The 71,717-nt window shown below is 40.6% G+C and overlaps 3 protein-coding genes and 1 non-coding gene across 12 annotated transcripts in view; 2 read left to right on the forward strand and 2 right to left on the reverse strand.

The window, feature by feature from the left end:
* Positions 1 to 5,072: 5,072 nt before the first annotated feature.
* Positions 5,073 to 15,443, forward strand: MAK16 (MAK16 homolog). Of its 2 annotated transcripts, XM_037831344.1 has the most exons (10): positions 5,073 to 5,154; positions 8,960 to 9,009; positions 9,087 to 9,196; positions 9,294 to 9,358; positions 9,548 to 9,699; positions 10,447 to 10,501; positions 12,629 to 12,703; positions 13,377 to 13,490; positions 14,068 to 14,133; positions 14,298 to 15,443. In XM_037831344.1, the coding sequence occupies exons 1-10, from the start codon at positions 5,140 to 5,142 to the stop codon at positions 14,490 to 14,492; spliced, it is 897 nt and encodes a 298-aa protein (XP_037687272.1). In that variant the 5' UTR covers positions 5,073 to 5,139; the 3' UTR covers positions 14,493 to 15,443. The 2 variants fall into 2 exon arrangements, with proteins under 2 accessions (XP_037687272.1, XP_037687271.1); XM_037831343.1 differs by lacking the exon at positions 5,073 to 5,154 and having other exon boundaries at positions 8,756 to 9,009.
* Positions 10,412 to 24,421, reverse strand: TTI2 (TELO2 interacting protein 2). 4 transcript variants are annotated; one of them, XM_037831341.1, is made up of 8 exons: positions 23,389 to 24,421; positions 20,817 to 21,003; positions 20,211 to 20,303; positions 18,286 to 18,473; positions 18,065 to 18,208; positions 16,064 to 16,226; positions 15,052 to 15,133; positions 10,412 to 13,748 (listed from the first exon to the last, which is right to left on the reverse strand). In XM_037831341.1, the coding sequence occupies exons 1-8, from the start codon at positions 24,033 to 24,035 to the stop codon at positions 13,726 to 13,728; spliced, it is 1,527 nt and encodes a 508-aa protein (XP_037687269.1). In that variant the 5' UTR covers positions 24,036 to 24,421; the 3' UTR covers positions 10,412 to 13,725. The 4 variants fall into 4 exon arrangements, with proteins under 4 accessions (XP_037687269.1, XP_037687270.1, XP_037687268.1 ...); XM_037831342.1 differs by having other exon boundaries at positions 10,412 to 13,458; positions 15,028 to 15,133; XM_037831340.1 differs by having other exon boundaries at positions 15,028 to 15,133.
* Positions 24,422 to 24,781: 360 nt separating this feature from the next.
* LOC119530720 lies at positions 24,782 to 24,885 on the forward strand. The gene has a single exon (XR_005216107.1). It is a non-coding gene; the product is annotated as a small nucleolar RNA U13 (small nucleolar RNA).
* A 33,903-nt stretch (positions 24,886 to 58,788) lies between these two features.
* The window catches only part of RNF122 (ring finger protein 122), a 17,996-nt gene continuing 5,067 nt past the window's right edge, over positions 58,789 to 71,717 (reverse strand). For 3 of the 5 annotated variants that reach the window (XM_037831347.1, XM_037831349.1, XM_037831345.1), the window contains exons 2-6: positions 71,330 to 71,486; positions 66,365 to 66,410; positions 66,006 to 66,047; positions 60,097 to 60,179; positions 58,789 to 59,888 (exon numbers count right to left, since the gene is read on the reverse strand). In XM_037831347.1, the coding sequence (XP_037687275.1) occupies positions 59,774 to 59,888; positions 60,097 to 60,179; positions 66,006 to 66,047; positions 66,365 to 66,410; positions 71,330 to 71,486 (443 nt within the window). In that variant the 3' untranslated portion in view covers positions 58,789 to 59,773. The remainder of the gene's footprint in view (positions 59,889 to 60,096; positions 60,180 to 66,005; positions 66,048 to 66,364; positions 66,411 to 71,329; positions 71,487 to 71,717) is intronic. The other 2 variants (XM_037831348.1, XM_037831346.1) reach the window with 1 other exon arrangement.

Raw genomic sequence — 71,717 nt, forward strand, 5'->3', positions numbered from 1 at the left:
ACTGTGGGGCTGGAAGACCTGTAGTTAAGACCTCTAAAAGAATGGAGTCGGGAACCAAGTAGATCCGTTAAACAAAAGTGCTAGTAGGAATCATAAGGATGTCATCCCACAGAAGCCTGGCATGCCCAAAATAGCCACAATTGCCTCAGACAGTGGAGCCAAGAGCTCTGGAGAACCAGGAAGTGGAGTGCCATTCCTAGAGGGCAGAGTGGGCCCTAATCAAAGAATATTATCTCAGAGGGGATTGTGGGAAGATGTTGGAGTAGGGAGTTCCAAACTCAGTCCTGACACCAGAACAACTAATTAAACTAGGCAAGAACTGTCTGAAACAAATATTTTGAAACTCTGGAGACCAGAAGAATGCTGTACAGCCTCCAGGGAGGAGCGAGAGGAAGAGGTTGATAAATTATAGTAAAGTATGACAAATTGCTTTCTCTGTGTGATGGCTACTCACACCCATCTCCCATTATCACAGCAGGTGGCCATGGGGGCCAGCCCCTGGGTAGCTTACTGGTTACAGAAAAGGATGTAAAAATCCTCTTCTCCGAGACTAGAGGTGGGGTGATCACTGATCATGGATTTTGATTAGTAACTTTGAATTGCTGGGGTCTGGCTCTGAAGGCAGCCATTGTTTCAACCCACCCTGGACCAACCAGCTTTTGGTTTTGTTGGGCATCTCTATTATTTTTTTGTTTTCTATTTCAAAATAGTTGTTTCAGACAGTTCTTGCCTGTTTACTAGTTGTTCTGGTGGAAGGTCTGAGTCCTGGAGCTCCCTACTCTGCCATCTTCCCACAGTCCTCTAACATCATTCTTTGTTAATGCTTCTTTAAATGTTTGGTAGAATTGGCCAGTGAAACCATCTGGGCGTGGAAAGTTCTTTTCTGGAATTACAAATTCAATTTCCTTAATACTTATGGGACTGTTCAAGTTGTGTATTTTATATCCAGTGAGTTGTGGTAGGTTGTGTTTGTTGAGAATTGATTCCTTTCATCTAATTTGTCAAGTTTATCTGTACAGAGCTGTTTGTAGTCTTCCCTTATTGAGATTTCTGAAAGTTCTGTAGTGACATACTTTTCATTTCCAATCTTGGAAATTTGTGTCTTCTCTTTTTCTTTGTTGGTCTTGCTAAATTTGCATCATTTTATTGATCTAAAGAACCAACCAGTGCTTTGTTTCTCTGATTTTCTCTGCAGTTTCTCTGTTTTCAATTTTATTAATTTCTGATCTTATTTTTTTTCTTCCTTCTGCTTGATTTGGGTTTATTTCTTTTCTAGATTCTTGAGATTGGAACTTAGAATATTGATTTTAGTCTTTTCTTCTAACATATATGTTTACTGCTATATAGTCCCTTCTCAGCACTGATTTAGCTATGTCCTGTGAATTTTGATATATTGTATACTCTTTTTCACTCACTTCAATTTATATTTTGATTTCCTTCGAGACTTATTCTCTGGCCAATGCATTATTTAGAAGTGTGTGGTTTATTTACAAAAGTTTGAAGACTTCACTGTTATCTTTCTGTTATTGATTCTAGCTTGAATCTGTTGTAGTCAGAGAATACACTATGTATGATTTCAGTACTTTTAAGTCTGTGGAAATTTGTTTTATAGCGGAGGATGTGGTGGTATATGTTTGTGGGCACTTAAAAACAATGTGTATTGTGCTGTTATTAGATGGCGTTACCTATAAATTATATTAGATCCTGTTGGTTGATGGTGTTGGTGAGTTCTACAACATCCTTGCTGATTTTCTGTCTAGTTGTTCTATCAATTTTGGGGAGAGGGGTGTTAAAGTCTCCAGTCATAATTTTGGATTTGTCCATTTCTCCTTTCAGTTCTATCAGTTTTTGCTCTGTTCTGTGCATACATATTTAGGATTGCTCTGTCTTCTTGGTGGATTGACTTTTTGACATTATATAAGGCCTCTGTCTTTGGTAATTTTTTTGTCTCTAAAGTCTACTTTATCTGATATTAATATAGCCATTCCTGCTTTTCTTTAAGTAATGTTTGCATGGTATATATTTTTCCATCCTTTTACTTTCATTCTGCTTATATCATAAGAGGGTTTCTTGTATACAATATATAGGTTGTTTCGTAATCCATTCTGACAAATTCTGCTTGTAATGGATGTATTTGAGCATTTACATTTTATATAATTATTGATATGTCAGGGCTTAAGTCTGCCATTTTATTTTCAGTTTTCTGTTTGTTTTTTCCATTTTTTCCTTGTTTTCCCTGCTTTCTTGTGAGTTAATTGAATAATTTTTAGAATTCAATTTTTATGTTTTTATGGCTTTTTAGTGTTTTCTTTAATAGATTTTTTTTTAGTGGCTGCCCTAGTTATTACATTATATATACATAATCTATCTCAGCCTATCGGTATCATCATTTTACCAGTTTGGGCAGAGTATAAGAAACCTTATGTGGTGGCTTGGAGTTATGTACCTCCAAAACATATGTTCTTAATCTGAATACATTACTGCGGATGTGAACCCATTGTAAGTAAGACCTCTTGATGAGGTTTTTTCAGTTAAGGTGTGGCCCAACTGAATAAGGTTGGACTTTTAATCTGGATTACTGGAGTCCTTTATAAGAAAAGTAAAAGACAGATGGAAAGGAAGCCACAAGGAGTGGTCAGAAGCTGGAAGAGGAACTCAGAAGAGAAAGGAGAATATGCTGCCACATGTATTGCCATGTAATGAAAAAGCCAAGGAACAGGAATTGCTGGCAATCTCCTTTGTTGATTGTAGATGCTCTCAGTTGTAGATGCAATCAACTGATTATAGATGCAAATCTATCCACACAATACCCTCACAGTAGCAATCAGGCCAGTGCTTGCCTGACCAAACAACTGGACACCATAACCTACCCAAGCTGACATATAAAATTAACCAAGAGTAATATAACCCTTTTTATAAAACGGAAATTTTATAATTTTAACTATTTAAATTTATGATGAAAAATTTGGGGTATCAGTTTAATAATGTGTAATGGAGCAGCTTTTTTTTCAGTTAGGGAGTATCCTAGCAAAAAATTTTAATATCACAGGCCTGAACAATCTCACACAGATCTATGGTTTTAAACACTAATAACTCCCCAATGTACATCTATAGTGCTATTTCTCCCCTGAACTCCAGAGTTGTATACCAAAGTGCGTTTTGGCATTTCCACTTGAATGTCTAATAGGCATCTTAAATTTAACAAATCCAGGACTAACATCTTGATTCCCCCCCTTACACCAGATCTGCACACTTCCTAGTGGCACTCTAATCACCTACCTGCTCAGTTTCCAAGTAATGGAGTCATGCTTGACTCCTCCCTTTCTGTCACATTCCACATTCAATCCATCTGCAAAGCCTGTGAGCATACCTTACAGATACATCCTGAATTCTACTACTTGATCTACTATCTTGGTCCAAGCCACCACCATCTCGCTGGACAACTGCAGTAGCCTCCTAATTTGACTCCTTGATCTGACTCTTGCTCCTCTGTAGTCCACAGAGCAGTCGGAGAACATTTACACCTGTAGTTCTAACCTTGATTGCACACTGGAATCACTTAGGAAAGTACACAATTAGCGATGCCTGAACATCAGGATTTCTAGAGCTCCAGTTGATTTTACTGTGAAGCCAAGGTTGAGTACCACATGTGATTTGGCTTCGGTTTCCTCTCCAGTCTCATTTCCTACCACTCTTCCCTTCTCACCACCCCCCAGTCCATACTTTCCCCTTTTCTCTTGCTATTCATTGAATACTCATTTTCAAGTCCTTCCCTGATCACCCTCAAAAAGAGCATTCCGTTTTTCTCTATTCATTTACCTCGTTTTATTTTTTAATAACATATACTACCACCTGACATTATATTACATATATTTATTTGCTTACTATCTGTCTCCCCTCACTACTAAATAAGCTCCATTATGGCATACAGCTTGTCCCCACCCCCGCAATAAACGCAGCACATAAGGATATGTGTATGTATAGTAATATCACTTTCTTCTGGGTCTCTAAAGCAGCCTTGTATAGGACAGGAGTCTTATGAGAACAATCACAACTACTTTTTATGGAGCGATTTAAACTATGCCTTTAACAAATCGCCAGTCGTTCCATATCCACATTTTTCAAATGAGGTTGCTAAAGATTAAGTGACTTGCCCAATGATACTTTGTAATTGGCAGTTGGTTTTTATAACCTGAATTTGACTCCAAAACCAGTGCTACATCAATGTTTTCCAAAGAGTGGTTTTCACCTGCATGCAACAACAACAAAAAACAGTATTTGTGATATGCTGTATTATTTCCTAATGTGCTATGCACTCAAGTTAAGGGACCCATCCTTATTCTAAGATTGTACCCGTCTTTCGGTAACAAAATGGCCTTATTTTATAAAATGATATAAACTAGTAAAGATTTTTCTCTTTACCCTACCAAAATAAAAGTCTTGAAAAGAGCTATTAGTTCTCCAAATTTCGGTTTTGTTTTTTTGAAATATTATCTGATCAATGAATTTCTAAAGTCGGGAACCACTGCCACACCGAACAGGAGTGTCTCTGAGTGTAAAAGGGCGGGAGGGTCTTAAGGTTACAAGGGCCGCGCCCAGCTCGCGGAGTTTGAGCTCCACAAACCCGAGAAGCATTAAAAACAATGCAAAAACAAACAAACAAACAAACAAAAAACAGTGCAGCCTGAGGCGCCCAAGGGTAAGGCACAGACACAGCTTTTCTGCCTGCACGGTAAGCGCTGGGCCCCCCCTTTCCCAGTTCACTAGCCGGTAGAGTCAGGGTTAGGGAGCCGGTGCTCAGGGATTATCTCAGGTCACGCGTCCAAGGGCGCGCCCAACTCCCCAAGTCCTGGCGCCCCAAGCATCGCCTCGGCCCCAGTGCGGGGTCGCCACGGAGTCTTCGGAAGGGTTTACAGCACCACAGCGACAGCGCGGACAACGCCGAGGCGGCAACAAGCACACGAAGGACACGGAGGAGCGCGGCACAAACGCGCGCACCCTGGGCCACCAGGGGGCGCTGCGCAGCCTCGCGGTCTCCGGGTTTCTCGCGAGAGGCCGGGCTTTCCGGAAGTGACGTCTCGGAGGAAGCGCAGGCGCCCCCGAATCTGGCCTGGAGCCGCAAGCTGAGCCGCCGGCAGCATGCAGTCAGATGATGTGAGTCTCACCCTGTTAGTCTGCCATCCCGGGGTTGACGCGGGATACCTCTTCCGTTTTAGGAGACTCGGCTGGTCTCTTGCGCCTCGTGTCGCCCCGGACGCGAGTTTTCCAGAACCCGGGTTGTGGAGAGCTGGGCTCTCACGTGTCTCCGTGCTCGGTCTGGCTTAGCGGCCAGGTCGCCGCCACCTCAGCCCACGGGTCGACGTACCGAGGTCTTGGTGCCCGCAGAGAAGGGCTTGGTGCCATGCAGTCAGCTGTGTGGTCCTTCCGGACTTGAGGTTGGGGATGAGGGTGGTTGGGGGGCGTGCCGCGAAGTGTAGACATCAGAGTTTAAAGATCTCATCGTCCCATGCACACGCTACTTTTGAATGTTTTTTTTTTTTTTAATGTTGGGTTTCTCTTTACATTTGCTCTATTGCCTGCCCAAGTCATAATTGCAGAAGCGTCCTAGATTTCTTCTTTATTTACCGAAGAAATACGTAAGTGCTTATAGTGGGGCAGGCATTGTCGTCATCACCGGAGATTTGATTAAGCCAGACAGAAGGCCCCTCCTTTCGTGGTACCCTGGTGGGGGAGACAGATAATAACCAAATGAACAAATAAATAAAATGATTGTACTCTATGATAAGTACTATGAAAGACCAGGGGTGATGAGGTAGAGACTGATCGGGAGAAACCACTTCCGATAGGACTGATCAGGGAAGTTATCTCTGAATAGGGACATCCTAGCTGAAATGGGAGAGCAGTGAATCTGGGCAGTAGAACAGTAAGGAACAAAGAACTGGAGGTACAGGTAAAGAACTAAAAAGGACCCTGATGAGGTGGGTTGTAGGATTCAAGGGGAAGAAGGGGAGATTAGGGGTTGAATGAGTTTACCAGAATATGATCATGTAGAGTCTTATAAGAATTGTTTTTAGGGTTTTTAAAGGGGAATGCATCAGATTTACGTTTGTGAAAACGTCTCTAGTTGTGTGAAGGTAAAACTAGTGGGGCTTATGGCAGAGATGAAGAGGAGTGGGTTAATTTAAGATGTTTTGTCAGTGTAACTGATAGGTGAGTGATAGAGTAAATGAAAAGGAAAAAGAAATCAAGGGAGTTTGGTTTTGAACAACTAGTTAAATGATGGTTTTATTTATTGAGATGGAGAAAAGTGGAGAAGGAACAGGTATTCTTTCTGAGAAGTGTGGTATTGAGAGCTCTATTTGGACATGTTAATGTTTATAATACCTTTTAGACATCCAAGTAGAGATTAGAGATGTCACATAGACAGCTAGATGCATATACAAGTCTGGTGCTCAGGAGAGAATTCTGACCAGGAGATGACATTTTGGAGTTATCAGCTTAGAGATATTTAAATCCACAGGCCTAAATGAGCCTCCCGAGCAACAGTGTATAGAGAGAAGATCCCACAATCAAGCCCTGAGACAGTCCAACATTTAGAATCCAGGCAGGAAGTGGAGCCAGCAAAAGAGAATGGGAATGAGCAGCCAGTGAGCAGGACAAAACAAAACAAAAAAAACAGGAGCTTACAAAAACTCAGAAAACAAGCGTGGTCAACTCTCTCAAATCCTCTGAAGATTTTGAATAAAATGAGTTCTGATAATTATCCACTGGATTTGGCAATATGGAGGACACAAATGACTGTAACAAGCAGTTTCAGCTTGTGCAGTGAAGGTGACAAAAGCCAGGTTAGAGAGGGTTGACTATTGTGGGTGAGAAAGTAGAGACAACTTGTTTCAAGTTTTGCTGTGAACAGAACATCAAAGGTGGGGCAGTCCTCCCCCCTACGTGGGATCAGACACCCAGGGGAGTGAATCTCCCTGGCAACGTGGAATACGACTCCCGGGGAGGAATGTAGACCTGGCATCGTGGGACAGAGAACATCTTCTTGACCAAAAGGGGGATGTGAAAGGAAATGAAATAAGCTTCAGTGGCAGAGAGATTCCAAAAGGAGCCGAGAGGTCACTCTGGTGGGCACTCTTATGCACACTTTAGACAACCCTTTTTAGGTTCTAAAGAATTGGGGTAGCTGGTGGTGGATACCTGAAACTATCAAACTACAACCCAGAACCCATGAATCTCGAAGACAGTTGTATAAAAATGTAGCTTATGAGGGGTGACAATGGGATTGGGAAAGCCATAAGGACCACACTCCACTTTGTCTAGTTTAGGGATGGATGAGTAGAAAAATAGGGGAAGGAAACAAACAGACAAAGGTACCCAGTGTTCTTTTTTACTTCAATTGCTCTTTTTCACTCTAATTATTATTCTTGTTATTTTTGTGTGTGTGCTAATGAAGGTGTCAGGGATTGATTTAGGTGATGAATGTACAACTATGTAATGGTACTGTAAACAATCGAAAGTACGATTTGTTTTGTATGACTGCGTGGTATGTGAATATATCTCAATAAAATGAAGATAAAAAAAAACCTAAAAAAAAAAAAAAAGGTGGGGCAGTAGCTAAAGGGAATTTGGAATAAAGGGAGGTTTTTTCCTCTCTTTCATCATGCTCTAGAGACCTTAGAGCAGAAGTCAACAGACTTCTGTAAATGTCAATATTTTGGGCTTTGCAAGCCAGGTGGTCTCTGCTGCAATCACTTAACTCTACCACTGTAGCTCAAAAGCATCCATGCTAAATTGTTAGCTCTCGGGCTAGATTTCATCCACTGGCTGTCATCTGCCAACTTATGATGTTGCAGAAACAAGGGAAAATAGCACGTGGTGTAGTCCTTTAGAAATTTAGAGGAGTGGGATGCAGAGCATAAGTAGTGGGATTTGCCTGTCATAGGAGCATGAACTTTCTTTCAACGTAACAGGAAAGATGGATATTGAGTTCCCCCATCCCTGAAAGATAAAATTCTAACTTCTTAGGACCCAATTATCTGGTTCCTCCTTTTCAGTTTCATTTCCTCTTACATGTTTCCTAGCATCCCTTGTCAAACAGTCATCTTATAAAATTCCCCAAATGTGTTTTCTTTTACTTTGTTTACTTCATGTTTTTCCCTTTACTTTCTTCAAATCCTTTCCCAGATCCTCAAAGCAGCTCACTCAAAGGCTCTCCTACTCTTGTAACACCTCTGTTGCAGCATGAAAACAGTTACTTTATGACTCTCTGCTTATATCTGTTTCCCTAACTAGAAAGATAAAACTCCTTAAGAATTATACTTTCCTTCATTCACCAAATACTTGAGTGCCTGTTGTGTCAGGATTTGGGGATGTCAATGCCTTACATACATTAAGTATATAATAAATGCTGAATGAATAGAGCCCATTAGTCAGTGGAGGGTAGCACTAGATGGTACTCCTTGCCCTCAGTGAAACCAAATGATACATATATGCAAAAATCTAGTAAGTACTGTACAGTCTTAATAATGAACATAGTAAACAAAAAGTTAAAAAATATATGATACCTCCATATATAATATGCCATTAATATAAATATATATAAAATATATATGGTAATTCATTTTTGTTAAAAATATGCATATATAGGCATACTACTGCTGGTGGAATATACACATATAAAGAAAAAACTCTGGAAAATATTTATAGAATACTAACGAAATTTTAACTTTGGATAATTGGGTTATGATTATTGTTAATTTGTATTTTTAAATTTTTCTATATGAATCTGTTACTTCTATAATGGAAAGAAAACAATCAGGCTGTTTACAAAGTGTTTCTTTCTCCTCAAAGACTCCTTCAGTAAAGTAGGGCCCTGCCCTAAGGCATTGTCTTCTTGGATTAATATACCATCTCTTGAGTCAGAGCAATTGAAATGGAATTTTCTTTGTCTTTGCAGGTTATCTGGGATACACTAGGAAACAAACAATTTTGTTCCTTCAAAATAAGGTGAGTCTGGATTTGCGACTTTAGTTTTCCTCTTGGTAACCCATTTTATAATCTTTGCTTCTTTCCTCGTACTCTAGAACCAAGACTCAGAGCTTTTGCAGAAATGAATACAGCCTAACCGGATTATGCAATCGATCATCCTGTCCCCTAGCAAACAGTCAGTATGCCACCATCAAAGAAGAAAAAGGTAACTCCCGTTACTGCTTCCATGAGAACTACCCAGAAGCTTTTAGAATGCTTTAGTCTCTGTAAATAGCATTAACACTATTCACTTTCTCCTTCAGGACAGTGCTACTTGTATATGAAGGTTATAGAACGAGCAGCTTTTCCTAGGCGTCTCTGGGAACGGGTAAGACATAAAACTATCATGACCATGGATCAAGAGCAAAATGCCACATGCTTTTCTCTCTTCCTTGACCATATCTAGATTAAATTTTTGAAACCATCTGCATTAGGCCTCTGATGAAGTGTTGCCTACAGTGAAGACCTGACAAGTCACTTACCCTTGCCCTTCAAGCTTCATGTTTCTATTTGGTAGGTCCTGCTCAGTAAAAACTATGAGAAGGCACTGGAGCAAATAGATGAAAATCTAATTTACTGGCCCCGTTTTATTCGACATAAATGTAAACAGAGATTCACCAAGATTACCCAATACCTAATTCGAATTCGAAAACTTACACTAAAGAGACAGTAAGTATTTGGACCTTTCATTTATTTCTTGACTTTTATGTCTGTTTTTCCAACAGAGCATGTTATGAAGCTGACAGATTATTTGTGAAGCATCTAATAATGCTTTCTGTTTAATTAAACTTTGTGCAGTCTTTCAGGATATTCTAAGAAGAAACTTCCTCACACTAAAATTTACCCTTTGGTTTTGCAGGATTTTAAAAAACAGTATAGTACACCTCGATTATCCATTCCTTGCCTGAAAATCAGCTTCAGAAAATTCTTTGTAATCTCCTGAGGGAGTCTTAAAATTAAGGATGTAAAAATGACTATAAAAAGTGAATAAACAGGAATATAACTTCATTCTGGGTTCACTGAAAACAAATTTTAAGAAGTGATATAAAATCCACAGAATCAATTGAATACCTTCTTAATGAGGGTTAGGTACTAACACTTTCATTGTGACTACAGGAATGCTAAAGTAGTCAGTCTTCTACATAAAATTGCTTTTTCTAATTCACTGAACGATTAATCTTCACACCATGAATGACTTCAGAAGTCTCAAAATCCTTAAAACAAGCACAGCAACTTAAAATACATGTATGCCTGACTTTCTATAGAGTTAACTTCTAGAAAATTTTAAGTAGTGTAATCTTGTATTGAGCTAGGTCCTACAAAACCAGTTCCAATCCTTTTTTGCTTCTCATCTCTTTAAAGGAACACATAGCACATGTACTTGGATTTTCTGACAATGTATTTTATTTCCCCTAGGAGGAAAATTGTTCCTTTGAGTAAGAAGGTAGAACGGAGGGAAAAAAGGAGAGAGGTAACTTACTCTTTTGACAGTCATAGCTTCCATATTTTCATCGGGGGCAGGGGTAGGCTAAGCAGGCAGGGTTCATGAGAAAGATTCAGTTACCCTGTGTATGAACTGTTTAAGCCCTAGATGATGGTTCACTGATGGGTTTCCAGGTTAAAATGTGGGTGCCTTGGGAATATAGGCAATGGGAGAACAGGAAGAAAACCTCAAGAATTGACACCTTATCTGAAATTCCTGAAGTCAGATGTTTCAGAATTCTGAATTTTGACGCTGTCTATCCTGTATGTTACATGTTACCCTCAGCGGGGTCTGAGAACTACTCACACTACTATTTCTACAGTGAAATAGAAGAATGTTCATGCTAGGTGGAATTTTTTTAAGTCTTCATATAGGCACATATCCATTCAGGTTATGATTTGCCACTAAATTGAGTTTTTTTTTGGATTTTGAAATTGCTGGTAAGGAATTGTGGGCTCTACTTTGATCTGGGATTATCTGTTTCTTTTAAGTAAATTGGGCAGTTTTGTTACTAGTAATGAATAGTAGTCATTGTGCTGTCCATGGAAAATTTGCTGTAGTCAGGACTCTCTAACCATTGTCCCAGAGAGAACAGTCTGCCTGTTGGACAGTTTCACCTGGACACCTCACTCAGGCTGAATTAATTTTCTTATGCTTCAAGACCCAGGAAACAGCTTTTCCTGACAAGTTCAAATTTGCAGTCATTCTTGCTATTTGTTGGCTTCTACGTTTCTACCAGCAGGCGTTTTGGTCGTTAGTTAAATCCTATCAAGAAATAGCTTTAATAATCTTCTGATGCTTTTTTTTCCCATTAATCACTTGTAGTTCTGTATTTCAAGTCTATTATGTCATTGGTCTCCAAACTTTGTTGATCACTTACTCCATCAACAGAATTTTTAAACATGTACTCTCCAACAAGGACACTATTAATTGTTGTGATACATGTATACTTGCACTAATATGTATACTATAAATTATAATTTGTGAGGTAGCAACACAAAGGTCTGGTTCTTTGTTAAAGATAAATTTATCTTTAAAGGCTATCATAACTTTTAGATATCTCAAAGATACATAGGGAAGTGCATTATTGGTTGTTTGTATTAAGTACTTGCTCTTCAGTTTTCATGTTTCCTCCACCAATAACGCAGAGATTTTCTTTCATATCCAGCCTAGTGAATTTTCATCTTCTCTGGGTTGTCAAACAGGTGCTCTTGCAAAGCATTCAGAAGAAATTAAGTTGTTCTAGTTTTAGTGCATGAATTTGTAGCTCTCTGAAAAAGTATAGATTTGAGAGATTTTTAGATGGATTGAAAATTATTTCTTTTGGAGACACGTTTTCAGCAGCAGCATCACATGCAGATGTAATCACATCCAAACTTCTTTTCAAATGTTCTAACCACAAAACAAGATTTTTCAAAAAAAAAAAAATTTCTTCAAACTTACTGTTAAAATGTTTCCTTTCTCTAGAGGAACAGATTAAGTGTATTTTTTAAAACATCTGCTAGGTTACATACTACTGACAGCTCTTTGTTATCTCAGGAGAGGCTGGCAAATTTGAAACATTTTTCTTAAGTTCTACAATCCTATGTAAATATTATGCCATTATATAACCAGTATACCTTCATGGCTACTGTCTATCTTATTGCAGACTATTCAGTGTCATCTGTAAATCCACTTAACCAAAGAAACCAAGATCTTTTTTCTCTCTTTATCAATAGACTCTAACATGGTTTTAGAAAACATAAATTGTTGAAAGTGACTGTTCTGTTGTCTCAATTTCCATGAAATCTGGGTTCATGATTAAGTTTTTTGAGATTCTTAAAGGTATATAGATCTTATGTGCTTTATATATATATCAAAGGCTTTGTTAGAATTGTTAGAATTTAATTTAGAATCGTCATTTACAAAACCACAGGAATTTTTAAATTAGAAAGGTTCCAGAGAGAAAGAACTCTTACCTGGTTGGAGAGGCAAAAGCCCTAGCAATAGCAAGTGGGGGGTGGCAGGAGGGGGATAATTACATCTTCCTATTCAAACTTGGTTGTTTCTTTCCAGTTCTACAGGCTGAAAATTAATACTAAAGAAATAACTGGGTTTGTTCTTTTTTTCTTCTAGGAAAAGGCATTGATAGCTGCTCAGCTGGATAACGCCATTGAAAAGGAATTACTGGAAAGACTGAAACAAGATACGGTGAGGCTAGGAGCTTTGGGGTACAAATATTTTTTAAGGTGGTGGTTTCACGCTAGGAAATATTGTGGAATGTATTTTATTTGTGAAGGTGCTAGGAAGATCTCCACTCTGCCTTTATCCCTGGAATAAAATAAATTAGAATAGAGGTCCTGGCTTCCTCATTTTAGTTGATGCAAACATATCAAATGCTTTGGTTACCTTTTATATTCCATTCAGTGTAAGAGACTGCCATTCTTCCTGATTCCCATTCCCAAATGCAGCAAGTCCAGATCTGGATAAAAGCCATACAGTTTTATATTACGCTACTCTTAAGCTTCTTTAAAAAGTGAGAAATGAATTTTTATTTTTTTTAAAAATTAGTGTCATTTATAATACCTTAACAGAGACGAATGAATAGAATTTACTTTTTTCTTATTATTCTTTGTCAGCAAAATTACAGTTGTACCAGTTCTTGGGTTTTATGATCTGGTTCCATCCTCCATGGAAGTTATCTATTTGATCTTAATCACTGATTACACAAATGTTAAGACACTGTCAAGTCTAGGCAAGAAATCGTATAGAAATAGTATTCACCAAATTAAGTATTCTCATTGGATCATTTAGGAAAAAATAACATGCTTGTCAGACAATGGACTTTCAAGTGTAATATCCAGTCTCTGTTTATGCTCTTCAGTATAGCGACATCTACAACTTCCCCATTCATGCCTTCGACAAGGCCCTGGAACAGCAGGAGGCAGAGAGTGACTCTTCAGATGCTGAGGAAAAAGATGATGAAGAAGAAGAAGTAGTAAGCCTCCCTTTGTTTTTTTTGTTGTTGTTGTTTTTTTGCTTTGTCAAGCAATAACCAAGAGGACTAGATCTATTTTTACATAATCGAGCAGCTACAGAATATCATCTTCAATCTCGAAAGTAATTATTTGGTCATTTTTTTGGTCGTGAGATCAGCTTGGGTTCAGCAGTGGCTGTTCTGTTCTTCAGGTTCAGCCAGCCAACTGTCTGTGCATTGATACTTTTAATCTTATTCATCGGCATCCTAACATTTTTTCTGCAAAGGCAACAAATAAAAAATCCTTATCAACTGATGTAATATACTATTAAGAAACCTATTGAAATTTGCAGGGTTACTCTTACTTTGGAAGTAGGAGAGGTGTTTGATGAGATTTTTAGGAAAAGGGCTGTTTTAGCAAGTTGCTGTTAATTCAGAAGTATTACATTTGGGAATAACTCGATTTTGGCTGCTTAGTAAATGGACTGATTCTGACTGTTTATGTTATTGATGCATTTATGTATTACTGAGTAAAACTAGGTGTCTAAACTGAATTTTTATTATATATTTTGAACCTAACAGCTATGTTTTATTTTAGGATTTGGGAACAAGAGAATTTGTGGAAGATGATGAGGTGGATGAGAGTGACATAAGTGACTTTGAGGTGAGCTATATGGGTAAAAAAAAAACATCCTTTAGCTTTCAGGGAAAAAAACAGGGAGGGTTTCTGAACATGCATAGAAGCAAATACATTCTCCAGTTCTAAACTGAAGCCGATGAAGGGAATTTGGGGAACTGATTTAGTCTTCTTTCCCCTCCCTGTGTTAGGACATGGATAAACTGGACATCAGCGGTAGTGAAGATCAGGATCAGAGATCATCCAGTGAGGACGAAGAAAAGGCCCTGGATGCCAGACACAAAGGCAAAACACCTTTGAAAGGACCTTTGCGGAGAAAACGAGCCTACGTAGAGATAGAGTATGAGCAGGAGACAGAGCCCATGGCTAAGGCCAAAACCACGTGATTTCTCCTCAAACATTTATAGATAGGCCTGAACATTTTGAACTCCCTTTCTTTTTTTAAACACATACACCCTTCCAATTTTTGCTCTTTCATGTTGTATTTAACACAATATTTGTGTTTTCAATATTTATGCCACTTCTGTGAGCAAGATATCTAGGAGAGTGTGGAAGAAATTCTTAAATTGTGAATAAAGTATTTTTATAGCATATATATTAAAGTAGCAGCATGAGCCCAAGAAGCTTAACAGACAAGTTCTTGATGCTGGAATGAGATTGTGACTGTAAATATTTCTAAGTCTTAAATGCTATGTGCCTGTTTCCTTGGTGTCTTTTGTTTTTTCCCCTAAATTTTTATTTAGAAATGGCAGGGCTTAAAATTGTTCTCATCCTCCTTTCCCTACCCTTATAGGAGTAGAAAGAGGGAAGGAAAAAGATGATCTAACATAATGTTTAGCATAAAAATACCTTTTTCCTTAAATAACTCCATTAATATAATCTGGGATAGAAAGAAAATCTCTTTGGGAAAGTAATACAGACATTAAGTTCCATCGTAGGGAGCACCTTCGGAAACCTGCTGCACTTTTCTGATACAGTTCACCACCTTGCTGTCTTTGCAGCTTTGGAGACTTTTCGCCAGAAGCCCCTGAAACATAAAACGAAATAGGCTTTGATTTTTTGTTGTTATGTTTCTTCTCCTCTACCTTGATTCTTCCTTCTTGGTACCATATTCAAGGAAAGAGTAGATGACACTAGGGGACAGTTCACAGACTAGTAAGAACAGAAAGTATTGTTTAAAATCTGTGTTGACATGCTTGGAAATGTCGGCTGGCTCAAACAGCAGCCACTTCGTAACAGTCAAGGCAAATTAGGCTGGATCTAGGGCTTGAAAAATGTCTCAGATTAAAAAGTTGATTTGAAATAATTTGAATAAACTGGTAAGACAACAAAAACCATACTGTCTCTAAATATTAAGATACGATTTTTTTTCATGCTGCCTTTATAACTTTCAGTGGGAGATTTCTAAATGGGGTAAGATGTAAAGCAACAGTTTAAATACCTGCTAGTATATACTGTGGGCTTTGAGAAATTAACTTTTGTTGAATATTGGACCAAAGGAAGAATTCCACGTGGATAAATAAGAGTATGAAAATATATCTACATATGAGATTGCTGCTCCCAAAAAACTGTCTGAAAAGTCCCATCCTGTTGAATTACTCTACCTATAAGTCCTTGGTGGTTTTTAGCCCAGTATATCTTTTTTTTTTTTAATTAAATTCATTAGCATACAATAGAAATTAAATTTTATAAGCTTGCTCATGTTGCTTCCTGCCTCTTCTCTTTTGTCTGAGCCCCAAAGACATGATCACCCTGCCTTTAAACTGTTCTGAATAGCTTTAAAGGAAGAAGGTTTCCTCAAATTCTGTTAAACACTAAAGGGCTCAAAAGTGAAGACTCGAAACCCTCCATGTTCATTTCCAGACTGGGCCGGCAAGTACACAGTAACTTAAATAGGAATTACCTAATGGATAATAATGCCCAACTAAAGCAGAATTGGGGACTTTTTCTTCCTTACCTTCACCCGCCCTTGAGAGCAGTGGTCCAAGAGAATCAGGCAATCTGTGGCTTCCTGCAACAAGGCAGTCTTAACCGGTTCAGGTGTGAGGCTTTGGTCCCTGGCCACATCACATATCAATTTCAGGAGAGCCTTCAACAGGACCACAAGTCTGCATGACACTCTGGAATCAAGAAAAACTATGATCATACCCTAAATCATGGTATATAAAAACTAGAAGGGACTTGAAAGGCCATCCAGTGCAAATCCCTCTTTTCACAAATGAAGGAACTGAAGTCAAAGTTAAATGATTTAAAAACCACAGAGGAGGAAGCAGAACCAGGAACCAGATTACAGATTTCTTAACCTCAAGTACCCTGCTCTTTCTACAGCATACCTTCTATATTCATACATCTGCTCTGGCCTGTCCAAAAATACTTTGCTTTTCCCTGGAAGCTTGGTTGTACCTACTGTAAGGAAAGTCTCCTATTTAAGGACTGGAAAGAAAAAACGTGTCTCTCCTTCCCTAGAGTGTGTACTTTTGGGCAGAGAATAGGAGGTAGGCCACAGTCCTTTAACTTTTTATGCTATTTTATGCCTGGAAGTTAAACACAATGAGGGAAAGCAGCTTAGCTTCTGGGACTTCCGAGCTTATAGGACTTATAAGTATCAATCTGAATTTTCTGTCATTTAATTTCAGATCTTAGCTTACCCATGAATTATGCCCATTCCATTTACTTCTATTTATTAATTGTTCTAAAAATTTTCATCCCTTACCTTCATCTAAAAAACATTTAAGTTTCTATGGTTTGTGGACCACTCAGCCCTCCATCTCTTACTCAATATAGTTTGCTCTAGATAAACTTGTTCTGCTCAATTCTCCACACTCCACCCCCTCCTTAAATACACATAACAATCATTTTCTAAGCTCCCTATGTTTGATCACCTATGCTTTCTACTTAAAATCTTGATGTCTGCTCTTTTAAGGCTTGGCAGAGTCAATCTGATTCTATTTCATTCATCTATCTAGTCATTCTATTCTAGTCCACTCATCAAATATTTAGGTACCTACTACCAGGTACTGAGTATACTTTAGGAAAATGTAATAGATGCGGGTCTACTCCTGGAGCTTAATAGTTCAGTAGTGGAGAAGGATAAGTAAACAAATGCAATCTAGTTACAAGTGCTAAATAGGAGAATTCTATGGAACATTAAGTGACTAAGGAAAAGACTGTCATAGAGAAAAGTCACCTTGGATTTCTTTTACATCATAAGGAAGTGAGGGAACACAGTCCAGAATGCATACATATGTTGCTGGGACACTTGCCTCTAGCTGAGTTGAACTTTCAGTTTTTTTCACTGCTGACTAGTGGTTTGGGTTTAAGTTTATAGTTCCTGACACCTACTTCAGCCCAGAGTTGGAATGCTTCCTCAGGAACCATATCTTCAATTAGGTCTCTCCTGATCACTACTCGGCAGATGTTAAATGATGTGCTATGAAGTGTTCCATTCTCAAGTTAGTTTTAAGGACCATAAGGATGAACAAAGTTAAGCAAGTGTCATTGCAGCACTTCTAAATGGACTTTAATATCCTAATATGTATTATAGGTCTAGAGAGATAATACAACCAATTGGGTCTCCCAACTTGTTTGATCATAAAATATTGTTTTCTGTGAAACATCAAATAGTACCTGGATGGGTAACCTCCAAAACACCAGTCTAAGCCATTTTTAAGATATGTTTGAGTTTAAAAAGGAAACAACTTTACCGTTGTTGGAATTTACAACTGATGCCTCATGAAAAAAAAAGGTCCAAATATGAGCCTGAGGTAACTGTAGGTATATTTTATCTTTCCAATGCCATTGTCTCAGTTCAAAATCCCACAGGGATATGAAATGGTAGATTTTCAAATACATGGCATGCCTTTAATATTTTGTGCTGCGTGTAAATCTGGGAAAGTTCTGACATGAAAATCAGCAGAATTTACCCTTTTTGGCACACCTCTTTGCTTGGCTGCCATACCTGGGCCACGTATGCTGGATAAGAAGTTTTAGGGTTTCCAGTATCTTCAATCTAGCCTCCTCTTCTGGTCCATCATAAACCTCTAGATAACCAATGATGACTCGCTCCAGCCTCTTCAAATGCCGGACAGTTAGAATCCCCAGCCTAAAAATGAAAGTGAGAACGTAAAGGCCAAGAGTTGAAGTAGGGTAGGATGGCCAGCTCCACAGCCCAGACCTTACCTCCTCACGAAAGCTGGTAGGTTTCTTGCATAGGTTCTGCGTAAGAGAAGGCGGTGCTCTGGCTCCATGTAGGTCAGGACCAGTTGTAGTACCTCATCACAGTGTGTGGTGGGTCGAGCTGCACCTCCCTTCCACTGCACGGCCTTCTCCAAGATGGGGAATAAATCCAGGAGACACAGGAGCACCGCCTAGGAAGACGGAATGAAAGGAAACCATATAGTTCATCCACTCTACATTCATAACACTCAGTGATTTTTCTAGGAGCCTCAATAATTTACTGTCCTTGGGGTCCATATCTTACAATTCTAAAAGATACAAGTAATAACAAATTAAATGTACCACTTTACATTTGCAAACTCTTTTACATTCTTTATCCCCACCTGACAGTCTCAAATAAGTTAATACTGTATCCTCAGGATTGTTCTCTGCTAATCTATAAAATGGGAAGAAGTGACATAAGGAATGTGGCAAAGCTGGGATTTTAACCCAGATTTTAGGAGTTGTAAGTCTAGTGATATTTATATGTACTTAGAATAAAACTGCTCCTATAATCTAAGATGACTATTCTACTTGAAGTTTCAATGTCTAGGCATTCCCTCTTAGGTGTTCCTTGGATCTCTGGTTTTTCTCTAAGTTTTTCTGTTTATTTTAAATCTCTTTTCTCCACCATCTCAAGAACCTCAACCTTTTTGGCCTTTAGTACCTGGATTCTTGATATCAAAAACAAAATTTTAAAAAAGAAAAGAAAGGGAAGAGTGGGGAGGGAATAAAATGAGAAAGAAAAGATGGTTTTTATCTTTTCTTAGTTTGCCAGAGCTGCTCTGACAAATACAAGATGGTTGGGATTTAATGTCTCCCAGTTTTGGAAGCCAGAAGTCCTAAATCAAAGTATCTGCAAGCCATACTTGATCCAAAGTCTGTAGAGTTCTGGTGGTGACTCTCTCCCTGCCTCCATCTCATGGTGATCTGTCTCCCTGGGCCTCCTCCTCTGGCTTCAACCCCTCCTGCTCAGTCATCTGTGTGTCTGTCTAGAATTCCTCTCCTGATAAAGACTCCAGTCATATAGGATTCAGGCCCACCCTGCTTCAGTTAAGCCTTATCTTAACAGGATCTTTCAAAGATCCCATTTACAAATGAGTTCACACCCAGAGTACCAAGAGTAAGCACTTGTACATGTTTTTGTGGGGGGCATGATTCAAGCTATCACATACCTCTAATTTTATATAAATTGTTTCCTCTATCTTTAGCATGCTCTTTCCTCTCCTAAGAAACTCCTTTTCACCCTTGATAAGCAATTACTGCCTCCTTCCCAAAGCTTTCTAAAACCACCCCAACACCACCAAAGCTGGTTAGTTGCCTATTGCTGGACAGCCAGCACTTTATACAAACCTCTTTTATCATATGATCACTCCACACTGTGGGCGTGTATAAATATTTATATAAATGTCTCTCCAAAGGATTTCTGAAAGCCAGAAACCCTGTTTGGTTCATTTACTCTTCAAGCCTATAATGGTCTGAGCACATAGTACATATTAATAAATGTCTGCTGATGAATGAATAAATAACACACAAAAATATCCAACACACAATTAGTTTCAACTGTGTGTGTGTGTTGATATAAGGCAACACAGATGGAAGAACACTTTAATAAAAACAGAACCTTTCAGACATAAAGCTGCCCTTAATCAGTGTCCCAGATGAAGACAAGACACTGGCTTTTCTGTGAACTCAGGATATGCTTGGTGTTGAACTTTCCAGAGTCACTTGCTAACCTACATGTTTTCAACTTGGCAACCATTTTTAATTACTATCCTTGCTTTCCAAGAGAGGAAAATGTCTCCCAACTATTCTTACTCACATAATGCCACCTTTTACTCAAATTTAGAGAACCCAGACTCACAGTCATGAGCAAATCTCACAATTACCTGAATGAGGTGGTGCTCCAGTGTGTACAGGTGGTTGAAAATGGCATGATACAGGACCTGGGCCCTGTTATACTGGAGCAAATCAGCAGCTGGCTGCAATCAGATAAATTATCCAATTAAAAAGAAATTTCTCAAGAATGGTAGTAATTTTTGAAACTGGATTTTGGGCACATGGAGATTCATTACACACTCTCTACTTTTGTGTATATTTTTAAAGTTCCATAATATAAAATTTAAAAAAAAAAAATTTTTTTAAGTAATAGCTTGCATATTTGGGTATAATCTCTTTCAAGTTTCTATTTTTTTTGTTCCTTGAAACAGTTAACTGTTAATTACTCAAGGCCTGGTTATTCAATATGATAATGACCCATGCCTTCCCTTTCTTCTATAATTATCCTTTAAGTTACTATATCACCTATGAGACATGAGCTCTATTAGGTTGGCAGAGGGAAAGTATAAGAAGAGAAAATATAAATAAGTGTATCTGGTTACTTAAGAGCTTTAATAGAAAGTCAGAGAGATGTAAACGGGCAACAATAAAATAGTGATATCATGAATGAGTCAGTGTTCCATCAATACAGATGACAGAAAAGAGCAGTCTCTCACCACATTAAGCACAATGTGATGGAGGCAGTGTACACCCAGGATTTTGTTCTCAGTTTGATAGTCATCTGAGATGAGCAGTGATGGGGGCAGTATCTTTTCCAGATATTGGTTCAGCCAGGGACGGGTGACTTGCTGCAGAGTCCATGAGAAAACATGTTTGGTGGCAGGGTTATTCTTCCAGGATTCCCTAAATGGAAATGTGAAACCACATTAAGTATTACGTTAAGTAAAGTGACAGAGTGTTTAGTAGCTAATGAACTTAACCTGTTCAAACTAAACAGTATTTTCATGTCCTTGAAAATATACATCCACATAATACAACCCTTCTGATTTATAGTATACATTTTAAGATTCAGATCAAAATGACTTACATATCTCACACTAAATATATTTAACACCACCTCAGGCACCCTCTGGCTCTAAAGCTTACCCTATATCAATGAGAAGTAACCACTTAAAACCACAGCTACCAAGGAGACCTATGGTGATAGTGGTGGTAGCATAGCGAAGACGTGTGGAGATGGGAAGAGGAGTAAAGGAAGTGTCTCTGGCATTATTATCATTATATTATTATAAGGGAACAAGCAAATTTGAACAGCAATTTACAGCTTTCAAACTTATTTTACACACATTACTCAATCCTCAAAATAACTGCATAATAGGTAATATTATCTTTATATTACAAATAATGAAACAGATTCAAGAAATGCTAGCTAACCTGGCCCTACCCAGAAGTAATAAAAAGAAACAAGGGACTCAAAATGAAGAGTTTTAACTCCAAGTTCCTGGTAAAATGACAACTATGGACACATTTCTCATCACTTCAGAGCCACAAATACTAACAAAGTACCAATGGAAAACTCACAGAAGGCACTTTAGCTAATAGCAACTCAAGGGTTTTTATTTTTTCATCCCAAACACTGCTTTCTTATCTAATAACCACTCCTAACTGTGAAACTCGTAACTGCATATGAACCTTGTAGCAACTGAATTACTTTATAAAACTAACTTTTATTCCTATTATATTCTTGATATACATATATTAAAATAGTCAAACCTTAATTTGACTATAACTCAGAAGTGTGCTAACATCTGAGGTAGCCAGAAGGCAAACCCTTAAAATATAAAAAGCCCCACTGAACTACAGTCTTAGGTCTGCAACCTTTTGAAGTAGCCAGAAGCGATATAACTACTGTCAGGCACTGATCTGTAACCTAGATGCCTGGATAATTTGATAATAATGCTTTATTGTGTGACTGTAAAAACCTTAGCTGTCTATCTTGTCTTAATGTCTATCAACCTTTGAAGTAGCAAATACTTGTAACTGTTATAAGGCACTGAACTATAACCTCAATGCCTGTATTTTTGGATAATGGTACCTTATATTGTAATTCATGACTAGCTCTGCTAAGACTCCCCTATCTCAATTTATGTAACTGGACAGTAACAGGACAACTAGTGACTGGCCCCACTTGTAACCCTTTATCTTATTTTACAACCCGGAAGCCTGGTGCCCCTGCACATTGCCCCCTTAATAATTATTAATGAAGTAACACAAGTCAGCCCAGAATTAACCACCTTGCTCATTACCCTAAGCCTACCTGTCCTGAATACTATCAAACTCTCCAAGTGTCTGCATTTCAAGGACAGAACTGTTTTAATCTCCTGTTCAACCTGTACTGCACATCACAATTAAAAGTTCTCTCTTTGAAATCCCAGTGGCTCAGAATCAGTTGTCAAGTGCACTGGACATCAAATAAGCATTTTTGTCCAGTATCACCTGTACTGGGTTGAATAGTGCTCCACCCCCACCCCCACCCCCAAATTCATGTCCACCTAGAACCTTAGAAAATGGCCTCAATTGGAAATAGGGTCTCTGCAGATATAATCAGCTAAAATGAGATCATACTGGATTAGGGTGGGCCTGAAATCCAATTATGACTAGCATTCCTATTAAAGGAGGGAGATTTGGACACAGAGACACTCGGAGAAGATGGTCATATGAAGACAGAGGCAGAGACTGGAGTTATGCTGGAAGCTGGGAAGAGGCAAGGAAGGATTCTTCCCTCGAGTCTTCAGAGGGAGCAGGCTCTGCCAACACATTCATTTCAGACTTCTGGCCTCCAGACGTGTGAGAATAAATTTCTGTTGTTTTAAACCACCTAGTTTGTGGTAATTTGTTACTGCAACTCTAGGATGCTAATACATTATCTAATAACTAGTGATGGGTTCCAAGATACCTAAGTATAAAATTCAAACCATCGGTTTTAAGCCTCTCCAAATCCCCACCGCCACCTAACTCAAGAAACTTAAGTGAAATAATTTCCGTCTTTTCCAGAGCAGTTGTTATTCAAATTAGAAAAAGCACTGGAAAATGGAGTCTGGCGACCTGAGTTCTAATCTTAAATTTGCCACTGTCTAGTTATATTATTTATAGCCAATCACAACCTTTCTGAGCCTTAAGAGATCTGATACTGCAATGCCTTTATTTCACTGAAGAAGAACCTGAAGTTTCTGTGAGCAGTAACATTCCAAAACATTAAGCTGAAGCCCCTCTGGCAGGAATACTCACTTATTCAATTCCGGTTTGAGAAGCCCCATTATCACAGTAAATCTCCCCTTCTCATCTTCATTTCCTCCGTGGAGAAATCGTGCCACAGAATCACAGTCAGTAACTTGAAGCAATAAGGCAAGCACTTCCCCAGCAACATCCTGAGATCTTGGGCTGGTCCATGGTTGCTTCAAGCTATGCATGATGGCAAAAATATAGATGGGTCCTGCCAAGTGATGCAGGCCTGTTTTCCATGCAGGGCAGACCAGGGAATTCTTCGCAGCCTCAACTTTTCCCAGTAGCTTAAGAAACAGTAATCCAACTTGTTCCGCTTTCTCAGCCACCTCAGAATGACCATCACTTCTACCTTCCTTTTCCCTGGGTGGGGCCGCGTACATCCCCAAGGCTTTTGCCACTTCCCCCAGCATCTCCGGCATTTCGCGGAACGGTGCGCCACTCCCCTCAAATAATTTGTCACATTCTGCAGCTTCTATTATAGCACTAACGTCCTGCAACACTGCACCTCTGGCGTCCCCCCGTTGGGCCTCCTGGCCTGTAAGACGATGCAAAACCTGGGAGAAAGCCTGTCCGAGGGCGGTGGGAGGCCACCCTCCAGACAAGAAAGGACCTTCCCGCGATGGAGTTTTCCGAGCCCCATCAAGCTCCATTCCTCAGACTGCGGCAGGGAGCGGCGGGTCTCCGCCAGAGGACTAGAATGGAGGCGGGAAGGGACCTGCTCAAGAAGGATGGAATAACTCGGAGGCTGGAATTCTCCCAAAGAACAGAACTACATCCAAATAAAATAAAACTCCGAGACGACCAGAAGAAGAAGACAAGAGCCTACCGGGATAAGAATAAAGGAAGGGACGCCGGAAAGGGTAAGATTCTAAGTAAGAGTCTCGGGCTCCCAACAGTGAATAAACTTCTCTTGCCTTTCTGGAGAGGCAAAACAAAAACAAAACACAAAAACTAAAGGGGTTAAGGAACAAACTCCTGAAACACAGCAAAACCCAAGCCAACCGCCTCTACAGCCCTTGTCGCATAACGTCGACGTCTATCCGGCACACGAACTAGGTAAATGGTTGCCGCAAAGCACAGGGCTGACTTCCGGCAATACTGCCGCAATGCGTTGTCATTTCACGACCTACGGTCGTAGAGCAACAGATCCAAGTTCAGAAAAAAAGCAGAAAGGTGGGGCTATAGTGAATATATTTGCATAGATAATAACCACTTTCTAATTTTGTTTGTTTTCATTTATTAGCGGAAACTAAAGAATAATAACGGAATAGTAATAAAAGTTTTAAAATGTACGGAATTTTATGTGTCAATGCCAAACGTATTTGGTACATTAGTCACCCTTTCTACAAAGTAAGTGGCACGTATCCGGGACTCCTCAAGGTAAACGCGCGCGCCGATCCTTTTGTGGTTCATGAACATGATGAATGGGTTTTCACACGTTTGTGTGATGTGTGCCTCCCTTGAACCTTGTTACGACGTGGGCACGTTACCCTTCTGATCTGAACTCGCAGGATTCGTGTTCGCTTAATCTTATAGGGGAATTTTTGTTTGAGGTTCTTGTTGTCTGGTTTACGCTGGTAACATCCGGTTGGCTGTGTAAACGTGTTCGGCAGCTGCGCTTTTTTCGTTTTTCGTATGGGTGTGGGTTTTTCAACGTGGGAGTTTTTATTTTTCGTTTCTAAATTTCTTAGTGGACGCTTCCAGTCTAATACTCCTTGCTTTTGTGTATTGCGTGAAGACAGTTAGGGGGAGGACCATAATCAACAACCCGGTATCTCATAAGCAAGTTTTCACGCTGAAAAAGGACGTAGTTACTATGAACGGTGCCTTATGAACTTTGCAGGGGAGTTTCAACCCTGACGATGTGACATACGGTGGGGAAGTAAAGAGCTGGCTGCATGAAGCTCGCGCGGCTTGTAGTCATGCAACAGAACACGGTCACGGGTGAGACATTGGGTTTCCTTTACAAGCTGTTGGTGTAAACTCAGTTCCCCATCAACCTCGTCATTCAGGAAAGTGGGTCTCGTTGAAATGGAAATTTCGAAGCAAGAAATATATATGTAGAGTTCGAAGGAAGACAGGCATTTCTGGTTCGGTATCTCAAGCCCAGAAAGATGAGTTGATTGTTGAAGAAAAAGACATTGAACTAGAATGAAATTCAGCTGTTTTGATTCAGCAAGCCACAACAGTTAAAAACAAGGATATCAGAAAGATCTTGAATGGTATCTATGTCTCTGAAAAAAGAAACAGTTCAGCAGGCAGATAAATCAGATCTAATAAGTTGTCCAGCTATGGAAACAAAATGCCAGATGATTTTTAGGGCCCATTTATGGTATCTTAAAGATGTAATAAAATTCATCTGCTTAAAAACAAACAACCAAAGAAAAAAAACCAATAGCAATGTTCTAACCCCACACCGGCTTGACGCAGCCGGGAGGGAGACAGATTGCCTCGCCAGGCGTGGGGAGCGCCAGGGGCTCCGCGGAGGCTGAGAGCAGTACCTGGCCAGGGCGGCAGGGGGCGCCCGGAACAAGCCCGAGAGCCAGCGAGTGCGCGAGGCTGCGGTGGCCTTCGGAGGGCGCGGGGAGGCTGCAGATTGGGGCGGGGACCCGGGGGTCTGTCGTCTTGGGTTCAGTCTTGACGTTCCCGTGCAACCCCTGCGCCCTAGCCTGTGTCACGTTTCGGTGGCATTGTTCGTGCCCCTACCGGCGAGTTCCCAGAAAGTGAAGCTTGTGTTCAATTTATAGAGGATCTCCAGGGCAGATCACGGTACCTGGCCAACCGTGGGAGTTTGCCCTTGATTCTCAGAGCTTCCGTCGTGTCGTAGGAGCCCGAGGATGGAAACTTGATTTGTGCCAAGGCGTGGATAGGAGCGCAGTGAGCTGGGCCTCGGATACCTGGAGGGGTCGCGCCCCGGACCCTGTCCCGCAAAACCCGGCGCCTGGGGGCCGCTGCCTGCACCTGCTTAGCCTCCACTGCGCATTCAGAGGGTCACCTTCAGGCTTCGGGGGTCCCTCCTGCTTCTGGGAAAGCACGTGCTAACTGGCCCCACAGTGTCCGAGGAAAGCACTGCAGGGTCTTCCTATCTTGCAGTGTGTATGGGGATAGGAATTTGGGGGTTAAGTACAGGGTGGCGGGCTGAGGGGTAAGGGACAAGAGTCTTCTCCCCAGGGGGTGGTTATGGTGCAGGGGAATGTACAGTACTTTCGCTCTGCCATGGACCACGAACAAAATTCTAGGTACATTGCTTGCAATTATCGTATCGACGATTTCTTCTTTCTTCCTCCCTGTCTGCCTTCTTACTTTCTGGCTTTCCTTCCTTTCTTACTGGCTGTGTGACCTTGGCAAAAGTTAAGGAACCTCTCTGTGCCATAATTTTCTTATTGGTAGATGAGGGTAATAATAGTCCCTATCTCTTAGGATTGTTGTGAAAAATACAGTGTTGGGCCATTTAACTTCTATGTAAGTATTAGTCATTGTTAAACCGCAGTTCCTGTGTTACTTACATTTCCTCTTTTCAGGGGAATTTTGTGGTTAGGACCCTCCCCTCTGCTTTTTCCATTTACTCTTCCCTTCTCTGGCCAATTGGTGGCACTGATGATTTTCCAAGCAATTTCAGTCACTGAGAAAAACCATTTCCTCTGAAGAGGACTCTCCCATATAAGGGCGCATTTATGGATGTAGGGTCAAGATGCCCGTCAGCAAGTTATTGTATCCCGCCTGTGTGTGAGAGGCTCTTCCCTGTCCCATGGCCCCTGGTGCACAGTGGATCCAGGCCTTTACTCTGTTATGAGGAAAGCACTGTATGGGACTGGGCTCCGCCCCCCCAGACACTGAGAGTTTCCTGAGGTCAGAGACCAGGTCTTTATCTCCAGTGCCTGGCACAATCTAATCACGTAATAAGTGTTTGTTGAACCCACATGTCTCTCGGAAGAGGACTGGCTGAATAAACCTTGGTACAGCCATACAATGCGGTTCTGTGCCACTGTACAAAGGAATGAGGACAACCTCCGTGGCTGGCCGTGGGACTCCAGGGTTTATGAAGTGAAAAAAGCATGGCAGAGACTGTGTATATTGCTGCCTTTGTGTGAGAAAGACAGGGGAATAGGAATCATGATGTGTTCATTTGTCTACATGTTAAAAAAGAAGCAGTGGAAGTTAAGTGTAAATTAAAAACTAATAAAAATGGCTACATGTAAGGAGAGAACAGGATGAAGGAAATAGGGATGGAAGCTAGGTATCTCTGCTTGTACTGTGGTTTATAGTTTTGACTTTAGAATAATTTGAAGATTTTACTTAATTATCTAAAAAAAAAGGAAAAAAAAATCATTTCCTAACTTTAAAACCCATTAATCTAGATGTTATATAGAGTTACTGGCATGGGCTCATAGGGAATAAGAAACGGACTTTAAAATTCATTTTGACTTTATATCCTTTGTGTGGCATATCCTAAGGATAGAAAAAAATGTGAAGTAGAAAGACAATCTATAGATTGGGAGAATATAGTTGCTAATCATATATCTGATAAGCTTTTTTTATTATTACTGGTAAGGTTTTAATATCCAAAATATATAAAGAAGTCCTACAATTCAATAACAAAAGACAGCCTAGTTTTTAAAATGGGCAAAGAACTTAGACATTTCTCCAAGGAAAATACACAAATGGCCAATAAGCACATGAAAAGATGCTTGGTATCCTTAGCCATTATAGGCATGCAAATCAAAACCGAAATGAGATACCACTGCAAACCCGTTAGAATGGCTTTTTTTAAAAAAAATGGAAAATAGTAAGTGTTGGGGAGGCAACAGAGAATTTCTTCAAAAGAGAAGTTTTCCAACAGAGATACTGGAATCCTCATACATTGTTGGTGGGATGGAAAATGGTGCAGCTGCTATGCAAAAAAGGTTTGTCGATCCTCAAAAAGTTAAACATAGAGTTACCATATGACCCAGCAAATCCACTTCTGGATATATGCTCAAAAGAGCTAAAAGCAGAGACTCAAAGAGATACATGTACGTGAATGTTCGTAGCAGCATTATTCACAATAGCCAAAAGGTGGAAACAACCTAAGCATCTGTTGCAGTTTGCTAATGCTGCTGTTTTGCAAAACACCAGGAATGGATTGGTTTTTATAAAGGGGGTTTATTTGGTTACAAAGTTACAGTCTTAAGGTCATAAAGTGTCCAAGGTAAGGCATCAACAATAGGGTACCTTCACTGGAGAAAGGCCATTGGTGTCCAGAAAACCTCTGTTAGCTGGAAAGACATGTGGCTATCATCTGCTTGCTCCCAGTTTGCATTTCAAAATGATGTTCTCCAAAATGTCACTGTCAGCTTTCAACAGCCATCTTGAAAATGTCTCTGTGAGCTGCAGCACCGAACTCCTATCTGAGCACTTATAGGGCTCCAGTGATTTAATTAAGACCCATCCTGATGGGTGGGGTAAAACCTCCATGGAAATTATCGGATCAAAGGTCCCGCCCACAGTTGATTGTGTCACATCTCCATGGAAACACTCAAAGGATTCCAACCTAATCAACCCTAATACATCTGACCCCATAAAACTGCATCAAATGTGCTGAGTCCTCTATCATGGGACTTGCCCTTATGAAGCTCTTAACTGCAAAGGAGAGGCTAAACTTGCATGTAATAGTCCCTAAGAGTCTCCCCCTGAGTACCTCTTCGTTGTTCAGATGTGCCCCCCCCCCAACTGAGCCACCTCAGCAGGTGAACTCACTGCCCTCCCCCCTATATGGGACCCAACTCCCGGGGGTGTAAATCTCCCTGGCAATGCAGGATATGACTCCTGGGGATGAATCTGGACCTGGCATCTTGGGATTGAGAACATCTTCTTGACCAAAAGGGGGATGCGAAATGAGACGAAATAGTTTCAGTGGCTGAGAGATTTCTAATGGAGTTGAGAGGTCATTCTAGTGGACATTCTTACACACTATATAGATAACACCTCTTAGATTTTAATGTATTGGAATAGCTAGAAGTAAATACCTGAAACTATCAAACTCTAACGCAGTAGTCTGGACTCCTGAAGATGATTGTATAACAATGTAGATTACAAGGGGTGACAGTATGATTGTGAAAACCTTGTGGATCACACTCCCTTTATCTAGGGTATGGATGGATGAGTAGAAAAATGGGGACAAAAACTAAATGAAAAATAGGGTGGGATGGGGGGGATGATTTGGGTTTTCTTTTTTACTTTTATTTTTTATTCTGATTCTGATTCTTTCTGATGTAAGGAAAATGTTCAGAAACAGATTGTGATGATGAATGCACAACTATATGATGGGACTGTGAACAGTTGATTGTACACCTCGTATGATTGTATGGTACATGAATATATTTCCATAAAACTGAATTTAATAAGAAAAAAAAAACAGAAAAAAAGATTGCATCAAAGAACATGGCATTTTGGGGGACATAATACATCCAAACCAGCCCATTTCACCCCCTGACCCCAAAATGTCATGATCTTTCCATATACAAAATACATTTATGCCATCACAATATCGCAGACACTTAAATCATTTCAGGAACAATAGGTAAGTACAAGATCCCATCAAAATCAGTTACAATGGTTCCTAGATTGTAAGCTCTTACAGCAGTCAAATCTATTCCTGAATTGTAATGGCTGTCTCCAAACTCTGAGATGTTGATCCCTTAATGTATAACCTGATTGGTCTCTAGAACATTGGGTATCTGCGTTGCACTTGCAACTCAGAGCTAGAGCTTGGCAGATATGCAGATATGAATATCAGTATTTATGCATACAGTAACTGTTAAAAAAAAAAAAAAAGCTGAAACAGAGCCCAGACTTCAATTAGAGACATGAATAAAGCAGATATGGTTAAGACTAGAGCAAATCGGGCCAAAGGGTAAAAGTTGAAACTGACTGTGTTCAAACTTCAACTTCCTTGTGAGACCAAGGGAAGAGATGTTTATTTGGTGTAGGATCTATATTTTCTAAACAATATAACTTCTACAGTCAGTTTGTTCAAACACTACAATTACATGGAACTTTGAATAGGAAATGAGCTGTGGTAGGTCTATATAGATTAGAATGAAATAACAACACATCCTAAAGTAATTTGGGTGGAGAATAAAAATATATATTCAGGGACCCCCTGAAGAGCTGGGGGAGAATGCAGAGGTGTTGGACTTCCTCACCTGGATTGTTGCTGATGTTCTCACAAACATTGGGGACCAATGGCTTGATGTGCTGAGCCCTCTGTCTTGGGGCTGGCCCCTATGAAGCTTGTTGCTGCAAGGAGAGGCTAACCCTACTTATAATTGTGCCTAGGAGTCACCCCCCGAGTGCCTCTTTGTTGCTCAGATGTGGCCCTTACTGTCTCTCAAGCTAAGCCACCTTGGTGGGTGAACTTGCTGCCCTCCCCCCTACATGGGACCCGACTCCCAGGGGTGTAAATCTCTCTGGCAACACAGGATATGACTCCCGGGGATGAATCTGGACCTGGCATCTTGGGATTGAGAACATCTTGACCAAAAGGGGGATGCGAAATGAAACAAAATAAAGCTTCAGTGGCCGAGAGATTTCAAATGGAGTCGAGAGGTCACTCTAGTGGACATTCTTATGCACTATATAGATAACATTTTTTAGGTTTTAATATATTGGAATAGCTAAAAGTAAATACCTGAAACTACCAAACTCCAACCCACTAGCCTTGACTCTTGAAGACGATTGTATAACAATGTAGCTTACAAGGGGTGACAGTGTGATTGTGAAAACCCTGTGGATCACACCCCCTTTATCCAGTGTATGGATGGATGAGTAGAAAAATGGGGACAAAATCTAAATGAAAATTAGGGTGGGATGGGGGGGGAGTGATCTGGGTGTTTATTGTTTTTTGTTTCTATTTTTATTTTTTATTCTGATTCTGATTCTTTCTGGTGTAAGGAAAATGTTCAAAAATAGATTGGGGTGATGAATGCATAACTATAAGATGGTACCGTGAACAGCTGATTGTACACCATGGATGATTATATGGTATGTGAATATTTCTCAATAAAACTGAATTTTAAAAAAATAAATAAATAAGACCAGGTTAAAAAAGGAAAAATCAGTTACGGGCGTGGTCTGTCCTAAGACAAAATTCCCCTCTAGCTGTGGACCTGTGAAACTCAGAACAAGTTATCTGCTGCAAATATACAAAGGAGGGACATTCATAGGATAAACATTCCCATTGCCATAAGGAGAAACAGTAAGGAAAACAGGGTTTAAGGGACCAAAACAATTCCTAAAATCCACAGGGCAAACTCCATTAATTTGCCCTGCATTGATGGTTTTATCCTTGGATCTTGATTTAATCACTGGACTCCTATAAAGAGCTCAGACAGAAGGAGCTCAGTGCTGCAGCCAAGAGAGACATTTTGAAGACAGACATTGAAAGTAGACTTTTGCTACTCCCGAGTTTGCCTGGGAAAAACTAAGAGAATACCCCCAGATGCCTAGAGAGAAACATCCTGGGAGGAAGCCATTTTGAAACACAACCTGGGAGCAAAGGAAGAAGATGCCAGCCACGTGCCTTCCCAGACAACAGAGATGTTCCACGCCATTGGCCATTCTTCTGTGAAGGTACCCTATTGTTGACACTTCAGCTTAGACACTTTTATGACCTTAAAACTGTAACTTTGTAATCAAATAAACCCACTTTATAAAAGACAACCCATTTCTGGTGTTTTGCAAAATGGCAGCCTTAACAAACTGGAACAGCATCCATGAAAAAAATGAATGAATACATAAAATATGTCTATACATACAATGGAATATTATTCAGCCATAAAAAGGAATGAAGTCCTATGCCAGTTTGTATATTTATGTCCCCCAGAAAAAGCCATATTCTTTAATGCATTCTTTTTTTTTTAATGAAATTCAGTTTTATTGAGATATATTCACATACTATACAATCATCCATGGTGTACAATCAACTGTTCACAGTACCATCATATAGTTGTACAGTTGTGCATTCATCACCCTAATCTATTTTTGAACATTTTCCTTATACCAGAAATAATAAAAATAGGAATAAAAAATAAAAGTAAAAAAGAACACCCGAATCACCCCCCCACCCTAATTTTCATTTAGTTCTTTGTCCCCATTTTTCTACTCATCCATCCATACACTGGATAAAGGGAGTGTGATCCACAAGGTTTTCACAATCACACTGTCATCCCTTGTAAGCTACATTGTTATACAATCATCTTCAAGAGTCCAGACTACTGGGTTGGAGTTTGATAGTTTCAGGTATTTACTTCTAGCTATTCCAGTGCATTAAATCGTAAAAAGGGTTATCCATATAGTGCATAAGAAAGTCCATCAGAATGACCTCTCGACTCCATTTGAAATCTCTCAGCTACTGAAACTTTATTTCATTTCGCATCCCCCTTTTGGTCAAGAAGATGTTCTCAATCCCACGATGCTGGGTCCAGATTCATCCCTGGGAGTCATATCCTGCATTGCCAGGGAGATTGACACCCCTGGGAGTCAGGTCCCACACAGGGCTACTTCCTTTTTTAAAAATCAATTTATCCGTTTCCTTTGGTGAAGCACTGTTTTAGTTTGCTAAAGCTGATGAAATGCAATATACCAGAAATGGGCTAGCTTTTACAAGGGGGATTTTTTAATTTACAAGTTTACAGTTCTGAGATTGTGACAATGTCCAAATTAAGGAATCAACAGGAGATGCTTTCTTCCTGAAGACTCATTACTGGTGATCCTAAGCTCCTCTGTCACATGGCAAGGCATAATGGTGACATCTGCTGGTCTGTCTTTTTTCTCCTGGGTTTCTTGCTTCCAACTTCTGGCTTCAGTGGCTTGCTCTCTGTTTCTGTAGTTTCTCTGTTTTCTGTGTGTCCTCTCTCAGCTTCTCTGGCTTTTTTCTCTGAGCATCTCTGGAGCTTTTTTCTGTCTTCTCTCTGTCTTTATTCTCTCATAAAGTTCTCCAGTAAGAGGATTAAGAACTACCCTGAATGAGATGGGTCACATCTCAAGTTAAGATTCTACTCACCCAAAGATCCTATGTGTCCACACTACAGGAATGGATTAGTTTTAGGAACAGGATCTCTTCTGGGGTACATACAGCTTCAAACCATCACAAGCTTAATTTTGAAAAAGAACAAAAGTTTCTTGTATCAAAATCGTGGCTTTTGAGTTTGAGGTTTGCCGTGTTTTAAAAAGTGACTTCTGCAGCTCCATGAGCAATATCATCATCAGAAATTTTATCATTTTGCCCTGCATGAGCTGTCAAAAGACAAATCAGGGTTGAGTTTGTAAATGACGGCGTTTTATTTGGGACACCAAACATTTTGCTGCAGCAAGGAAGGTGGGCTACTTGCAAAAAAATTGGAAGCAGCTTTGAGCTTCTAGGATGGCAAGCTATTTTTGTAGACATAAAAAGGAAGTTAGCTTGACTCCTGTTGATTAGACAGGGGTTTGTCTGTCTCATAGGGGTGGAATTAGGGCAGGTGGCCTTTATTTTGTATTGGGTCAAATGTAATGTACTAGGGGCTTGACTGGATATCTGGGCCAGCCGCCTTGGTGGGGATTTCCGATTTCAAAAGATATCAAGAGGAAAATCAAGAGGGAATTCAGTGAGGAAGTAGAGCATGATTTTTTTTGGGGGGGTGCTCTGAGGGGTCCCCCAGGGCTTTCTCTGTATAATTTTATCAGAGCTGTTACTGATATCCTTGTAGATAGTTGTAAAGCTTTTAAGGAATTAGGTATAAATTTTCCATGAGATATTTTGGTTTTCATTAAAGTCAAGAATCTCCTAGTTTTCCAAATTTGTCCTGTTGCATGGCAGACACCAAATACATATTTATAAATAATATATACATATTCACTTTAAGTGATTAAGTGAATATGATTAGGTGAATATGAATATGAATTTAAGAATTGCAGTTCAAGTAATTGCTATTAATTCTGCTTATGCAGCCTTAATTTTAGATAAAACATAAGCTTTCAAATTTCCTAAGTTATCACAGCATAAGAAGACTTGAAGGTCACGTAAGCTTTAAGAAGGCCACTTAAGTAAACATCATCAAATATACCTTATGAACAGAAATAGGCTGTTTTTATCTGCAAAATGGACTGGCTCCTAGCCTGCAACATTTTGCAGACTTCAGCTGCCAACAGATATCCTAAATATTCTACCTTGGTTTGGCAATAATGCAGTTTTCTTGGTGAAGACTTACTCTCTTGTGAAGCAAGGAATTGTAAGAAAGCCAATGTATCAGTTTTACACTGCTCTTTAGTTTCCAAGGCTACCATTAAATCATTGATATTTTGAGTAGTTACAGATCCCTATGATGGAACAAATTTTTCCAAGTTTTCCTGTAAATACTAGGAGAGTTCCAAAATCCTTCAGGAATCCTCCACCATAAATACTTTGTAAACAAAAACAAATAAAAACTTAGACTAGTCCACTGCAGTGAAAGAAAGGGAGGAAAAAACAAACAAACCCAAAACTAAAGAGTAGAGTGTAGATTAACTAGAGAGAAGAACTTGGCAGAAAACAGTATGGAAGTCTGCATAGTTGCAGGGTCAGGAATTACAGGGGTTAATGCATAACAAAATTATTTTTCTACGATCTTGGACAAATCTATTTAACGATTGACTTTTTTTTTTAATTTACCTTCCTTTTTTATACGTAGTATGGTTGGTTGTATTACTGGGTGAGTGTCCAGATTAGCCTTTGTTTTTTTTTTGTTGTTTTTTTTTTTTTTATTATTTTTTTTTTTTAATCTTCATTTTATTGAGTTTAATGCATTCTTGTGGGGGCAGACGTATTAGTGTGGATTGGGTTGGAACCTATTGGTTCAGTGTCCATGGAGATGTGACCCACCCAACTGTAGTTGATAACTCTGGATAATTTCCATGGAGGTGTGGCCCTGCCCATTCAGTGTGGGCCTTGTTTAGTTTACTGGAGCACTAAATAAGCTCAGACAGAAGGAGCTCATAGTGACTGGAGCTGAGACAGACATTTTGAAAATGGCCGTTAGAAGCTGATGCAGACATTTTGGAGAATGCCATTTTGAAACACAACCTAGAAGCAAGCAGACGCCAGCCATGTGCCTTCCCAGCTAACAGAGGTTTTCCAGACTCCAATGGCCTTTCTCCAGTGAAGGTACCCTTTATTGATGGACACTTTATGGCCTTAAGACTGTAACTGTGTAACCAAACAAACCCCTTTTATAAAAGCCAGTCCATTTCTGGTGTTTTGCATTCCTGCGGCATTAGCAAGCTAGAACAAGTCCTAATACATGTGACAACATGGATGAACCTTGAAGATATCACGTTGTGTGAAATTAGCCAGAGACAAGAACAAACATTGTATGATTACACTTACATGAAATATCTAATATTTAAAATTCATGGAGCAAATTCATAGGAGCCAAAGGAGATTGGAGGTTACCAGGGGCTGAAGGGAGAAGGGAATGAGGAATTATTATTGCATTTCTGTTTGGGATGGTGAATGGATTTTGGTAATGGTAGCACAATGTTGTGAATGCGCTTAAAAATAGTTAAAATGCCATATGATTGTGAAAACCTTGTGGCTCACACTTCCCTTTATCCAGTGTATGGACAGATGAGTAGAAAAATGGGAACAAAAAAGTAAATGCATAATAGGGATGGATGGGGGGATGGGATGTTTTGGGTCTTCTTTTTTACTTTAATTTTTTTTTGGGGGGGTAACAAAAATGTTCAAAAATTGATTGGGGTGATGAATGCACAACTATATAATGGTACTGTGAACAATTGATTGTATACTTTGGATGACTGTATGGTATGTGAATGTATCTCAATAAAATTGAATTTTTAAAAAAAATGGTTAAAATGGGAAATTTTGTGTTATATATATGTTACCACAATAAATTTTTTTAAAAAAAGAATGGCAAATTAGGCAAACTGCATTTAGTAATAGTATTGTTAGTAATAATATTGGTATATTATTTAGATACTATTACCTGTATTCAGTATATTTTACATATATATGCATATAAAAATAGCAAGTAAGTACTTATCGTAATATTGGTAGAAACCAAGGTTTTCAATGAAAGAGAAAGAAAATACATATATCAAATCAATGCATTTAGGTATAAACTCTGGATTTAGAAATTGAATTGGCAATGTTTGTATGAATTCATAATTAATTTTTCTCCTTCAACAACATACATATATCCTAGCTCTATCCACTGGGAATGCTGAGCAACGATGACAGCCGAATGGCTGGGAGCACCTCCAGGGTCCAGATTAATAATTTAAATGCCATTTCCCTGTCCGTTTAGAACCAGTGCTCCTTGGGGAAATGGCTGCTTTCAGACTTGGGGCAGGAATTGTGCAAGACGAGCCTGTAGCATTTTGTTATGCCAGAAATCAAGGTGGCTATCAAATACTACTGAGGTCATGTCAGAAGAACCCAAGAGCCAAGATCAAGAGGCTCTCTTTGATCAAAGATGGAAGAATTTGTGCATCAAAAATAAGAATTACAATGACTTCAATAGACTGAAACATATCAAATATACATAAATCTGTGAATTTATGATGTACTAAAAAATATCCCTCATTGTTCACCTTTGGATCACCTAGGCAACCAACTATTTATTTTGAAAATTGGTAAATAAGGAGAAAGAAGCAAGCATTTATCTTGCTTTTTTATCAAGACTCCATGTGCCTCCTGGTACAATGCAACAGGAAGCATATACCACCCACGAAATAGTCTTGCATAAAAACTGACCCTAAATCTAATCAGGCTTCTGGATCTAACTACCGAATGATGACAAATATGGAAAACAAAGAAGCAACTTAAAAGACACCAAGGTACTACAATCAGCCAAGCTCAGGATGTGGACATTCTACAAATTACCCAGATTCTTCAGTAAATAACCTTCATGAAAGAAATGCGGTAGAGGGGGCACTGTCACAGATTTTTCAAGTCTTAAAAGGCATATCAATCATATGCAATGTTGGCTCTTGATTTGCATAAATTATAAAAAGACATTTTTGAGACAATCAGGAAATGCAAACAAAGATTAGTTATTAGATAAAGTGTGCATATAATTTACCATCTAAAGAGGGCAGGTTGAAAGTTAAAGTGGTCACTATTATGCTGGTATGAAGGTGTAAATTGGGTCTGTCCCAGGCAAACATAATTACCTTAGTATCAGGAAATTCTGTGGAATTATTGTTAACTTGTTAGATTGAAAATGTTATTATGTTTATGTTTTTTAAAACTGCCTGTTAGAAAAGCAGTTCTGCAGCTTTTTTGTCTTGGACCCTTTACAGTCCTAAGAATTATTGAGCCACACCAACTAGGATGGCTAGAATCAAAAACATTGAAAACAAGAAGTTTTGGTGAGGATATGGATAAATTGGAACCCTCACACATTACTGATGGAAATGTAAAATTGTGCAGCTGATGTAGAAAACTGCTTGACAGTTTCTCAAAAAGCTAAACATAGAGTCAATGTATGATCCTGCAGTTCCCCTCCCGGGTATATACCCAAAAGACTTGAAAACATATGTTCACACAAACACTTGTGACATGAATATTCATAGCAGCATTATTCATAATAGCTAAAAAGTGGAAACAAACCAAATGCCTATCAATTGATGAATGGATAAACAAAATGTGGTATATACATACAGTAGAATGTTAATCAGCCATAAAAATGAATGACATACTGATACAGACTATAATATGGGTGAACCTTGAAAACATCAGGTTAAGTGAAAGAAGCCAGACATGAAAAATCACATGCTGTATGAGTTCATATATATATATGAAATGTCCAGAAAAGGCACATCTGTAGAGTCAGAAAGTAGATTAGTAGTTGCCAGGGATTAGGGGAAAGCAGGAAATGGAATTGACTGCTAATGGGTATGAGATTCTTTTATGGAATGATGAGAATGTTCTAGAATTAGGTACTGATGATGGTTGCACAACCTTTTAGAATTAGGATTAAAAACCACTGAATTCTAAACTTTAAAATGGTGAATTTTATGATACGTGAACTAAATCTCAATAAAAAATAGTTTAAAAATTATTGAGAGCCCCAAAGAGCATTTCTCATGTGGGTGGATGGATAGATAGATAGATAGATAGATAGATAGATAGATAGATAGAAAAATAGAAATATTTTCCACATTAGATATTAAACTGATATGTTTTTAGAATATTCACCTAGTTCTTTTAAAAATAGTAATGGTAAATAATCTATTACATGTTAAATAAAAAATATATTTTCATGAAAAGTAACTCTTTTCAGGACAAAAAATAGTGGTGAGTGGCTTTGTTTCATATTTTTGCAAATCTCTTTCATATCTGGCTTAATAGAAGGTAGTCAAATTCTCAGATCTACTGCTGCATTCAATCTGTTGTAACATAATGTTGTGTAGCCTATAGAAAAATCCACAGGACATTCCTGAGAGAATGAGAATGCAAATGACAAACAATAAATTAATATTGTTTTAAAAATAGTTTTGACCTCAAAGACCTCCCTGAAAGGGATCTTGTTTTAAAAATAGTTTTGACCTCAAAGACCCCCAAAAGGGACCTTGTTTTTTAAAAATAGTTTTGACATCAAAGACTCCCTGAAAGGGGTCTTGGGGATCCCTAGGGGTCTCCAGACACCACTGCTGGGTTAGAAATACACACATATATTAACAGTTGAAATGGTACACTATTGGGGTTTGCTTTAAAATACTCCATGGAAGGAGTAGAGGTGGAAGAGTGAGTGGGAAATGGATGAGAAAAGATTATCAACATGTTAACAATTGTTGAAACTGGATCATGGGAGTTCTTTGTATCAGTCTCTCTACTTTAGTGTAAGTCTGATATTTTCCATAATAAAAAAATTACAGGGAGGCGGGGCAAGATGGCAGACTGGTGAGCAGTATGTTTTAGTTACTCCTCCAGGAAAGTAGGTAAAAAGCCAGGAACTGCGTGGACTGGACACCACAGAGCAATCTGTCTTTGGGCATACTTCATACAACACTCATGAAAACGTGGAACTGCTGAGATCAGCGAAATCTGTAAGTTTTTGCGGCCAGGGGACCCGCGCCCCTCCCTGCCAGGCTCAGTCCCGGGGGAGGAGGGGCTGTCAGCTCCAGGAAGGAGAAGGGAGAATTGCAGTGGCTGCTCTCATCGGAAACTCATTCTACTGATTCAAACTCCAACCATAGATAGACTGAGGCCAGACACCAGAGACTCTGAGAGCAGCCAGCCCAGCAGAGAGGAGACGGGCATAGAAGGAAAACAACACGAGAAGCTCCAAAGTAAAAGCAGAGGATTTTTGGAGTTCTGGTGAACACAGAAAGGGGAAGGGCGGAGATCAGGCCTTGAGGCGCATATGCAAATCCCGAAGCAAGGCTGATCTCTCTGCCCAGGGCACCTTTCCTTAATGGCCCTGGTTGCTTTGTCTATTAGCATTTCAATAACCCATTAGATCTCTGAGGAGGGCCGTTTTTTTTTTTTTTTTTTTTTTTTTTTAAATCCTTTTTGCTTTTTCTAAAACAATTACTCTAAGAAGCTCAATACAGAAAGCTTCAAAGAATTGAAATTTGGGCACGTCAAGTCAAGAGCAGAACTAAGAGAGCTCTGAGACAAAAGGCAATAATCCAGTGGCTGAGAAAATTCACTAAACAACACAACTTCCCAAGAAAAGGGGGGTGTCCGCTCACAGCCACCATCCTGGTGGACAGGAAACACTCCTGCCCATCGCCAGCCCCATAGCCCAGAGCTGCCCCAGACAACCCAGTGTGACGGAAGTGCTTCAAATAACAGGCACACACCACAAAACTGGGCGTGGACATTAGCCTTCCCTGCAACCTCAGCTGAATGTCCCAGAGCTGGGAAGGGGGAGCAGTGTGAATTAACAGAGCCCCATTCAGCCATCATTTGAGCAGACTGGGAGCCTCCCAACACAGCCCAGCAGCCCAGAACTGCCCTGGGGGGACGGCACTCACCTGTGACATAGCACAGTCATCCCTCAACAGAGGACCCGGGGTGCACAGCCTGGAAGAGGGGCCCACTTGCAAGTCTCAGGAGCCATACGCCAATACCAAAGACTTGTGGGTCAGTGGCAGAGACAAACTGTGGCAGGACTGAACTGAAGGATTAGACTATTGCAGTAGCTTTAAAACTCTAGGATCATCAGGGAGATTTGATTGTTAGGGCCACCCCCCCTCCCCGACTGCCCAGAAACACGCCCCACATACAGGGCAGGCAACACCAACTACACACGCAAGCTTGGGACACCAATAGGGCCCCACAAGACTCACTCCCCCACTCACCAAAAAGGCTAAGCAGGGGAGATCTGGCTTGTGGAGAACAGGTGGCTCGTGGACGCCACCTGCTGGTTAGTTAGAGAAAGTGTACTCCACGAAGCTGTAGATCTGATAAATTAGAGATAAGGACTTCAACTGGTCTACAAACCCTAAAAGAACCCTATCAAGGACAGCAAATGCCACGAGGCCAAAAACAACAGAAATTATAAAGCATATGAAAAAACCAGACGATATGGATAACCCAAGCCCAAGCACCCAAATCAAAAGACCAGAAGAGACACACCTAGAGCAGCTACTCAAAGAACTAAAGATGAACAATGAGACCCTAGTACGGGATATGAAGGAAATCAAGAAGACCCTAGAAGAGCATAAAGAAGACATTGCAAGACTAAATAAAAAAATGGATGATCTTATGGAAATTAAAGAAACTGTTGACCAAATTAAAAAGATTCTGGACACTCATAGTACAAGACTAGAGGAAGTTGAACAACGAATCAGTGACCTGGAAGATGACAGAATGGAAAATGAAAGCATAAAAGAAAGAATGGGGAAAAAAATTGAAAAACTCGAAATGGACCTCAGGGATATGATAGATAATATGAAACGTCCGAATATAAGACTCATTGGTGTCCCAGAAGGGGAAGAAAAGGGTAAAGGTCTAGGAAGAGTATTCAAAGAAATTGTTGGGGAAAACTTCCCAAATCTTCTAAACAACATAAATACACAAATCATAAATGCTCAGCGAACTCCAAATAGAATAAATCCAAAAAAAACCCACTCCGAGACATATACTGATCACACTGTCAAACATAGAAGAGAAGGAGCAAGTTCTGAAAGCAGCAAGAGAAAAGCAATTCACCACATACAAAGGAAACAGCATAAGACTAAGTAGTGACTACTCAGCAGCCACCATGGAGGCGAGAAGGCAATGGCACGATATATTTAAAATTCTGAGAGAGAGGAATTTCCAGCCAAGAATACTTTATCCAGCAAAGCTCTCCTTCAAATTTGAGGGAGAGCTTAAATTTTTCACAGACAAAGAAATGCTGAGAGAATTTGCTAACAAGAGACCTGCCCTACTGGAGATACTAAAGGGAGCCCTACAGACAGAGAAACAAAGACAGGACAGAGAGACTTGGAGAAAGGTTCAGTACTAAAGAGATTCGGTATGGGTACAATAAAGGATATTAATAGAGAGAGGGAAAAATATGGCAAACATAATCCAAAGGATAAGATGGCCGATTCAAGAAATGCCTTCACGGTTTTAACGTTGAATGTAAATGGATTAAACTCCCCAATTAAAAGATATAGATTCGCAGAATGGATCAAAAAAAATGAACCATCAATATGTTGCATACAAGAGACTCATCTTAGACACAGGGACACAAAGAAATTGAAAGTGAAAGGATGGAAAAAAATATTTCATGCAAGCTACAGCCAAAAGAAAGCAGGTGTAGCAATATTAATCTCAGATAAAATAGACTTCAAATGCAGGGATGTTTTGAGAGACAAAGAAGGCCACTACATACTAATAAAAGGGGCAATTCAGCAAGAAGAAATAACAATCGTAAATGTCTATGCACCCAATCAAGGTGCCACAAAATACATGAGAGAAACATTGGCAAAACTAAAGGAAGCAATTGATGTTTCCACAATAATTGTGGGAGACTTCAACACATCACTCTCTCCTATAGATAGATCAACCAGACAGAAGACCAATAAGGAAATTGAAAACCTAAACAATCTGATAAATGAATTAGATTTAACAGACATCTACAGGACATTACATCCCAAATCACCAGGATACACATACTTTTCTAGTGCTCACGGAACTTTCTCCAGAATAGATCATATGCTGGGACATAAAACAAGCCTCAATAAATTTAAAAAGATTGAAATTATTCAAAGCACATTCTCTGACCACAATGGAATACAATTAGAAGTCAATAACCATCAGAGACTTAGAAAATTCACAAATACCTGGAGGTTAAACAACACACTCCTAAACAATCAGTGGGTTAAAGAAGAAATAGCAAGTGAAATTGCTAAATATATAGAGACGAATGAAAATGAGAACACAACATACCAAAACCTATGGGATGCAGCAAAAGCAGTGCTAAGGGGGAAATTTATAGCACTAAACGCATATATTAAAAAGGAAGAAAGAGCCAAAATCAAAGAACTAATGGATCAACTGAAGAAGCTAGAAAATGAACAGCAAACCAATCCTAAACCAAGTAGAAGAAAAGAAATAACAAGGATTAAAGCAGAAATAAATGACATAGAGAACAAAAAAAACAATAGAAAGGATAAATATCACCAAAAGTTGGTTCTTTGAGAAGATCAACAAGATTGACAAGCCCCTAGCTAGACTGACAAAATCAAAAAGAGAGAAGACCCATATAAACAAAATAATGAATGAAAAAGGTGACATAACTGCAGATCCTGAAGAAATTAAAAAAATTATAAGAGGATATTATGAACAACTGTATGGCAACAAACTGGATAATGTAGAAGAAATGGACAATTTCCTGGAAACATATGAACAACCTAGACTGACCAGAGAAGAAATAGAAGACCTCAACCAACCCATCACAAGCAAAGAGATCCAATCAGTCATCAAAAATCTTCCCACAAATAAATGCCCAGGGCCAGATGGCTTCACAGGGGAATTCTACCAAACTTTCCAGAAAGAACTGACACCAATCTTACTCAAACTCTTTCAAAACATTGACAAAAATGGAACACTACCTAACTCATTTTATGAAGCTAACATCAATCTAATACCAAAACCAGGCAAAGATGCTACAAAAAAGGAAAACTACCGGCCAATCTCCCTAATGAATATAGATGCAAAAATCCTCAACAAAATACTTGCAAATCGAATCCAAAGGCACATTAAAAAAATCATACACCATGACCAAGTGGGGTTCATTCCAGGCATGCAAGGATGGTTCAACATCAGAAAAACAATCAATGTATTACAACACATTAAAAACTCGAAAGGGAAAAATCAATTGATCATCTCAATAGATGCTGAAAAAGCATTTGACAAAATCCAACATCCCTTTTTGATAAAAACACTTCAAAAGGTAGGAATTGAAGGAAACTTCCTCAACATGATAAAGAGCATATATGAAAAACCCACAGCCAGCATAGTACTCAATGGTGAGAGACTGAAAGCCTTCCCTCTAAGATCAGGAACAAGACAAGGATGCCCGCTGTCACCACTGTTATTCAACATTGTGCTGGAAGTGCTAGCCAGGGCAATCCGGCAAGACAAAGAAATAAAAGGCATCCAAATTGGAAAAGAAGAAGTAAAACTGTCATTGTTTGCAGATGATATGATCTTATATCTAGAAAACCCTGAGAAATCAACGATACACCTACTAGAGCTAATAAACAAATTTAGCAAAGTAGCGGGATACAAGATTAATGCACATAAGTCAGTAATGTTTCTATATGCTAGAAATGAACAAACTGAAGAGACACTCAAGAAAAAGATACCATTTTCAATAGCAACTAAAAAAATCAAGTACCTAGGAATCAACTTAACCAAAGATGTAAAAGACCTATACAAAGAAAACTACATAACTCTACTAAAAGAAATAGAAGGGGACCTTAAAAGATGGAAAAATATTCCATGTTCATGGATAGGAAGGCTAAATGTCATTAAGATGTCAATTCTACCCAAACTCATCTACAGATTCAATGCAATCCCAATCAAAATTCCAACAACCTACTTTGCAGACTTGGAGAAGCTAGTTATCAAATTTATTTGGAAAGGGAAGATGCCTCGAATTGCTAAAGACACTCTAAAAAAGAAAAACGAAGTGGGAGGACTTACACTCCCTGACTTTGAAGCTTATTATAAAGCCACAGTTGCCAAGACAGCATGGTACTGGCACAAAGATAGACATATAGATCAATGGAATCGAATTGAGAATTCAGAGATAGACCCTCAGATCTATGGCCGACTGATCTTTGATAAGGCCCCCAAAGTCACCGAACTGAGCCATAATGGTCTTTTCAACAAATGGGGCTGGGAGAGTTGGATATCCATATCCAAAAGAATGAAAGAGGACCCCTACCTCACCCCCTACACAAAAATTAACTCAAAATGGACCAAAGATCTCAATATAAAAGAAAGTACCATAAAACTCCTAGAAGATAATGTAGGAAAACATCTTCAAGACCTTGTATTAGGAGGCCACTTCCTAGACTTTACACCCAAAGCACAAGCAACAAAAGAGAAAATAGATAAATGGGAACTCCTCAAGCTTAGAAGTTTCTGCACCTCAAAGGAATTTCTCAAAAAGGTAAGAGGCAGCCAACTCAATGGGAAAAAATTTTGGAAACCATGTATCTGACAAAAGACTGATATCTTGCATATACAAAGAAATCCTACAACTCAATGACAATAGTACAGACAGCCCAATTATAAAATGGGCAAAAGATATGAAAAGACAGTTCTCTGAAGAGGAAATACAAATGGCCAAGAAACACATGAAAAAATGTTCAGCTTCACTAGCTATTAGAGAGATGCAAATTAAGACCACAATGAGATACCATCTAACACCGGTTAGAATGGCTGCCATTAAACAAACAGGAAACTACAAATGCTGGAGGGGATGTGGAGAAATTGGAACTCTTATTCATTGTTGGTGGGACTGTATAATGGTTCAGCCACTCTGGAAGTCAGTCTGGCAGTTCCTTAGAAAACTAGATACAGAGCTACCATTCGATCCAGCGATTGCACTCCTCGGTATATACCCGGAAGATCGGAAAGCAGTGACACGAACAGATATCTGCACGCCAATGTTCATAGCAGCATTATTCACAATTGCCAAGAGATGGAAACAACCCAAATGTCCTTCAACAGATGAGTGGATAAATAAAATGTGGTATATACACACGATGGAATACTACGCGGCAGTAAGAAGGAACGATCTGGTGAAACATATGACAACATGGATGAACCTTGAAGACATAATGCTGAGCGAAATAAGCCAGGCACAAAAAGAGAAATATTATATGCTACCACTAATGTGAACTTTGAAAAATGTAAAACAAATGGTTTATAATGTAGAATGTAGGGGAACTAGCAGTAGAGAGCAATTAAGGAAGGGGCAACAATAATCCAGGAAGAACAGATAAGCTATTTAACGTTCTGGGGATGCCCAGAAATGACTATGGTCTGTTAATTTCTGATGGTTGTAGTAGGAACAAGTTCACTGAAATGTTGCTATATTATGTAACTTTCTTGGGGTAAAGTAGGAACATGTTGGAAGTTAAGCAGTTATCTTAGGTTAGTTGTCTTTTCCTTACTCCCTTGCTATGGTCTCTTTGAAATGCTCTTTTATTGTATGTTTGTTTTCTTTTTAACTTTTTTTTTCATACAGGTGATTTGAAAAAAGAAGGGAAAGTTAAAAAAAAAAAGAAAAAAAAAAAGAAAAAAGACAAACAAGGGAAAAAAAAAAAAAAAAAAAAAAAAGATGTAGTGCCCCCTTGAGGAGCCTGTGGAGAATGCAGGGGTATTCGCCTACCCCACCTCCATGGTTGCTAACATGACCACAGACATAGGGGACTGGTGGTTTGATGGGTTGAGCCCTCTACCATAAGTTTTACCCTTGGGAAGACGGTTGCTGCAAAGGAGAGGCTAGGCCTCCCTGTATTTGTGCCTAAGAGTCTCCTCCTGAATGCCTCTTTGTTGCTCAGATGTGGCCCTCTCTCTCTGGCTAAGCCAACTTGAAAGGTGAAATCACTGCCCTCCCCCCTACGTGGGATCAGACACCCAGGGAAGTGAATCTCCCTGGCAACGTGGAATATGACTCCCAGGGAGGAATGTAGACCTGGCACCGTGGGACGGAGAACATCTTCTTGACCAAAAGGGGGATGTGAAAGGAAATGAAATAAGCTTCAGTGGCAGAGAGATTCCAAAAGGAGCCGAGAAGTCACTCTGGTGGGCACTCTTATGCACACTTTAGACAACCCTTTTTAGGTTCTAAAGAATTGGGGTAGCTGGTGGTGGATACCTGAAACTATCAAACTACAACCCAGAACCCATGAATCTCGAAGACAGTTGTATAAAAATGTAGCTTATGAGGGGTGACAATGGGATTGGGAAAGCCATAAGGACCAAACACCACTTTGTCTAGTTTATGGATGGATGTGTAGAAAAGTAGGGGAAGGAAACAAACAGACAAAGGTACCCAGTGTTCTTTTTTACTTCAATTGCTCTTTTTCACTCTAATTATTATTCTTGTTATTTTTGTGTGTGTGCTAATGAAGGTGTCAGGGATTGATTTAGGTGATGAATGTACAACTATGTAATGGTACTGTAAACAATCGAAAATACAATTTGTTTTGTATGACTGCGTGGTATGTGAATATATCTCAATAAAATGATGATTAAAAAAAAAAAAAAAAAAAAAAAAATTACAGTTGTTGCTGTGCAAGACCTTGAGGTAGCTGGTAGGAGAGAAAACCAAGTCAGGGATCAGATGACCAAAAATACAAAGATGAATTAGACACAGTTCTCGGCTTCAAGTTTTCATTCATGGGGGACCTAATTGTGGGAAAGAGCTCCAAAAGCCATTTGTTCTGGTTTGCTAAAGCTGCTGTTATGCAAAATAACAGAAATAGATTGGCTTTTATAAAGGGGATTTATTGGGTCACAAATCTATGGTTCTGAGGCCATAAAAGTGTTCAAACTAAGGCATCAATAAGAGGATACCTTCACTGAAGAAAGTCTGATAGCGTCCTGAACACCTCTGTCAGCTGGGAAGGCATGTGGCTGGCATCTGCTGGTCCTTTGCTCCCAGGTTGCATTTCAAAATATCTCCAAAATGTCTCTGGGCTGTCTCTCTTAGCGTCTTCAGCTCTTGTGCATCTAAGCATCAGGGTGCTCTCTTAGCTCCTCTGGAGCAAACTTGTGGTTAGCATTTCCAAACATCTCCAAGCATCTCAAAGCATCAGCAAGCATCTCTCCTAAAGTCTCTCTCAGCTACTCTGAGCTCCTTCTGTCTGTAAGCTCTCTTCTAGTACTCCAGTGATTTAATCAAGACCTACCCTGAATGGGTAGGGTCCACATCTCCATGGAAATAATTTAATTAAACATTTCCACCCTAATCCACAGACTGATCAGTCTGTCCCCACAAGATTGCATTAAAGAATATGGCTTTCCCTACGTGGGACCTGACTCCTGGGGTGTAAATCTCCCTGGCAATGCAGGATATGACTCCCGGGGATGAATCTGGACCCAGCATCGTGGGATTGAGAACATCTTCTTGACCAAAAGGGGGATGCGAGACGAAACGAAATAAAGTTTCAGTGGCTGAGAGATTTCAAATGGAGTCAAGAGGCACTGTGGTGGACATTCTTATGAACTATATAGATAACACTTTTTAGGTTTTAATATACTGGAATAACTAGAAGTAAATACCTGAAACTATCAAACTACAACGCAGTAGTCTGCACTCTTGAAGATGATTGTATAACAATGTAGCTTACAAAGGGTGACAGTATGATTGTGAAAACCTCGTGGATCACTCTCCTTTATCTAGTGTATGGATGGATGAGTAGAAAAATGGGGACAAAAACTAAATGAAAAATAGGGTGGGATGGGGGGATGATTTGGGTGTTCTTTTTTACTTTTTTAAATTCTTATTCTGATTCTTTCTGATGTAAGGAAAATGTTCAAAAATAGATTGGGGTGATGAATGCACAACTATATGATGGGACTGTGAACAGTTGCTTATACACCATGGATGATTGTATGGTATGTGAATATATCTCAATAAAACTGAATTTAATTAAAAAAAATAGAATCTGGCATTTTGGGGGACATAATATATCCAAACCAGCACAATACATGTCAAATTTAATGAGTCCCAGACACCCTGCTCAGCACTTTACCTACATTTCCTCCTGAGCATCTTTCTGAGGCTGGCATCATTATCTCCATTTTGCAGATGAGGAAATTGAAGACCTAAGAGGTTGAGTAATTTGCCCAAGGTCTTACAGCAGAAAGTAGAGCTGCAACATCACCTCATGTCCATCTACCTGCAAAGCCTGTGCTCTTAACCACTCTGCCCTTCCTTTCTGAATTCTCCAATTACACAATCCCAGGAGCAACACCCTCACTCTGTAGCGTGTGAATAGCACCCCTGGAAGTGTTCAACAGGAAGCCCAAGGCAGTGACCTAGGGGAGCCCATAGCATGTCTCAGAATGAATGGCAACATCAGTAGCCTTTGTCTTCATGCTGCACTTATCCTCTTATTCAATCCACACAATTTAAATTCATGGAGTAGGCATTTTCATCCATGTTTGCCCTCTTCTTCTTGACTCTCTTCCTCTGGTTTTTGGAAAGCAATCCAGCACTTAAAGCCCAAATATACATAGCCTTCAGTGGCCAACTCTATTCCTGAGATGCTATCAAATATCAATAGCATATGTATGGATAAGGAGTTCAATGAGTTTATCCATAAGGATCAACATGTAAATTTATGGTATCATTGTTCATAAGGAAAAACCTAAAAACCAAGTGATGACTCCATAGTGATACATCCACACCAGGGAATTTTCCAGCCATTTTTTAAAAAGAATGAAGCAGAGCGAAGCCAGATGACCAGGAGGAATTTTCATGAAGCGTTGTTAAATGATGAAAGTAGGATGCAAGAGCTGCTATGATCCCTGATTTATAAGGCAATGCTTTAAAAACTTACATTCTGTAGATCCGTTCACCTATGTAGGTATAAGAATACTTGAGTAAGGGGAGAATACAGGAGGATACCTTCTGCTCCTCAGGAGCGATGACCTTGGGATGACCTTGGGGTGGATGGTGGCAATGTTGGGGAAAAGAGGAAGAGAGGAAGATGGAGGAGCTAAGCAAAACGAAACAAAACAAAAAGGGTGGAAAAATAGATCACACCTTTTACAAAGCATTTATGTGATGATATGTCTGTATATATGTAAAATTATGTATGAATGTGGTTATGGATAAAGAGATTAAAATTTAAAAATAGTTCCTTCAAGGAGAAATGGAAGAATGCAATAAATTCCAAGGATTTTCAGCTATCCAAAGACCATGTGATTAACCATTTGGGATGAAAACCTCTTCCTGACAAAAAACAAGTGAGAGAAAGTAAAAAAGAAGCGTTTGCTTACCTTCATTCTACTAGCATTAACACATATGGCAGTATTCCAATGATGTCTTTCAAGGATCATTTGGTGCAAACATGGTTAATAAGATTTTTTTTTTTTTTTTCCGGGTTTACTTTTAATGATATAACTTTGGTTGCTAGCGAAATAGTGAATACAGCCTTACCAATCCCTGCTTCTCAAATTCCTGATTTCTATTCCTGGTTTGCCTTTTTTTTTTTTTTTTAATCTTTTTTTTTTTCTTTCATTTTTATTGAGATTGTTCAGATACCATACAATTATCCAAAGATCCAAAGTGTACAATCACTTGCCCCTGGGTACCCTCATACAGCTGTGCATCCATCACACTTAATTTTTGTTCAATTTTTAGAAACTTTTCATTACTCCAGACAAGAAATAAAGTGACAGATGAAAAAAGAAAAAAAGAAAAGGAAACTCTAATCCTCCCCTATCCCTAACCAACCCCCCTCAATTGTTGACTCGTAGTCTTGATATAGTACATTTGTTACTGTTTATGAAAAAATGTTGAAATACTACTAACTGTAGTATATAGTTTGTAATAGGTATATAGTTCTTCCCTATATGCCCCTCTATTATTAACTTCTAATTGTATTGTCATACATTTGTTCTGGTTCATGGAAGCGATTTCTAGTATTTGTACAGTTGATCATGGACATTGCCCACCAGAGGATTCAGTTTTATACATTCCCATCTTTTGACCTCCAACTTTCCTTCTGGTGACATATATGACTCTGAGCTTCCCCTTTCCACCTCATTCACACACCATTCGGCGCTGTTAGTCATTCTCACCTCTTGCTACCAACACCCCTGTTCATTTCCAAACATTTAAGTTCATCCTAATTGAACATTCTGCTCATACTAAGCAACCACTCCCCACTCTTAAGCCTCGTCCTATATCTTGGTACCTTATATTCCATGTCTATGAGTTTACATATTATAATTAGTTCCTACCAGTGAGACCCTGCAATAATTGTCCTAATGTGTCTGGCTTATTTCACTCAGTATATTGCCCTCGAGGTTTTGTCATCAACCCATTTTTTTTTAATATGGTTTTGTTCACTCACCATACATTCCATCCCAAGTAAATCGATGGTTTTCTGCATGGTCATACATTTATGTGTTCACCACCTTCACCACTATCTATATAAGGGCACCTACATTTCTTCCACAAGGCAGGAGGGAGAGTCAAAGAAGGTAGAGAGGCAAAAGAAAGAGGAAAAAAAAATGACAGCTAGGAAGCAGCAAAAGGAAAAATAACCTTAAATCAAAGTAGAATAAAGAATCAGACAATACCACCAATGTCAAGTGTCTAACATGCCTCCCCTATCCCCCCCCTTATCTGCATTCACCTTGGTATATCACCTTTGCTACATTAAAGGAAGCATAATACAATGATTCTATTAGTTACAGTCTCTACTTTATGCTGATTGCATCCCTCCCCCAATGCCTCCCCATTTTTAACACCTTGCAAGGTTGACATTTGCTTGTTCTCCCTCGTAAAAGAACATATTTGTACATTTTATCACAATTGTTGAATATTCTAGATTTCACCAAGTTACACAGTCCCAATCGTTATCTTTCCTCCTTTCTTGTGGTGTCTCACATGCTCCCCACCTTCCTCTCTCAACCGTATTCATAGTTACCTTTGTTCAGTGTACTTGCAGTGTTGTGCTACCATCTCCCAAAATTGTGTTCCAAACCATGCACTCCTGTCTTCTATCAGCCTGTAGTCTCCCTTTAGTATTTCCTGTAGGACAGGTGTCTTGTTCACAAAGTCTCTCATTGTCTGTTCGTCAGAAAATATTTTGAGCTCTCCCTCATATTTGAAGGACAGCTTTGCTGGACACAGGATTCTTGGTTGGTGGTTTTTCTCTTTCAGTATCTTAAATATATCACACCACTTCCTTCTTGCCTCCATGGTTTCTGCTGAGAGATCCGCACATAGTCTTATTAAGCTTCCTTTGTATGTAATGGATTGCTTTTCTCTTGCTGCTTTCAGGATTCTCTCTTTGTCTTTGACATTTGATAATCTGATTATTAAGTGTCTTGGCGTAGGCCTATTCATCTCTCTTCTGTTTGGAGTACACTGTGCTTCTTGGATCTGTAATTTTATGTCTTTCATAAGAGATGGGAAATATTCATTAATTATTTCCTCTATTATTGCTTCTGCCCCCTTTCCCTTCTCTTCTCCTTCTGGGACACCAATGATACGTACATTATTGTACTTTGTTTCATCCTTGAGTTCCCGGAGACGTTGGTCATAGTTTTTCATTCTTTTCTCCATCTGCTCCTTTGCGTGTAGGCTTTCAGGTGTTTTGTTCTCCAGTTCCTGAGTGTTTTCTTCTGCCTCTTGAGATCTGCTGTTGTATGTTTCCATTGTGTCTTTCATCTCTTGTGTTGTGCCTTTCATTTCCATAGACTCTACTAGTTCTTTTTTTGAACTTTTGATTTCTGCCGTATACATGCCCAGTGCTTCCTTTACAGCCTCTATCTCTTTTGCAATATCTTCTCTAAACTCTTTGAATTAATTTAGCATTAGTTATTTAAATTCTTGTATCTCAGTTGAAGTGTACGTTTGTTCCTTTGACTGGGCCATAACTTTGTTTTTCTTAGTGTAGGTTGTAATTTTCTGTTGTCTAGGCATGGTTTCCTTGGTTATCCAAATCAGGTTTTCCCAGACCAGAACAGGCTCAGGTCCCAGAGGGAAGAAATATTCAGTATCTCCCCCTATGACTTTAGAAAGAAAAATTGCTCATAATTAAATACGACTTTGTGTTACTCACACACACTCTTTTATTTACCTTTTTCTACCACACTCTTTGGCAGTTGCTATCATCTCCATTTTACAGAGTAGAAAAGTGAGGCTTAGAGGGTAAGGAACTGGCTGGGGTCTCCCAGCTAATTAAAGGCAGAGCTGGGCTCAAAATCCATTCTCTGAATTCTAAGTATATTTTGCTTATCCCACTATACAACTTAATCTCATAGTGAGAAACAGAAGGGAAAGTACTCATGACTTCCTAAAACACAGCTAAGGTTCATTGCTTAGACTTTCGTATCTTGGATACTGAGCCCTTCCCCCCTTTAAAACTAATAACTATGAACAAAAATCATTCATTCAAAATGTTCTTTCAACATCTCTTCTAGTTCATGCATTTCTCTTTGTAAACAAGACTTTCAAGAAATTAACTCTAATTGTTTTATTCCACTGGCATGTCTCACTTTAAGAAAAGCTTATTTTATATGAAGATGTTAGTATTTCAAAGTACATAAATTAAAAAATGGAAAAAATTCTTAACTCTCATTTTAAAGGATGTTTTGATCCTAAAAAGAGTTGACACAGAATTCCTTTAAATAATGCAGTCTGCCTGGCACAGTTGAGACAATTATTCAATTCAATGGGCACAATTTCTAGAACACACAAAGCAGGGACGTGTGTAGGGCATTGCCTGGCAGCAAAGTTGGTGTTTTTCATGTTTCTCAACCTGAACGTGAAGTTTTAATCTTTCAAATCTGTAAAGAATTTGCTGGATTACAGTCTTTGCCATATCTTGAGCATACACTGAAACAGGAGTCTGTTTTGCAGAATAGTTAAGTTGAAGACACTGCATTCCAACCAGGAGGAAACACAGATTTCCCCCTAGTTGGCGTTCTTCCTTTCAAAAAAGTCGCTTAAGAGTGGTACTTGAAAGATAATACTAGCTTGCTAAATTTAGGATGTGGACAAAGTCCAAAACAAGAATATTCTGTGGGTAATTGTGCAAGAAATGTTAATATGTGCAGTTGGGGCGGGTTGCCCTGCACTCTTGATGAATTTCTCCGTGTTGTATGTGTGTGTGCTTCTCTCTTGCTCTCACTCTTTTTGACTTCACACAAAACAAAACAATTTAACAAGGTTAAAGATTAACTGAAGCAATGGAGAGCCTTTTCCCACCATCAGTACATTTTAAATATACAATTGCACTGCAACCCAGTAGCCTTGATAATTGAAGACGATTGTTTAACTATGTAGCTTACATGGTGTGACTGTGTGATTGTGGAAACCTCGTGGCTCAGTCCCTTTATCCAGTGTATGGACAGATGAGTTGAAAAATGAGGACAAAAAGTAAATGAAAAATAGGGTGGTATGGGGGGATGTAATGATTTGGGTTTTTTTTTTTTTTACTTTTTATTCTTATTTTTATTCTTTTTGGTGCAAAGATGTTCAAAAATTGATTGGGGGTAATGAAAGCACAACTATAGGATGGTACTGTGAACAGTTGATTGTACACCACGGATGACAGTTTGGTGTACAAATATATCTTAATAAAATTGAATTAAAAAAAAAACAATTTCATATCTGAGCTGTTCTGCAACCATCCAGAAGTCAAAGCTGCCCTTCTAAATTTATTAGCAATTTATCAGATGCTGATGATCTTCATACTCAAGGCAAATTTCTGATCATACTCAATTCACTTGCAAAAAGAGAAGTTTGCTGTAAACGTTAACATAAGGAACTGTACTAGCGTCTGAAACTTGCTTTGAAATGCATTTCATTTTTAAAGAGCTCCATTATGTATAGAGGGAAGGAGGGACAGATATTGAATAGCATGTGATTAAGCAAATGTAGCAAAATGTTCATTGTAGAATCCGGGTGGTGACCATATGGATGTTCTGTTTAAAACTCTTGCAACTTGAAAAGGATAAGGGTGGCAGTTCGCAAGGTTAGTGGGGACCTGCCCCCTAGCTCCCAGGCAGCACCCCTTGGGTGGTGCTAGACCTCAGTGCTGCAGCTGTGCGGGATCTAGACCGACCGCTCCCCAGACATGTCAGCAAATTTCCCACACTCCAAACTGGACGTCAAAGATGACAGCTGCTGGGCCTTTGGGGCCCAAAGAACAGACAGCTCAGGGGTTAGCGTGGACAGAGGATGAGGGGGTTTGATCTGTGTAAGACTCTGAGACCTGCAAATAATCCTGGGAGGAAAGCGAGCACTGCAGACCCAGTATGGATTTCCCATTACCTAACAAGGTCAGTGGTTCAAGGTCAAAGGCAATTTAAAGGGAAGAAAACAATATATTTCTAGAATACCTGAGTTTATGATTGAGATTCATGCTAACAATTTATTGGCAACGACTGCCACTAAGTAACTTAGCTCTTAGTCTTATTTTCCCTCTGGATTTAAAATACTCCACTTTCTTCCTTGTGGAACTGTTTCCTACAGACATAAAATCTGAGTAAAATAATCCAGTACAGACTTGGTCAATACTGAATACGGCAAAGAGAGGAGGATTTCCTGGTTCTTCAGAGTCAAGCTATTGCATTCTGTATTTTATTTTTTTTCTGATGTATGTCCAACTTGATGTTCACGAACCAATTTCTCCCACATTTAAGCAAATCTAGGTTTTCCTTCATTTGTATTTGGGTTTATTGGTTTCCCTCACATCTCATCATTTTTTTAATGTATTAAAGTCTGTCCCTGATTTTGAAGATATCAGCCACCTTTTTGAGACTTAATGGACGTAAATCATGTTAAACATTTAGAAACTCGGAGCTGATCCCTAGGAGAACATTTGGGTGTAAATCCTTAGTAATTTTTCTATCTTTTGAACCATTCATGACAATTACAGCTCATGGAGGGGATTTAAGTGCTATCAGCAGTATTAAAGAACAGGCTGTGATGAAGGAAAAAAGGGTAAAGAAGGTGGAGGGCAAGGAATGTGTGAGAAGAAAAATAGATAAGAAAAATATGCTGATGTATTGCACCAGTAGAGGTTATGAAGACTGTTGAGGAGCACTCAGGAGCCATCAGAAACAACATCTTCTGCCTCCTGGTGCTGATACTTAAATCTTCTCCTTCATCTCCAGGGCACAAGCCCTGGTTGTTGGTAAGACTGACATGTAGAGACAGAATCAGAAGCTCTACCCAACACACAAAGATGATATCAGTCATGGCCTCCTTGGCTACATAAGCTGCCAGTTTACCAGAGAAGGAATTAAACAGGCATGATGTGTCTTTATTAGCACCAGAAATACCCAATGCTTTGAGTGATTGCCTGGGGTGTGTTAACCAGCTTGAGTTGCTCCATGAGTGAAATTATTCTACAAGTCCACATTACTGGTCATCAGGTTATCCTTCTTGTCCCCAATTTGATCATACATGACCCTCCAAACTTGGGTATTTGGCTCTAACAGTTAGAAGGGTCACCTAAGAGTGATATGGTTGGGGGCACTCAAGATGTTACTACCAGTGAGACAAAAAGTAGTGGAAGAAAGGAAGGAGGAAGTAGGGGCTAGGCTTAGGAGGAAAAAGAAAACATGACAAAATCGGGGAGGCATAAAAGACCCTCGTGAGAATGAGAAAAGCCCTGGCACAGGGAGGGGGGAGCCAGATGAACAGTGAGTTAGGATGGGAGTAAGAACTGATGGGAGAGAAGGGGGATTGGAGGAAAACATTCCTAAAGGTCTCCATTGTCCAAATACACAGCACACTGCCCAGTAGTTCTGGGTTTCTCATCCCTAATTCAAGTACCCATTTCATAGATGAGGGTTTCACAAAAGATTTCTGTACAAGTAATCCACTATGGAGTTAAAAAAAACAACAACAAAGCCATGGTCCTAGATCATGGGCAGGAATAAAAATCATTTCACAATTATCTGGGGCTCTTGTCTTCCATGACTTCATCATCCCAGGGGCGAGCCCTGCTACTTCCTTGGGCATCTCCATGGAGAGCAATCTGCTTCTGAAGCTACACGGGGGCAGTGGAATGGACACCGAATGTAAATCTGCACCATTTGGGTTTGTCCCATGGCCCTTTTGTATAGTATCTGTGATTACAGGCAAGCCATTTAGCTTTTCTCAACCTTCCTTTCCTAGCCATAACTCAAAGGAGCATATAGAGAAAGCAAAATAAATGTATTTCACGAAAGAACCTGGCAGGTAGGAACTATCTTTAGATTGGCCAAATGGTGTTCACAATAAAAATCACTGCAGAAGTCAGGGATCCTGGTGATGTAAGATTATCACCAAAGTTTTCTTCAGTCTTGAAAGAAAAAATTTGGGGGTACAAAGTTTTCTTCAGTGGAGAAAATTGTACTAAGTACTTTGTGGTTGCCCATAAATATTTCATGCACTGAGGAGAAAATAATTGGCTATGCTCCCCAAGGTGCCCCGAGATTTAAAAAGCCCTATCTGTAAGAAATTTCACAGTTCTCATTATATCAGGTCCCAGGTTCCTGGCACCACACAGAAGCAATCTCGGAAGCCCCAGTCTTTCCTTGCCTCAACTTTGTAACAAATTGCTTGCACTCTCCAGTACCCAAGAGGCTGCATAATACTTGCTTTCTTTCAAGACTCAGCTCAGGAACCAACTCCCCTCCCCCAGTACCCTTGCTATCACTTCCACACAAATTGAACTAAGGGACCTTCTGCTCAGGCAAAGCCTGCTCATCCCAGATATAGTGCTCCCACTGGTTTCCCAAAGGCACGGGCTGTCTTCGCTTCCAAGTGCTCTAGAAATGCTGAAGCAAGTAACAAGACCACTGACTATGAATTTGGGATTTGGGATTAACTTGCATCCAGCTGCTGCCAATTCATCTGTCATGAGCTAAAAATACTGTCTTCCCGTCTGTGCTCTGTAGTAGTGTTCTACCTAACTGACTTGAAGCACAAACACAAGGCATTTTTACCCTGTCAATTTTGACTTCAGGACACTGATACTCAAATTTGTGAACAGATTATTTTAGTGCTAACATTTTAATTGGAATTACGCCAACAGAGATGAGTTTTCCTTAAGAAGGGGACGTGATGAGGCAGAAAATGGTGGTGAAGTCGGCGTAGCAGATCACGTTTTCCCCACCTCAGCCCACCAATGCATCCACCAGAACACAGTAGGGCAAACCAGCCATGTTGGAGTGAGAGAGAGTCCCCCAGTGAAGGATCAGCCTCTTGCAGGGTTGGCAGCAGCAAGCAGGGTATGGGAATTTTAAGGTGGAGCAGGGACTATGCCCTTAGAAGCCAGCAGCCAAGAGTGTGAGGAGGAGATGGCAAGTAAAGGACGAGATGGGGCAAGGGACCCCACCAACACAATGATTTCACATGGACCCTCAGGTGCCCCAGCTGCACCTTGGGGCCTTCCAGCCTGAGCTCAACTTGTACCAACAGCCTCTGGCATAGTCGTGGGGACTGGCAGGCATCACACCTGCACTAGAGATCTGGCTCCCATGGGTGCATGTGTATTCCTTCCCATCTGTGACCCATCACTACACCTATACTTTGCCCAATAAATGCTCCTCCTGTTGCACAGCACCCAGGCTTGCCTTCGGGGATGGCCGCTGGCACTGCCCTGTTCCACCAAGCAGGGGGGCAACCACTGCACCCAGCTGCTCCATGCTCGTGAAATGGCCAAGACAATTCCTCCCGACAGTCTCAATCCATTTTGCACACCCAATATTGATTCAGCACCACACTCAGAAATGGATAGAGCAAAGTTGGAGGGGATGGGTGCCTGGCCTTCTAGATATGTCAAGTGATTGTCAGCAAATAGGTAAGAAAGACATCAAAGCAAATTTCCACAATGGCAACCTGGACCTTTTGAGTTGTATCAAGGGCACTGACAACTGCTTGACTTACGCAAATAATTCTATTAATTTCACATCTAATTCTGGGGCTGGAGACATTGGCTTTCGTTTAAAACATACCAGAAATCAGACGAATGAGCCTGGCTTAGCTGGGTCTTTATGTATGTTGGCATCAATCCTAACCCATGCTATATGGTTGACATCTGAGTCCAAGTTTTCCCGTGCAGGATTAGGAACATGTTTGCTATGGGTATGTGAGAAGAGGCAATTAGAGAACTTTGTCCTCGCTTCTGTCAGAAAAGGCCGAAGAGCCACAGGCCACAAGCACAGGCAAAAGGAAGTTAGAAACTTGTTATTAAATTTAATGTTCTTTAAATACATACCTTTTCCCCATCCTCACCCACTTGGGGTGGAACAGAAGACTCCCCACCCCCTCTTCCATTCTGGGGACTCCATTGTATAAATCCTGAGATGATGAGGAAGTATAAAAATACTATTTACAAGAAGGACGCAGGTATCTGTTCCTACTACTTTAGCTTTCAGAACACCCTCATCCCCAGGCTCCTTTTGAAAAACTCCTTGGGAATCAATCTGAGTGTAGCATAAGAGCCCCCTCCAGAGGGGCTCTCAAACCCCAGCATGGACTAGGAAGTTCTAGGATTAAGGAAGGGAGAGAGAGAATGAATGGATAGCACCTCAGATCTTAGCAGGGGAGGGGGTTGCCCGCCATCCCCCTGCAGCCAGCCAGCTAGCCAGCCTTTGTGTCAACAGGTCCCATGTAAACATTGACTTTTTCCTTTTCTATGTCCCTGCTCTTCCCTTTTTCATACAGAGCCTCCCTCACATTCCCTGGAGGCATTCGGTTCCTTGATCTGTCTGTCCTTCCTTCCTTCCCTTCTAACCTTCCTTTGGAAGGAGTAGGGAGGGGAAGGGTGGTTAAGGGTGAGATGAAGCCCATCTCATTCCTTCCTTGAGGGCAGGGCAACTTCTCCTCCTCAGGGGAACCTTGAAGGGGAGTACTCCCAGCTCCTGGCCGGAGAGGGGCAGGGACAAGGCCAGTGGACAGTCCAGTCCCAGGATGCACTGGTCTCGATGGGCGATGCATCAGTATTGAGAAGCAGGGAAGGCAGCCGCAGGAGGCAGAGAGGTGGGGCAAGGCTGGCAGTGAACTCGCCCAGATGGCGACAACCAGCCCCATACCGTCCTCCCCTTTGAGGAGAGTGTGACCACCACTGCCCAACAGTCCTGCTCACTGTAGCTGTGCAGAGGGACCAGGCACCCACAAGGCAGGAAGTCATTCTCCAGATCTCAGTGGAGAAGCAGCACTCACACAAGCTCTTCTAGTAGGATCCCGATGCTCTGAGTGGCCTCCGAGGGGCCCGCAATGGGCTTATTGCACATGGGGCAGACACAGCGTACTTCCAGCCACTTCACCAGACACCTGTGGGCGAAAAAAGAACCGTTATTCTTTAAGAAGATACCTGGTCCTGCTCCAGTTGTCTCACCCAGAGCCCAGGTGCTTCTCAGAATAAGCTTATCCATCTAACTCCCCTGGCTGGCCTGATGTCCCCAGGGGTAGACGGGAGCTGGTGGGGATTGGAAGGTTCTAGAAGACGCTTATTGCCCTTTCACAATCCCACATTACATACTTTCGGTGAAAGGCATGTTGGCATGGGAGCACGCCTAGCTCATCCTTCCCCCTGAAGTCTTCCAGACAGACGGCACAGGTCTGCTGCGGAGAGAAAGGGAATGGAGTGTGAGAGGAGAATGGGGGTAGGACCTCTTTCAGCTGGCCTGGATTTCCATGATCTCATCGCCTCTGGAGAAAACTAAGCTCTAACCCAGTCCCCTCCATCAGCTGGAGAAGCTTTAGTCATATTTTCTAAAACTGCACAGACAATATGGTAGCCACATGTAGCTGCTTCAGTGTAAATGAGCCAAAATAAGAGAAATTAAAAATTCCATTCCCCAGTTTCACTAGTCACATTCCAAGTAAGCAACAGCCACATGTGCTTAGTAGCTACAATACTGGCATACAGAGAACTTTTCGATCTGCACAGAAAGTTCCACTGGACAGTGTTGCTTGAGAAGAATCGTATTTTAATCCTTTCCAGCCTGGTAGCTTGGTGAGGGGTACTAATGATTGGAGGTGAGCCTTACTTCTTTTTTGTTTTTTTTTTTTTTACACTTGATTACTGAAATTTATTTTTTTCCAGCAATTATTGCTTTAGTAATTCCTGCCATCTTTTTAAAAATTCATTTTATTGCAATATATTCACATACCATGCAGTCCTACATAACAAATTGTACATTCGATTGTTCACAGTACCATTACATAGTTGTGCATTCATCACCAAAATCAATCCCTGATACCTTCATTAGCACACACACAAAAATAAGAAGAATAATGATTAAAGTGAAAAAGAGCAATTAAAGTAAAAAAGAACACTGGGTGCCTTTGTTTGTTTGTTTTTTCTTTCCCCCATTTTTCTACTCATCCATCCATAAACTAGACAAAGTGGAGTGTGGTCCTTATGGCTTTCCCAATCCCACTGTCACCCCTCATAAGCTACATTTTTATACAATCGACTTCAAGATTCATGGGTTCTGGGTTGTAGTTTGACAGTTTCAGGTATTTACTGCTATCTACCCGAATTCACTAGAACCTAAAAAGGGTTGTCTAGATTGTGTGTAAGACTGCCCACCAAGTGACCTCTCAGCTCCTTTTAGAATCAGCCTTACTCCTTAACCCTAATCTCAGCTAAATCATGGTTCGAGAGGAAGGCTTACACCAGGAAACATCTGAGCTTGCTGAGATGTAATAGTGGGTTTCAGAAGTGGGACGAAATGAGGCCATTCCAGGCAGTCTCTTATTTAGTGATGACCTGAGTTCGTCCTCTCTCCTGGACAACCCCCACCACACCTTGTACAGGAATGTCTGTCCTCATGGAAGGAAGCCTGGGGGGAATGTGCTAGGTGGCCTCAAAACATAGGTGGGAATGGGACAGAGCAGAATCACAGTAACAGCTATACCAGCTAGAGCCAGGCTGTTAGGAGAGGGGATGTATAAGGGCAAAAGGACCTTATTTTCTTTGGTGAAAAATGAAGACATGCCTGCATGTGGGCAAGTTAGCTAAAACCTGTCAATGCCACCGGAGGGCTGGCTCTCCTCGCCTTAGACTATGCACCTGCTACCACTGTGGCCGTGTCACTACTTATCCAAGCCCTTCTGTGATCCCTTTATGTTATCTGCCTGTGTGGGGTCCAGAGATAATGAATTCCATTTATTGGTTACTTGCTGGGATGAGTCCCTGTAATTTGGTCAAAGGAGATATATGAAGGGAGGGACTAACAGAATTACTAAAGGGATAGAGATAAAGGTAGCACAGTATTGTGAGTATAATTAAAAATGCTGAATGGTGTGTGAATGCGGTTGAAAGGGGAAGTTTAGAGTCATGTATGTCGCTACAAGGAAATCCGGAGGTTAAAACATGGGAATGTATAACACAGTGAATCTTGCAATGGACAATGACTGTGATTAACAGTACAAATATACAAAATTTCCTCCATGAACTAGAACAAATGTAAACACTATTATAAGGTGTTAATAAGAGTGGTATATGGGAAAAAAACACACCTATTGCAAACTATGAACTATAGTTAACAGTACTATCTTAATGTTCTTTCATCAACAGTAACAAATGTACCACATTAATGCCAGGGATCAATGACGGGGAGGATAAGGGGTTTGGGATGTTCTGGGTTCTCTCTCTCTCTCTTTTTTTCTTTTTGTTCCCTGGAGTAATGAAAATGGTCGAAAATTGATTGTGGTAATTCTCAACAAAATACTCGCAAATCGAATCCAAAGACACATTAAAAAAATCATACGCCATGACCAAGTGGGGTTCATTCCAGGCATGCAAGGATGGTTCAACATAAGAAAATCAATGTATTACAACACATTAACAAATCAAAAGAGAAAAATCAAATGATCATCTCAATAGATGCTGAAAAAGCATTTGACAAAATCCAACATCCCTTTTTGATAAAAACACTTCAAAAGGTAGGAATTGAAGGAAACTTCCTCAATATGATAAAGAGCATATATGAAAAACCCACAGCCAGCATAGTACTCAATGGTGAGAGACTGAAAGCCTTCCCTCTAAGATCAGGAACAACACAAGGATGCCCGCTGTCACCACTGTTATTCAACATTGTGCTGGAAGTGCTAGCCAGGGCAATCTGGCAAGACAAACTAATAAAAGGCATTCAAATTGGAAAGGAAGAAGTAAAACTGTCATTGTTTGCAGATGATATGATCTTATATCTGGAAAACCCTGAGAAATCGATGATACAGCTATTAGAGCTAATAAACAAATTTAGCAAAGTAACAGGATACAAGATTAATGCACATAAGTCAGTAATGTTTCTATATGCTAGAAATGAACAAACTGAAGAGACAGTCAAGAAAAAGATACCATTTTCAATAGCAACTAAAAAAATCAAGTACCTAGGAATAAACTTAACCAAAGATGTACAAGACCTATACAAAGAAAACTACATAACTCTACTAAAAGAAATAGAAGTGGGCCTTAAAAGATGGAAAAATATTCCATGTTCATGGATAGGAAGGCTAAATGTCATTAAAATGTCAATTCTACCCAAACTCATCTACAGATTCAATGCAATGCCAATCAAAATTCCAACAACCTACTTTGCAGACTTGGAAAAGCTAGTTATCAAATTTATTTGGAAGGGGAAGATGCCTCAAATTGCTAAAGACACTCTAAAAAAACAAACGAAGTGGGAGGACTTACACTCCCCAATTTTAAAGCTTATTATAAAGCCACAGTTGTTAAAACAGCATGGTACTGGTACAAAGACAGACATATTGATCAATGGTATTGAACTGAGAATTCGGAGACAGACCCCCAGATCTACGGCTAACTGATCTTTGATAAGACCCCCAAAGCCAATGAACTGGGACATAAGTCTTTTCAACAAATGGGGCTGGGAGAGTTGGATATCCATATCCAAAAGAATGAAAGAGGACCCCTACCTCACACTCTACACAAAAATTAACTCAAAATGGACCAAAGATCTCAATATAAAAGAAAGTACCATAAAACTCCTAGAAGATAATGTAGGAAAACATCTTCAAGACCTTGTATTAGGCGGCCACTTCCTAGACTTTACACCCAAAGTACAAGCAACAAAAGAAAAAAAAATAGATAAATGGGAACCCTTCAAGCTTAGAAGTTTCTGTACCTCAAAGGAACTTGTCAAAAAGGTGAGGAGGCAGCCAACTCAATGGGAAAAAATTTTTGGAAACCACATATCTGACAAAAGACTGATATCTTGCATATATAAAGAAATCCTACAACTCAATAACAATAGTACAGACAGCCTAATTATAAAATGGGAAAAAGGTCTGAAAAGACAGTTCTCTGAAGAAGAAATACAAATGGCCAAGAAACACATGAAAAAATGTTGAGCTTCACTAGCTATTAGAGAGATGCAAATTAAGACCACAAAGAGATACCATCTCACACCAATTAGAACGGCTGCCATTAAACAAACAGGAAACTACAAATGCTGGAGGGGATGTGGAGAAATTGGAACCCTTATTCACTGTTGGTGGGACTGTATAATGGTTCAGCCACTCTGGAAGTCAGTCCGGCAGTTCCTTAGAAAACTAGATATAGAGCTACCATTCGATCCAGCGATTGCACTTCTCGGTATATACCCGGAAGGTCGGAAAGCAGTGACACGAACAGATATCTGCACGCCAATGTTCATAGCAGCATTATTCACAATTGCCAAGAGACGGAAACAACCCAAATGTCCTTCAACAGATGAGTGGATAAATAAAATGTGGTATATACACATGATGGAATACTATGCAGCAGTAAGAAGGAATGATGTCATGAAACATATGACAACATGAATGAACCTTGAAGACATAATGCTGAGTGAAATAAGCCAGGCACAAAAAGAGAAATATTATATGCTACCACTAATGTGAACATTGAAAAATGTAAAACAAATGGTTTATAATGTAGAATGTAGAGGAACTAGCGATAGAGAGCAATTAAGGAAGGGGGAACAATAATCCAAGAAGAACAGATAAGCTATCGTGGGTAAATTTAACGTTCTGGGAATGCCCAGGAATGACTATGGTCTGTTAATTTCTGATGGGTATAGTAGGACCAAGTTCACAGAAATGTTGCTATATTAGGTAACTTCCTTGGGATAGAGTAGGAACATGTTGGAAGTAAAGCAGTTATCTTAGGTTAGTTGTCTTTTTCTTACTCCCTTGTTATGGTCTGTTTGAAATGTTTTTTTTAATTGTATGTTTTTTTAGATTTTTTTTTATATAGTTGATTTAAAAAAAAGAAAAAAACAATGAAAAAAATATGCAGAGCCCCCTTCAGGAGCTGGTGGAGAATGCAGGGGTATTGGGCTTCCCCACCTCGATGGTTGCTGATGTGCTCACAGACATAGGGGACTGGTGGTTTGATGGGCTGAGCCCTCTACCACAGGACTTGCCTTGGGAAGACTGTTGCTGTAAAGGAGAGGCTAGGCCTGCCTATAATTGTGCCTAAGAGCCTCCTCCCGAATGCCTCTTTGTTGCTCAGATGTGGCCTTCTCTCTCTAGCTAAGCCAACTCAGCAGGTGAACTCACTGCCCTCCCCACTACATGGGATCTGACACCCAGGGGAGTGAATTTCTCTGGCAACATGGTACATGACTCCCGGGGAGGAATGTAGACCTGGCATCGTGGGACGGAGAACATCTTCTTGACCAAAAGGGGGATGTGAAAGGAAATGAAATAAGCTACAGTGGCAGAGAGATTCCAAAAGGAGCCAAGCGGTCACTCTGGTGGGCACTCTTACGCACAATATAGACAACCCTTTTTAGGTTCTAGTGAATTGGAGTAGCTAGCAGTAAATACCTGAAACTATCAAACTACAACCCAGAACCCATGGATCTTGAAATCGATTGTATAAAAATGTAGCTTATGAGGGGTGACAAATGTGATTGAGAAAGCCATATGGACCACACTCCCCTTTGTCTAGTTTATGGATGGATGAGTAGAAAAATGAGGGAAGGAAAAAAACAAACACAGGCACCCCGTGTTTTTACTTTAATTGCTCTTTTTCACTTTAATTATTTTCTTGTTATTTTTGTGTGTGTGGTAATGAAGGTATCAGGGATTGATTTTGGTGATGAATGCACAACTACGTAATGGTACTCTGAACAATCAAATGTACACTTTGTTTTGTATGACTGCATCATATGTGAATATATCTGAATAAAATGAATAAAAAGAAAGAAAATTGATTATGGTGAGGAATGCAGAACTACGTGATGATACTATGAGCCACTGACTGCATATTTTGGGTGGACTGCATGGTGTGTGGGTACAGCTAAATAAAATTGCATTAAAAAAGCAAAGAAATAAAATTACTCAAAGGTTCCAGGCTGAGGGCTGGAGAAAGGTGCCCTTAGCGTTCCCTGCTGGGGGCCCTCCCACACGCTGTCCCTGTATACTCACCCCATATAACTGTAACTTCTTGGCGTCACCTCTAAGCACCACCTGGAAACCAAGGAAGAAAAGAGGCATGATGGCAGAAGAAACCACCACAGGCGCTAGGGGCCCCCTAGGGCCAGAGAAGTATGAACAGCTGAAGGTGTCCCCAGACTTCAAAGGGGAGTCTTGTTCTCCCTTCCAGAGAAGGGGGAGGGCTTTGGGCACTGCCTGGGGCAAATCAGACTCAAAAACACTGAAAGGAGGAGTTGGTGAGGCCGAGGGGATTTCAGGCCAGGGGAGCTGGAGCTCATTCTCCTCCCTTCTCTCCAACATAACAAAGCAAGTGACAGAGCAGGGAATCTCAGTCAAAGATGTGGCTTTACCTCCTTATATCCATATCGCTCACTCTGTGCCTGGTTCCGGAGTTTACTGGAGGAGAAAGAAAAAGGGGAGAGCTTGTTACCACTGTGTCTTTGCAGACACCCAGTAATGTCAAAGGAGGAAAGGCTGGGTGGCTGCTCGTGCATTCTACTGGAGAGGGGTGAGGGTGCCTGTCCCATGGAAATCTACGCAGGTGATCGGGAGTTACTAAGGATTAGGAATCTTATTCAGGTTCAGTAGCCTCTTAAATTGCTGCCAGGTCCCATTGATCAAGGGGATCTCTTGCAGAGCACCCCAAATAGTTCATTCACTCTCCTTGCCCTTTCCCAGTAGATAAATTTCAGCTGGTATGCAAAAGATGTAGATCCAAAATCTGCTTTCTGAATGTATAGAAGGAATCAGATATTCTTAAAAGGGATATTTCCATTAAGCCAGAGTAGCAGGATAAATATTCTGTTGACCCCGGGGAATTTTCCACACAGAGGACACAAGTATTCTGGAACCAAAGCACACTCTTCCTTTCACAGTGCCAGATGAACAGACGGTTCCTTCTTTGTTTCCTTCTTTTCACTTGAAGCTGGTGGCCTGCATTCGGTCTTAACTCTCAGTAGCCAAAACACTGCATGTTGTTACTAAAAGCAATAGAATAATACTTACAAGCACTTGCTCGACCCTCACGCTAACATATTTGTGTATGTTCTTGTTGAATCCAAATAACCTTAAGAGATACTTGTCTTTTTATAGAAGAGGAAAATGAAGCCCAGGGAACTCAAGTAACTTGCCCAAACTTCACAAAACTAGTTGGCAGCCAGGTCCAGATTTGAATCAAAATCTGATTATAGTCTGAATTATTTACCAAATAACCAACTTGGTTACAGCTTTCTTTAGCTACATATAAATTAGGTTCTAGATTTCATCTAGCCACGTGCAGCTTTCTTGGTCTTGGGAAACACCCTGGTCTGGTCAGGTTTTAGCAAAAGACCCCACGTCTCATCAACAAGTGTACAACTCTCTCAATGACTTCCTATGCAAGTGGCTGGGATCATGATAATGCATTGATTTTTTTTTTTACTGTTTTATTTTCAAAGGGGCAAAGTTTTACTACAAATTCTGCAGGTTACTTGATACAGCAAACTATATGTGGGCTAGAAGAGGAAGCCAGATGGAGCTTTCTCTCCCACTGATGACTTCTACCATGGGCCTGTGTTCTTGGAAAGCAGCAGCAGAAAGCCACCAAGTTGGAGCAGGGGATAAAGAAACTATGGCCTGATGAACAAACCCGATTCATGGCCTGTTTTTGTAGGGCCCAGAAGCTCAGAATGGTTTGCACATTTTTCAGTGGTTGAAAAAAGAATTCAAAAGAATATTTGGTGACATGTGAAAATGATATGAAATTCAAGTTTCAGTGTCCATAAAACTTTACTTGAATACAACCATGCTCATTTTTTTACATATTGTCTATGGCTGCTTTTGCACAGAAGAGGTGAGTAGTTGAGATACACTGTGTGGCCCACAAAACCTAAAACATTTACTCTCTGGCCTTTCACAGAAAAAGACTGCTAACCTAGGTTGGAGGAGAAGAATCGCAAATCATGGAAAGCCCCAAATCAAATCAAGAGAGTTGAGATAAGATGCTCTGAGCCAGAGCTGATGAGACTGCTGCCAGGGCTGGCGGTGGAGGAGGCGGAGGTGGGAGCAGAGCCCATGCGGAAGCAGTTGTCCAGGGACAGATCGGGCCGTCTGCCACCGCGATCGTCCCTGACTGGAGCGTTACGAACCCCAGTCCTCGTGGACTCCTGCCACAGGGTTGGGGGCTGGGTGCCCCATTTGGCTTTCTTGGCTGGGGCAGCTCATCTACCCTCCATCCTCGCCCCCCTCTCCACTCGACTAGATCCATTCTGCTCATTTGAGGTTGGCCTCAGCAGGGTTCCCACTGTGCCTTAGCCTCAGCTTTGCACAGAACTCCTTGGACCAAAAAAGCCATTTATACATTCACGTGCATTCTATCTCAGTGCTCTGTCCCAACCACCAAACAAGAGGGGTGGAGAAGGCATCCAAGCCTTAAATGAGCAACTACTACCTGCCTGGCGCTGGCTTAGGCTGGGGATGGAGAAGTAACTGTTGATGCTTCACAGCCAGCCGCCTTTTGAGGGAAAAAGACACTGTTGCTTTATTATGAGGTATGTACAGAGAAAACAAGGATGTGGTGAAGGGCCTGCTTTTTAGCCCTGGGGCAACCAGGAACGGCATGCAACTTTTGAATTTCACTTGCCTCCAGAAGCTTGGCTCTCAGAACAGGGCAGGGCTTCAGAGCTGCACCCTCATCCTACATATAGATTCCCCGCTCAGGAATGTACAGACTATGCTGAAAAGGGGCCAAAAAGGTTGCAAAGACCATCGGCCGTCCCAGCTGGGGACACGGTACCAACAACTTTGGACAGGTGGCCTTCTCAGCTGTTGGATGAGCAAACCAACTAAAAATATCCCGATTTCAATGAGACCATTTCTAGCCACTGCCAGTGGGCTCTCCCCCTTGCCTCTCTCTTCCTTTTTGGAACAAACAATGCAACAGAGTCCTGAAAACAATGTTTCCTTTCCTGCCAGTTCCGGCTTCACCAGCCCCTCCATCGTGTGCAGGGCAGAGGTCAGCTCTGAGAAGGGGGTGGGCATTGGGGGGACAAGGGGAGCAGTGGAGGGAGCCTGGCCCTGACTGATGAGCTCACCAGCTCGGAGTGGTGGTCATGTGTCTATTTTGGCTGAGGAGGAAACCGAGAGGCAGGGAGAGGAAGTGGCTTCTGTGCTTGTGTATCTTTCTATACATAGACACACACAGGCTGCCACATACCAGCGAGTCTGTACAGCCATGAAACTCTGGGGCCAACCGGCCTGGGCAGGAGCAAATCACCCCAGAAGGACAGATGGTGCTGGGCACCGCCACAGTGGGGGCAGTTTTAGGTGTCATGCAGTTCCTTGTCTGTTCTTCCACTCTAGCCAGAGAGAGAGAAATCAGCAACACAAGGCTTCCCAGCCACTCTTCTGCAGGATTCCAATCCCTAGCTGTAAAGACTGCCGCAGCCGCTCCCTCCGCCTCCCACCTAAGAAGTAAGACTCATAGGAGGCAAATGTGTAGAAGGACCCTGAAGTCCCCTAGCTATCCACTACCCGATTAGCCCACCTCAACGTGTGGTCTTGGGCAGGTCCTCCTGTCTCACCACAAACTTCCTCGTCTGTAAAGTGGGTTAATACCTAAATCGGAGGGGGATTCTGAGGGTTAGAGGAGCTGAACGTTTTGCAAACTGCTGACCACAGTGCCTGACACAGAGAAGGCATGTGATAAACAGCAGCTAAAAACTTAAGGTTACACCTATTAGAATGGCAGAATTAGGAAATGAACCCTGGTCACCCACTTCCTGGCTGAGAGCAATTTCCTCTAGATTTTGTTTTCTTGAGCACCGTTGCAGCTTGGCATGTACGTGCCTGCGGGGGCTGGCGTGGGGGTGGGGACAAACAGCGTTGGTTTGTGTAGAAACCTCCCTGCCTCATCATAAATAAATCTTTGGTATGCCTCCGTCTTCAGTCTCTGGTGAATTCTGTGAATTGCCTGGGAGTGGGGGTGGGGCAAGGAGGTTGGCAGGAAGACAGAAGAGTTTGAGGAAGAAAACTCAAGCCTGGGGAAGGGGAGGAGGTGGGGAGGGAGGGATTAAACTAGAAATCCACCTTCACCCTCCACTAAATACGGAGATGCATATACAGGTAGATGCAAATTTCAGACTCAGTTGTATAAGAAGGAAAATAAAACAACAATCTTGCCTGTATATAACTTTTTAAGTGGAAAATTCCAGTCCTAAGAACCGGTCTGAAAAGTTCTGAAGGAGAAGAGGCCCAAAGTAGCAAACCTGGGAGCACCTGGGCAGTGCCCAAGGGTAGTGTCCTTTCTGACAGGAAGCTCTTCCAGCCGTAGCTAATACCAACAAGTACCTGCCATCCCTCTAGCTTCCTTCCATCTGATGCACATAAATGCAGCAGGACATTTCGGTAGGGGGCCAGGACTGCCCCTCTTGAATTGTAGCATCTTCTTAAACGACTTGTTCAGAAAGTGGTCTAGACCCCAGTTGACATTTACCTGGTGGTTCTCAACCAGGCATTTTGTATATGTGAGGGGGTGGCAGCAGTGGTGGTGGGGGTTTGGGGGTGGTGTCGGCTGTCACACTAGCTCTGGGAATTACTGGCAAGTTCTAACATCCACCGACGTTCAACAATCTCCAATGTACCCTACAGGCCCATACAAGGAAGACTTGTCAATATAAAGTAACACCCCCAGATTTCCATTACCAGTCATGCCTGCAATTTTGCAATCTAGTTAATTTATTTATTTTTTGCAGGAAACAGCCTCTAGTTCCCATGTCATTCAACAGGAGGTAAAGAAACAGCTCCTGGAGCTTGGCAAGCCATTGGCTTCCCTAGATCCCAAAGCAATTAAGAGTGACATTTTTTAGTTTTTTTTTTTTTTCACTCTCAAAAATAAGAACTCACAAGGCAGAATAAACAAGCAGCTCTCCAGACATCAGTTTGCTAATATTAGCATTGGAAGGGTTGACAACGGAATCTCCCAGGAGGGCAAGGAACATGCCACTGGTGGAGCTGAGACCCACCTGTCCCCGGCCAGGGGGAGAGCAGAAAAAAGACAGTTAAGGGACCACCAACTATATTACAATGAGCCCCCTCAGTCAAACAGTAATTCTAGGCAACCTCAGAATACCTGGCCACGAGGCGGGTATGGCCCAACCCACAGTGATCTTATATACTCTGGGACAACCTGATAGGCTGACGTAAATAGAAGCAGGATCAGGATCCCAGAGAAAGGCAAAATCATGTCCTCCAAGCAGCTACCCCTGCATGAGGCCAGGGTGGGATCCTCACTCAGCTCACCCTTCCCAGGCTCCTCTGGGGAGGAGCCAGGCACCCACCTGATAAAATAGCAACAGAAGATAAGGCTGAGCATGAAGACAAAGATGCCTGTGCCAAAGATGACCATGTAGATGTTGAGGGGAAGGTCTTGGAAACTGATGGGTGGCATTGAGCAGGACTTGTTTGTGCTAACCAGTCCCAGGCCGCAGAAACACCCTGCAAAGGAAGAGAAAAAATATTACGGTTGGAAGTTTACCACTGGTGTTGACAGTACTGTGTCAGCAAAGTTAGAGAAGTGGAAGGCTCCGGGCTCCTAAGCTTTGGGGCTCAGTGATGCTAGAGTTACATCCCAGCTGTAACGCTTACGAGCTATGCAATCTTGGGTAAATTATTTAACCAATCTGTGAAATGGGATAGTAGCCAAAGTGCTTACAACAGCACCCTCAC

Source organism: Choloepus didactylus, chromosome 3, assembly GCF_015220235.1.
Source record: "Choloepus didactylus isolate mChoDid1 chromosome 3, mChoDid1.pri, whole genome shotgun sequence".
Lineage (NCBI taxonomy): Eukaryota > Metazoa > Chordata > Mammalia > Pilosa > Megalonychidae > Choloepus > Choloepus didactylus.

Coding starts and splice junctions, on each gene's coding strand:
- TTI2 (XM_037831341.1), bottom strand. CDS start 24,035: ATGGAGCTTGATGGGGCTCGGAAAACTCCATCGCGGGAAGGTCCTTTC. Junction 20,304..20,816: donor ATCACATTGTGCTTAATGTG/GTGAGAGACTGC, acceptor ATCTGATTGCAG/CCAGCTGCTGATTTGCTCCA. Junction 16,227..18,064: donor ATCCAGCATACGTGGCCCAG/GTATGGCAGCCA, acceptor TCTTGATTCCAG/AGTGTCATGCAGACTTGTGG.
- MAK16 (XM_037831343.1), top strand. CDS start 8,936: ATGGAATTTTCTTTGTCTTTGCAGGTTATCTGGGATACACTAGGAAAC. Junction 9,010..9,086: donor TTTTGTTCCTTCAAAATAAG/GTGAGTCTGGAT, acceptor CTCGTACTCTAG/AACCAAGACTCAGAGCTTTT. Junction 9,700..10,446: donor AAACTTACACTAAAGAGACA/GTAAGTATTTGG, acceptor TATTTCCCCTAG/GAGGAAAATTGTTCCTTTGA.